The sequence below is a fragment of the Henckelia pumila genome, unplaced genomic scaffold, assembly GCF_033568475.1.
Source record: "Henckelia pumila isolate YLH828 unplaced genomic scaffold, ASM3356847v2 CTG_44:::fragment_3, whole genome shotgun sequence".
Lineage (NCBI taxonomy): Eukaryota > Viridiplantae > Streptophyta > Magnoliopsida > Lamiales > Gesneriaceae > Henckelia > Henckelia pumila.
The window spans coordinates 168,207-240,295 of NW_027331829.1; positions in this window are offsets into that span (position 1 = coordinate 168,207).

Genomic DNA, 72,089 nt, shown 5'->3' on the forward strand with positions numbered 1-72,089 from the left:
CAACTTTTGGTAGAATTAAGAATGACCAAGAGGCGAAAGTATAAATTGGTGATTGGATAATTTGGATCTGTTTAGTCCCCTATTTGGATTCTATATGTTATCGGTTAATACCTTGGGACTGAACAACAGTGGAATTTTATGGTTATATTTTTTTATCAAGGGTTAGATTAGGTTTGTTTATAGAATTTGGTCAATCAATCCTAAGTAGAGAAGAACCATTCGTCCCACTTGAAGGTTAGCCAAGCTAGTTGTTTAAGAAAATTTTAATCATCCTTAGAAGCGTTGAGAGTTGTAGTAACTAATAAGGGATTGAGCATAGTCCGTGATCATTAAGCACAGAAATGCTAATAAGTGTCAAAGATCTTTATAATTTCTAATTGGTTAATAAGTTGTCCTTGAAGGTATCATTGCACTGTAATACTATCGATTTGGGATGTAGGGAAATTAACTCTGTTTGTCGGTCTTTATGCAAATGTTGAGGAGATTAGTAATTTATTTTATCGTTGGATATGCCCCAGATTTGTTAGTAATACATGATGAGTTCCATGTGTCGATGTTGTGGAAGTATGAGTCGGATCCATCTTGTATCTTGAGGGCAGTTGAGATAGATGTGTGTAGTTCCCTTAGCTATTCTATTTAGAGAAGTTTAGTGTTTAGTTGTTAAGTATTTTGAGGACTTGTAAATTTCTTAAGAGCTCGAGTCGTATATTATATGAGTTAAGTTTAATCGTTAAATAGACAATAAGCGTAGTTTCATTGTTAGAAAGCTTTTAAGTTATGAGTAAGGTCGACATAAATTATTTATTGGATTTATGGATATTTATTGATTGACATTGCGATCCAGGATTTAAGGTTATCAAACTAAGGCAGGTATCTGATATTTTAGGAGTTTAGAAGGAGAATTGAAAACTCTTAAAGTCACCTGTAATTAAAAATTTCTCGTAAGCTACTACCATTGGGGATAAATAGGAATTTGCAAATTTATTTTACAGTGGGAGTTAATTAGTTCCTTGCTTGGTAGGTGTTGATAAACATCAGAATGCGCATCAAAAGCTTATTAACGCCGACTCGTGTAGGTACTAGGTAAGAGTAGTTAGTACCGATCTGGTCTAATGTATCTGGATCTAGTTAGTAAGTTTAAATTTCGAGGACGAAATTCCATTTAAGGGGAAAGAAATTGTAGCACCTAAAATCCAATCTACTAAATTGCGTGCATTAAATTAAATAAATATTATTTTTATGTTTTATTGATTTAAATTCTTTATGTGAATTATGTGTTAATAAAATATTAATTATTTATTCAAATAATTTTTTTGTACTAACTATTTAATTAATGTTTTTATTGTTTAAGTTTATTTATTTAAATGATTTTATTGCACAATTTACTCGTTTTAAAGATTTTTAAGATTTAAGATTTGTTTATTTAAGTAATTTTTAAACGTTTAATTTTTTCCTATTTAAATGATTTGAATAGTCCAGTTTATTTATTTAAAATAATTAAAGTTTATCGATTAGTTATTTAAATTATTTTAAATGTCTAGCTTATTTATTTAAATTCTTTTATCTGTACAAATCATTTTAAAATGTTTCTTATACCCCTTGTGTATTTATTTAAATTATTTTTAAACGTTTGTTTAGTTTGTTTAAATTATTTTCTAATCGCTCTGTTATTATTTAAATATTCCATTAATCCCAATGACATCAAAATATTTTAAGTGTTGATTTTTAATTCCTAAGATAGTGCCTAAATTCATTTTTTATATTTATACTTTTAATTACTTGAAGTTAAATTTCTTAAGTTTCTTTTAAAGTTATAGTTGCTCAATTTATTAAGTTATTTATCTTGAGATACTTGAGTTAGTAATTTCCAGTTCCGGCAAGCGACGATGGTTGACTTTGGCAATAAGTTTCCAAGATTTTTTTTCCTAAAATTTTGAAGTGAGAGAAATGAGGAGTTTAGACTAGAAGTTTGATTTTTGAGTTTCCGGGCATCAAAAACAACTTTTATCATTTTCTTGAGTTTATTCTTTAACTTTTTCAAAAGTTAGGATTTTATTAAATCCGGATTAGTAAAAACCCATTTTAAATACCTTGACTTGGAATTTTTAAATTTAAGTATTTTAAAGGTGCAAAGTTGTTGAGGTAAAGTTGTAATACTTAGACTAGCACTTTTACAAGTGTAGTAGCACTTTTAAAATACACCTACACACTACACACTAAAACTTTTAACCTAAAATAAATCATTTGTTTCAAACCCTAGCCCCATTTTTCATGAAGGAGCCCCCACCCCCCACCCACTCTCATTTCTTTGTTTCCCATCGGCCACCACTCCCCTTCATCTTTCCGGCCGCCGTCGCCCTCCAACACCGCCGCCGTCGCCGGAAGACCACCTTGGAAGGTCCACCTTGGTGTTGGTTTGAAGTTTCAGCCCTCATTCCTTCTTGATTTTGTTTTTTTTTTTGTAGCAAAGGTTGAAGGCAAATATAAGCTTTTCTTGGGCTCTCAATCAAGCTATCTATGTTCTTGTGCCTATTGTTTCATTTAATTTTCAAAATGCTTAAGACTTTCAGCATGTTAGGTTCGATTTTTTCATACTTTTCAGCATGGTGATATGTTATTTTCAAAAATTGGTGTATGAATTAAGTTTAATGGGTTACATGGTGATTGTGATTGGAAATTTGAGGTGTTTTGATTGCTGGTAGCTCTTAAAATAAATCATTTGTTTCAAACCCTAGCCCCATTTTTCATGAAGGAGCCCCCCCCCCCCCCCATCTCATTTCTTTGTTTCCCATCGACCACCACTCCCCTTTCCGGCTGCCGTCGCCGAAGGACCACCTTGGTGTTGGTTCGATGTTTCAGCCCTCATTCCCTCTTGATTTCGTTTTTTTTTTGTAGCAAAGGTTGAAGGCATGTATAAGCTTTTCTTGGGCTCTCAATCAAGCTATCGATGTTCTTGTGCCTATTTTTTCATTAAATTTTCTAAATGCTTAAGAATTTCAGCATGTTAGGTTCGATTTTTTTCATACTTTTCAGCATGGTGATATGTTATTTTCAAAAATTGGTGTATGCATTAAGTTTAAGGGGTTACATGGTGATTGTGATTGGAAAGTTGAGGTGTTTTGATTGCTTATGAGGATTTTTGAAAATTCAGAAGTTCATGCCCTATATATTTCGAATTTACATGATGTTAGGGCTGTGTTGGATGTATTATTGGTGCATTGTGTTGTTTGGCAATTGGTTTCATTGATTGATCAAGAATCAAGACACATTTGGTGCATGATCTTGATATTTTCAAATTGTGGAGCGGGAGTGTGGTTGAGGGTTGCCTAGGTGTTTGCGTTAAGTCCTAAGAGATGTTAATAAGTGTGTTTGATGGTTTGGAATGAGGTACAGTTAAGGAAAAATGGTATGGAGTTGATTCCTCAAGGTAGAAGTGAAGTAGGGTGATGGTTTCATTGGGCAGGGGCTACTTATTTCGGGACAATGGAGGTACCAAATCAGGTCTGGGAGTGTCTTGGGATGGTTATAGGTCAAGGTTAAGATGTTTTGGCCGCGTTGATATAAATTGGGCTCGTTTAGGTTAATTTTTGGATAAGTTAATGGTCTTTTAAGTTTAAGGTGTGGGTGCAGAATTTTGTAGAGTCTAAGGGGCTGTCCGGAAACGATTTTTGTTTGGGATGCTTGGGATGTCATTGGGGGTTACAATCTGGTCCTAGGGTTAGTTTGAAGTGTTTATCAAGTTTCGGTTCAAGCGGGACGGGTTTTGGTTAAGGTATGATAGAGTTAAGAGTTTTACGGTTTGGTTGCTCGGTTTAAGTCAAGTTTGAGGAAATTGATTTATAAGTTGGGCTTTTAGCTTAGGGGCAGCCACTCACCCACCTTGTGGGGACCTCGGGTTACTAATCTCTTTTTAGGAAAAATAATGATTAATTAAACAATTAATCAAACAATTAAAGAATAATAAATCAAGAGCAAATTTTATTTTTTTTAAAAAAAAAAAAATTCGGAGCCTCGCTCGATCGGGCAAAATCAGCCGATCGAGCGAGCTATAACATCAAACTCTCGGGTTCCAGCTTTTCAAGGCCCCGCTCGATCGGTAACTTTCACCCGATCGAGCGGGCTGCATCCCAGAAACATGACAGAATAGATTTTGTTGCTGTCAATTCCGAGCATTCAATTCCAATCACCAAAGATCAACATGAATCATGGTTTATAAAATCTCAAACATGCATATCAACATTTATAAAGGTTCAAGCATCAATTCATACGATTATTACATTAAACGAATCATTCAATAAATGTTAAAGTTGGAACTATACAAGATCTCACAAGTGTGTTTCAATTCATACTAGTTCTCACATGTTGATGTTTTACATCTATCATAGTTCATCTTAAACCCGAGTCCTCACTTGCTAAGTCTCGCTCCCGAGCTATCAATGTCCTCTCAGACTAGCTCCTTCCCCACCTGTTGTCATGCACACATACAAAACAAAACAACAGCCGGATAAACTCCGGTGAGAAATCATCTCAGTATAACCAACATATCAAAAGCGTTAAATAAATCATATCGGCTCTATTTAATCGACTCAACAATAGAGTAAATAACGCTTCTTTCGATCGATCGAGAATTGATTCATTTCACTTCGTTGCCATCAAGATTCATAACTGATCTTGACATGGATATCCATCTATCGAAGTCGTCTCAGACTTGAAAATAAGGTCGCCTCAGACCTTGGCAATAGAATCAATTCGTATATCATATCATATCATAATCATATCGACTCAAATTAAAGATCCACTACCTGGGATGGATCGACAACATCAAAATCAAATCAAAGCAATAGATACGTATGTGATTTTGGCGGGATAACTCAAGAAGAATCGATCTTGAGTTTCAAAGTCCCTGACTCTCGATGTCGTCATTATACCTTTGTATTTCTTCTGTTTTGAACGCTTCAAATCTGAAACATAGCATCAAAACATTCATATCAATCTTCATTCTATTCAATCATTCCAAATTCAATTCAAAATCATCAACCTAACTTCATTCAAAATCATTTCAAAACTCAACTTCTTCTTATTCGGTACAACTCGGAGTCGTGAGTCGTTAGACTTCGAAACTCATCTAAAACTGAGAAATAAAAATGCTATATCATCGATAACATTTCAAAAAATGTCTTATCTCAGTCATAGGCTATCAAAACGGTCCAAAAACACGAATCGATGGCGTAGCGATTAAAAATCGGTAACCGACAAAATATCGAATTCGAAGCTAACTTCTTTAACTGCATGACCGTGTGATATATCACTATAATCTCATCATAATAATCATACCATCAGCTATAATCATCGACTTACATGCTGGAATTCATTTCAAGTTCATTCAATAATCAATATTCGATTCAGTTTCGATATCGTATCGCATAAACGTTGAATAACAAAATCATATCATCAAAATCTGATATCTATCGAATTTCAATCTTCAAAACTTGCCGAAGTAATTCAAAACTTACATCAAGTCGACGTACTCATCGCAAGAATTCCAGAACATCTTTCGGAATTGAAATCTGATGAGTAGATCAAAAGTTACGATGTTTTGAAAATCGAAAATCAAATGCAATTGAAAGGGTTTCGAGCTCTGTTCTCAAAAGTCTGAAAACAACATTCAACACACACGTATTCATGCTGATAAATCTGATTAAAATCATATATGTATTGAATATTTTCAATTTAACCCCTCAAGTCTTCATTAATTGCAATTCAGTCCTCGACCTTCATTTTAATTCAATTTCAATCCAAAATAATTTAAGAATATTAGAATTTAAAATCGAAACTCTAAATATTCCCAAATTAAATATACTCGGATTAAAATTAAATAAATTCGGATTAAATCAATAATCCCGGCCTTTTGCACTTCAGCCCATGAAACTTCAATATTTTCAACTCAGTCTCTGATCGGGTTTCATCGTCAAAATCAATCTTATTTAATTCCCAAAACATGGAATTTAAATCTTAAATTCCATAAATATTCAAATCAAATATTTATTCTTTTAATTTAATAATTCTCGGAATTTAATTCTCAAAATCCGTAAATTCTCAAATTAAATATTTTCGGCTTGGAAATTAAATCTATCAGTCCCATAACTTCTCAAATCAATATTAGCCCATAATATAGAATTTCATTCTCAAATCCCATAATTAAGAATTTAATATTTTCGGGTCTTACAATTCCTCCCCTCTAAGAAATGATTTCGTCCTCGAAATCACATTCAATCGAACTATTCAATCTGATAGATTGAATGATTATCTGAAGTTATTCTCACTTCAATAATATAGCTCTGAACTTCGTATCTCATCTCTTCATCTCTTATCAGATTCTTTCTTCTTCGAATCTGCTTCTAATCTCTTGTACTTTAATTCACTGAAAAGAATTATTTCTGAGTTAATTTTTTTTCCTTAATCAAGGATCTGTTGAATATTCACCTTAACTCAGAATCTCTTTGCTATCTATTTCATTTGAGTAAAGTACATAGGAAAAAATCGAACTGATATTTCCTTAACTTGGATATGTGGAACAAATCAGATCCATCATATCAAGCTGAAAGGAATTAAGCTTTCAATCAATTCATCAATTCGGTATAACATCGCAATCAATGAAATTCAGTTTCAGTGATGACTTGTTGTTTTCTCAAAATCATTCTATGCTTTCTGCAAACATAGATCAAGTCTACACTGTCATTTCAGTCATCGCTTCAAGATCAGTATTCAACTTCATATTTTGAATCTGTAAATTAAACTCTGCTTTTTCTCTATTATGAATTGAATGATGTTTCAAGAATAAATTTTTCACTTAACTAATTAGTTTCATCTTTAAGAGTTATATCTATCATTCAATTACTAATTATGTTTCTTCTTCTCTGTTTTCATTTCGTACAGATTCATCTTCCAAAATCTTTGTGTGTCTCAAATCCAATCTGATCTGATATCATATACTTCGGTAATATCATTTCAACACAAAGAAATCGGATTTCTTTCTCATCGTATCATCATAGCATTATCTCAAAATCGACTCAATAGCTGTTACAGGAATTATAATCATCAAGTGGCAACACATCAAATCAAGTAATACCGAATCAGGTATTAAAGTTCTGAGAATGTTCTCAACATCTGGAAAATCAACTCAGATAATCCATCAATCGAAGAATGGTATAATGCAATCACATATAACCAACTCTCAGAACATCAGTCAATCAATCGATGCCACATTCTATCAAATAAATCTAAAGTCTTAATTCTGACAATAGATTTTAATCATTCCTGTAATTTCATCATATCTCTATCTTCTTCACAGATCTGAATAGCTAGCTGTTTGTTAGTCACATCTCGTACAGTGTATTCTGCAAAATCTGATTAGTCTATTCGGACTATTCATTAATCATAGACTAATATGCTATATTCATAGAGTTCAAAGTATTCAGAGCTGTGGATAATCGGTACCATATTGATAAGTGTATTTTATACACTTAATTTATATATGATTTAATTGTTAAATATTTGTTTCGAGCAGATTTATGTGGGTATTTTGTTGTTTTTGTGTTTACAGTTAATTATGGAATTTTGTGGAGAAAAGAATAATTATTGAATTTATTTGGAGAAATAAATTAAAGAGAAAAGAATTGAGAAAGTTGAGAAGAAAATAGAAGAAACGTACAGAAGAGAAGAAGAGAAAGAATGAACAGTATTGGGTTTCTTATTGGGCTTTAAAAGTCAGCGCTTTATTTAGCGCTAATGAGGAGAGGAAGAAGAGCTAACGCGCATAATTGAAGATTTGAAAATTCGAGTTGAAGGCGCGCCCACGCTGTTCTTAGAGCGCTCTCTGTAGCTGTTTGGAAAGTTTTATTATTTCGGGTAATTTTTTATGGGCTTGTTTTTGTGAGCTTTTGCTGAGCGATATAAAAGAGATTCTTTGTCAAACAACTTGGGGGGAGCCGCCACAATATTTTACACGCACATCAGAGAATTGATCGTGATTTGCTGAGAAGATTTCTCAAGCTTAACTTGAACAACGAAGACGAAGTTTGATAGTCCGGACACGGCGTCGACGACGGATTTGTTTCTTATCTTTTATTTAATTCTGAACATGTTTGGATTTATTATTTATTGTTTTCAGAATTTTATTATGAACTAATTTTTATAGTCTAGAGGTCGGATGGAACCTGGTGTAGACGCTTTCATGAATTTTTGATTTTATTGAATTGAGTTTCTTCTAGATTAATTGTTTTTTCTAGAATTGATTTTCGTTTCAATTATCTGATCAATAATTGATTTTTTATATTTATTTGAAATCATTGCTCGGGAGAGGGGATTTTGAATAGGACATTAGAAAATACACTGCTAATTATTTATACAGCTCGGGAGAGTGTATGATTTTAACAGAGCTTTTAAAAAAAGAACATTGGTTTGTGATAGATCACTACGATAAATTCTTAATAGGGATATTGGAATTTAATTGTAGTTGATAAACATTATTTGTTGCTCGGGAGAGGGAAATAATATACGTAAGTGTTCTTGGCTATTAATCGATTGGAATTCATGAAGATTAATTAATTAAGATTGATTGTTGTTGAAACCAGGTGAAGTCTATACCTATAGACCATTTTTCTCTGATTGATTTTTAATCTGAAAGTTGTGTGCGTGCTTTTAAATCATCTGATTATTTATTTTATTGCAAATATCTCAAAGTTTGATTTTTTAGATAAAGCTTAAACTATTTTAATTACAAGTACTAAATATTTTCATTTTACTCCTTGTGGGATCGATATCTGAATTATTCACTATATTAAAACTTGACACTCGTACAATTGCGAGGAAATTTCACAACAAGTTTTTGGCGCCGTTGCCGGGGAGTAAATTTTGATTATTTTTTAGTCTTGTTACCAATTAGTCTAGATTTTAATTTAGAGTTTTTTATTTTGTTTTTTTTTTACTAATTAATTGTTTCTTATTTTTAATTGCAGTCTATGCGACGATCTCAAAGTGCTAATTCTCTACTGTTTGATCCGGAGATCGAGCGCACTGCACGTGCTTTAAGACGAGCTAGAAGAGAAGAAATTGAAAGAATGGCTGAACAAGAAGCAAATCAAGCTACCCTAGTGCCAATTAGAGATCACTTCAGACCAACGATCCAGGCTCACTATTCTGGAATCGCTCGAGGAACTATCAATGCAAACAATTTTGAGCTGAAGCCTGCATTGATCAACAAGGTTCAACAGAACCAATTTAATGGGAGCGCCACTGCCGATCCTTATCTACACCTACGCACCTTTTTGGAGATAACCAATACGGTAAAAATTAATGGTGTGTCTAAGGATATTATACGCTTACGCTTGTTTTCGTTTTCTCTCAGGGATCAAGCCAGAAGTTGGTTGCAATCACTGCCGCTTGGAAGAATCACTACTTGGGAGGGGATGTCAGAAAAATTTCTTGCAAAATATTTTCCTCCTGCCAAAACCACCCAACTGAAGATCGAGATCAGCACCTTTCGGCAGATGGACACTGAACAGTTATACGAGGCGTGGGAAAGGTATAAAGAATTATTAAGACGTTGTCCTAACCACAATTTTGCAGATTGGGAACAGATCGAGTGGTTTTACAATGGACTGAATGCGCCTACAAGGATGAATGTCGATTCTGCTACTGGAGGTACTATATTTGCGAAGGATCATGTTCAGGCTTATGATATGTTGGAGGAGATGACGGTCAATAGTTTCCAATGGCCATCTGAGCGTATAGGAGTAAAGAAGCCAGCTGGAGTGTATGCAGTGGATCCTCTCACGTCCATCACTGCTCAATTATCTACACTGACTACACAGGTAGCTTCTTTGAATAAAATTAATGTTGCAGATTCAACTGGAGTTGAAGGATCACCAGCCATAGAGCAAGTCAATTATATAAATCCAAATGGATACCGAGGATATGGAGGCTATAGAGGTAACCCTGTCCCAAATACTTATCATCCTAGCTTGCGTAATCATGAAAATTTTTCGTATGCTAACAATAAAAATGTGCTGAATCCTTCGGGATTCAATACAAACAAAGATGAGGGTAAGCAGTCATTGGAGGATGTGGTTAGTACTTTTGTGCAGGAATCAGGTAAGAGGATGGCGAGAACTGAGTCTCGACTTGACAGTTTGGAGATGCACATGGCCAACATGGGCGCAGTGTTACAATCCATGGAGACTAGTATTGGGCAGTTGGCGAACGCACTGAAGGACAAAAATCGCAGCCAGTTCCCTAGCAATACTGAGGTGAATCCCAAGGAGCAGTGCAATGCCATCGAAGTGCGGAGTGCCAAAGACGTAGGAGTCCAAATTTCTACTGTTGCAGATAAGAAACTTGAGGAAAAAGTTGAGGAGAAAGAGAAGGAGCTTAAATCTGAGCCAAAACCGATGTACAAGCCTTCACTTCCATACCCGCAAAGGTTCAAGAAGAAAGCATTGGACGAGCAGTTCTCCAAGTTCTTGGAGATTTTCAAGAAAATTCACATCAACATCCCCTTTGCTGAAGCTTTGGAGCAAATGCCGAACTACGCAAAATTCATCAAAGATGCGATGTCCAAGAAAAGGAGACTTCAAGAGAACGAGGTAGTGAATTTAACGGAAGAGTGCAGTGCGATGCTCCAAAAGAAGATGCCACAAAAGTTTAAGGTGAAAGAGTGGGTGTCCGGTTAGCCAACTTGTGGCTAAGGGCTTTTATGACTCTACGTAAAACAATCTTTTGTTTAATATAATTTACACTTTTATAATGGTATTGACTTTATCTTTCTTCATATTGTTATATTATGATATAATATTGTTGTTTTGATAAAGACCTTGAATATACTATAGTGTATGTAAGATGTGGTAGCACATGGGGATGGCTATCATGAAACACATCTTATAGTCACTGTATATTCTAAACTGTTCCTAGTTAATTGAGCCGTCCGCAAATAAGGATAGGGATCGCTCGAGATTGAGACTAGCATTTGCGATGCCGAGTACCACGTTTCATTGGTATGGAACATAGAGATGTTCAAAGCATGCAAATGGATATTCATATGATGAATGATCGAACTACCCTATTCGGACTTTTCAAGTGATTATCACTTATCGAGTGGATAAAGTCCGCGGTTTTGGTTGTACACCATTAGTCCTTATTACTTGAAACATCATTGAGACTCTATATGCTAGTACTGTACTTTGACTCGTTTACCGACTCTATTGGGGTCATCAGGTGTCGGGATTGGGTACAGTTACGACATATATAGGAGTCGATGCTTTGTTGTCAAGGATTCACCACATACTTGTGAGTGTAGATATCCTATGCGATCTGAGGAGATATTAGTGTGACAAATCTCTGGCCAGAGTACATGATGTGTTTTAGGTTAATGGGTTATCCTAGTAACACAAGCGATGTCACTATTTGATCTCCAAGATGTTATGCATAGTTATCGAATCTCGAACAACTCTCGATGCACCAATGGTTGTTGATTCGATCCGGATATATGGATGAAGGGACCGTACTGTACGCTAACCAAAATCTACTGGTTCTTGCAGGCACTATCAGTAATACCTAGGGAATCATGGGGCGATGTTGCTAGGCGCTCTTACCATGATTCGATGGGTAAGTCGTAAATTGTTGTTCCGAGTCACAAGGATTTGTGAGCCCACGGCTAGCTGTATTCCTGAACCATTGAGGGTTACACAAGTAATGGATTACTAAAACCCCATAGAGATAGTTAAATTTAAAGAGTTAAATTTAATGAAAGAGAAGTTGGGCTTCTTAACTAAAGGGAGTGTGATTTCCTAAAATGACATAGGGATGGGCATTTTTGGAAATCACTGAATTCGGATTCATAAAAATTATCTTGACTTTAACTGATGCAGAAATGGTTTCTGTGCACATTGGTAAAATCAGTTTATCAATCGGAGTCACGATGAATTTTATATTAATTTTTAGAACAATGGGCTTGGCTTGTTGGGCTTAAGTTATGGATTGTGGGCTTTAAGGAGTTAGAGTCCTAACACAATTATAACTTAACCTAGTCTAGAAATTATCTATAAATACATGTAGTGGGTTCAAAAATTGTGTGTGATTCAGTCTTCAAATTTTCGAACACTGCATAATTATTTCAAGAGGATTTTCGAAAATTCCTCTGTCCCTTTCGGAGAAAATTCGGCTTGTGATTTTTATGAAAAATTACAATCTGAATTAACAGATCATATCTGTTTATTCTCTACGCAAACTTCTGATTGATTTCTAGTGCAGTCAATCAGAGGGTTTCTGTTTTCTGTTCGTGGACCTTATTCCGATGATTGATCGTGTCGCCATCAGTTCCCGGGATTTACAAGAAGAGCAGATTAAATTCTGTTGGAGTCCATAATCTTGTTTCGAGATTTAAGGTAAAACATTAATTGTGATTATTTGTTTTACTTGTGTGAATTTAATCGTAAAAGTTTTGATACCTAGATATGGATGTAAGAGTGGGTGCCCAGTGAGCCAACTGTGTGGCTATGGGTTTTGTTGACTCTTTGTATAAACAATCTTTTGTTTAATATTATTTACACTTTTATGGCAATGACTTTATATTACTTCATATTGTTATATTGTGATATACTATTGTTGTTTTGATAAAGACCTTGAATATACTATAGTGTATGTAAGATGTGGTAGAACATGGAGATGTCTATCATGAAATACATCTTATAGTCACTGTATATTCTAAAACTGTTCCTAGTCGATTGAGCCGTCCGATAATAAGGATAAGGATCGCTCGAGTTTGAGACTAGCATTTGCGATGCGGAGTACCACGTTTCATTGGTAGGGAACATGGAGATGTTCGAAGCATGCAAATGGATATTCATAGGATGAATAGTCGAACTACCCTATCCGGACTTTCCAAGTGGTTATCACTTATCGAGTGGATAAAGTCCGCGGTTTTGGTTGTACACCATTAGTCCTTACGACTTGAAACATCATGGAGACTCTATATGCTAGTACTGTGCTTTGACTCGTTTACCGACTCTGAGGGGGTCATCAGGTGTCGAGATTGGGTACAGTTACGACACATATAGGAGTCAATGCATTGTTGTCAAGGATTCACCACATACTTGCGAGTGTGGATATCCTATGCGATCTGAGGAGATATTAGTGTGACAAATCTCTGGCCAGAGTACTTGATGTGATTTAAGAAATGGTTTCTTAGTAGCACATGCGATGTCACTAATTTGATCTTCAAGATGTATTGCATAGTTATCGAATCTTGAGCGACTCTCGATATACCAATGGTTGTTGATTCGATCGGGATATATGGATGAAGGGACCGTACTGTACGTTAACCAAAATCTACTGGTTCTTGTAGGCACTATCAGTGATACCTAGGGAATCATGGGGCGATGTTGCTAGGCGCTTTACCATGATTCGTTGGGCAAGTCGGAAAGTGTTGTTCCGAGTCACAAGGAGTTGTGAGCCCACGGCTAGCTGTATCCCTGAACCATTGAGGGTCACACAGTGTAATGGAGTTTTAATCCCCGTTGAGATAGTTAAATTTAAAGAGTTAAATTTAATGAACTAAGGAGTTGGACTTCTTAAATAAGAGTAAGGGAGTAGGATTTCCTAAAATGACATAGGGATGGACATTTTTGGAAACCACTGAATTCGGATTCAGGAAAATTTATTTTGACTTTAAAACGTGCAGAAATGGTTTCTGTGCACATTGGTGAAATCGTTTCATCAATCGGAGTCACGATGAATTTTATATTAATTTCTGAACGAGCGGGCTTTGCTTGTCGGGCCCCAGCTTATGACTAATGGGCCCTAAGGTGTTAGTGGCCTGCATTATAAATAAGTTATTTCAGTACAGAAATTACACAGAATAGGTCATTATTTTGAGAGCAATTTTCGAAAACCCTACCCTCTCTCTCAAACATATTTCGGCCGCCCCCCTTCACTCTGCCCGAGAAATTCCGGTCTGTGATTTTGAATTGCAGTCAGGAATAACGAATCAAATTCGTGTATTCTCTTCGCAGAAAACTTCTGATAGATTTTCTAGTGCAATCTATCAGAGGGATTAAACCTCTGTTCGTGGACCTGATTGAAGGCGTTCATCGGTTCCAGGGAGAGACAACAAGAGCAGAATTGTTCTGTTGGTGTCCATTAATCTCGTTGCGAGATTTGAGGTAAAATTTATTTAATTGTTATTTAAATTTTACACACACAATAATTCAATCGTTGTATGGTTGATACCCACACCATGGAATCGTTCCATAGAAAAATTTTAAACTTCCGCTGCACCGGGTATCAATCGTAATTGGTCTGGGAACTCGCCAGTTTTCCAACAGTGGTATCAGAGCCAGGTTGCTCAGATCAATCGATTGAATTAATCAATTGTACAAAATTTTTGAGTCTCGGTTTTTGAAACAAAATAAATATTTTTAATAAAAATTTTTTTTTTTTCGGGGGGCGAAACCCGGGCAGCGATTGGATCGCTGCCCGGAGGGGGCAGCGATGGTCGCTGCGCCGCCCAGGGCGGCGCACGGCGCTGCCCAGGGCAGCGCTGTGCGCTGCCCAGCGCAGCGCTGGGCGCTGCGCAGGGCAGCGCTCGGCGCTGCCCAGCGGCGGCGCCAGGCGCCGCCAGGGCAGCAAACGTTGCTGCCCTAAGGGGGCAGCCGGGCTGCCCCGGCCCGCGCCCCGGGTGCGGGCCAACCCGGGAGTGTCCCGAGTGGCCCGCGGGAAAAATTAATATTTTATTAAAAATTAATTTTAATATGTTAAAATTTTATTTTTGGTCCGGTCAAAAATTGTTTTTGATTGGTTCACGAGATTTCGGATCGAATTGTTCGAGTCCGTAAATTTTAAAATTGATTTTGGATAAATTTGAATTTTTGGAAAATTTTAATATTTTATCCGTAAATTGAATTTTGAAATCAATTATTTTGGTACAATTGATGATAAGATATGATCTTATGAAATATTAAGTAAAATATGATTTTATTTGTAAAATTGGATTTTATAGATAAAATATGATTTTATTTGATATGGAGATAAAATATGATTTTATATGTGAAATGTGATTTTATATATAAAATATGATTTTATCTTGTTTAAATTTGAATTGCCACAGCATGTTATCCAATAAATTAATTTTGAATTAAATGTTATTGGATAAGGATGATCGATTGCCATGACCAATTTTGTAGGTGTATGTTAGGAATTTACATTTTGTCTTTATTGTTGTTGGTTTTATTAATGGGCCTGGTTTATGGCCCGATATGAATGTCATATGTAATAAAAGTGGGCTTGGTTTATAGCCCGTTCCCACCCCCTAAAAATGTATCCCCTACTTGTCATTGTTATTTATTGTAAATACATTAGATTTAGTGGGAGATCAAGATTTGAAGATGGTGGGCCCAGCAGACAATGAAGACTGAAGAAATGTAAATTGGAAGCATATGTAATAGGATTGCATTTGCATACTGCATATTACCTAGGATTGGACTAAGACCCGTGATTGGCAACCACGGGTCAATTAGAAATGGAATCGATCATCCTATATAATATGTGATATTATGATTGTATGCATGTTTAGACATAAATTGCGTGAATCCGGCAATGCATGCAATAAATTAAATATGATGAGACAAATATTTTTATAAATAAAATCCCTCATTTTAAATATGATTTAAAATTTATATCAAGATAAATAAAGGAAATTTAAATATTGTTTAAATGTTCCTACCTTCCATCAACGGTCAATGTATGCGATGCTACCCGCGGATACGGTCCGGCTCATATTATTGGGGGGCCCGTCCGTCGGAAAGCTGTACATTGGATCGACAAATGTTGTAAGTTGGGTGGAACTCCCATGGGATCGGCTCATATTATTGGGGGATCCACATGGCGACCGTCCATCACAACTTAATATTGATGGGTCATCTTGACATGTCACTTTAAACGGCGTCATATTATTGGGCCCTTATTGGACATGAGGTAAATACATGGGGGTTGCTTTGGAAGCAATTGGGCTCTACCTTTTGAGAATTATGGTTGGCTGATATTATTCGGGACCATAAGTTTGTCAATTGGACTCCATGTTCTCACTAAGGAAAAGTTTCCCGTTTTCACTAGAGGGTGGTGAAATCGTTAAAATAGTGGGAGTGAAATTCATAAAATTAAATTCGCCTATTTTATGTCTTAGTAAATTGTTAAACAATCATTGATATATGTCTGTTTTCCTTTTCAGTATTTCATACAATGAATTCGCGAAATCCTTTATTCTCGATCCTCGAACAAAACAAGCTGACTGGCGCCAACTATACGGAATGGTTCCGGAAGTTGAAGATTGTCTTAACTTCGGAGAAAATGCTCTACGTGTTAGAGAAAGCACCTCCGAAGGAAGCACCAGCTGACATAAGTCCGGAGGAATTGGCCAAACTTGATGCATGGTGTGACCATGACATCAAGACCAAATGCTATATGCAAGCCTCGATGTCTGATGAACTCCAGAGGCGATTTGAGGACACGGTGAATGCTGCTGACATTCACACGCAACTCAAGGAACTTTTTGGGGCTCAGTCGAGGGCTGAAAGGTTCTCTACTGTTAAGGAGTTGATGACGTGCCGCATGCGTGAAGGGACTTCGGTCCGTGATCATGGGGTACGAGTGATTTGGCTCATACAGAAGTTAGCGACCCTTGATTTGGTGTTGGAGCATGAACTCAATGTGGACTTGCTGCTTCTATCTCTTCCTTCTTCATTTGATGGATTCGTGATAAATTTTAATATGAACAAGATAGAGGCCACCCTTGAAGAGATGGTCAATATGCTCGTTACATATGAATCCACACTTAAGAAGGATAAGCCAGCTTTCTTGGTGGGCTCCTCATCTTCTGCTAAGAAGGGGCCAAGTATGAAGGGCAAGAAACGTTCTGCCCCACCCAAGAAAGTGGAACCCGAGAAGAAGCAAAAGACAAAGGCTTCAAACGATGGAAAATCCAAGGATGTTTGCCATTACTGCAAGAAGCCGGGTCATTGGAAGCGCAACTGCAAGGAGTATCTTGAGCAGTTGGGAACTGCAAAGGGTATGTTCTATATCGAAATAAACATGTCACTTAATACAACTTCTTGGGTATTGGATACCGGATGTGGATCTCACATTTGCAATGATTTGCAGGTGATGACAAGAAGTCGCAGGCTTAGAATGGGTGAGACCCAGCTGAGGCTCGGGAATGGTTCCAGAGTTGAAGCTACGGCCATTGGAGATGTTTGTTTGATTTTGCAGAATGGTTTTAAATTATTGTTGAGAGATGTTTTATTTGTGCCAGATTTAATTAAAAACATTATTTCTATTTCTATGCTTGATAGAGATGGTTATTCTTGTAATTTTGTGAATGGGATTTGCAATATTTACAAGAATGAATGTTTAATTGGAAATGGACAACTTGAAAACGATCTATACAGTTTAAAACTAAAAGACGTTCCAGTAAATTGTATTGACAAACCGGCTACAACAAACAAAAGGAAAATCGATAGTCAAAACCCGGCAAACCTTTGGCACGCTAGACTAGGTCATATTTCCTCAAGGAGGATGAACAAGCTAGTGGGAGAGGGCATGTTTGATATGTCTGATATTAACTCTCTACCTACTTGTGAATCCTGCCTAAAAGGGAAAATGACTAAATCTCCTTTTAAGGGGAAGCCTGAACGTAGTCAAAATCTGTTGGATTTGATCCATACAGATGTTTGTGGTCCATTTAGAGTAGGGACTCAACATGGCCACACCTACTTCATTACCTTTACTGATGATTATTCTAGGTATGGGTATTTATATTTAATGAAATATAAGTCTGAAGCATTTGAAAAGTTCAAAGAATTCAAGGCTGAAGTAGAAAACAAGCTAGGTAAAAGTATTAAAGCACTTCGATCGGATCGAGGTGGAGAATACTTGAGTACCGAGTTTTTGGACTATCTAAAAGAGAATGGGATTCTCTCTCAGTGGACTCCTCCTATGACACCACAGCTTAATGGTGTATCGGAGCGTCGTAATCGAACTTTGTTGGACATGGTTCGATCTATGATGAGCTTCACTGAGCTTCCACCTTCGTTTTGGGGCTATGCGCTTGAAACGGCGGTATTGTTGTTGAACAACGTCCACACTAAAGCAGTGGACAAAACACCGTACGAGTTATGGAATGGCAAAGCTCCTAAGTATTCGTACTTGAGGATTTGGGGATGTCCTGCTTACGTGAAGCGGACAGTGGGAGATAAGTTGGATAGTCGATCCAGCTTGTGTTATTTTGTGGGGTATCCGAAGAATTCAATCGGATATTATTTCTATTATCCTGCTGAAACAAAGGTGTTTGTTTCACGGAATGCCACCTTCTTGGAGAAGGAATTCTTATTGGATAAGAAAGGCGAGATGATGGAACTCGAAGAAGTTCGAGAAGAACCCGAAATACAAAATAACGATCCCACACCTCAGGAACCATTGCTGGACACGCCTGCACCTAGAAGATCCGAGAGGACTTCTAGACCTCCAGTTCGATATGGTCTTCTTCTTGAAGAGGGTCAAGATGAACCCAACATTGGATGTGATCCAAGAAGCTTCAAGGAAGCAATTTCTGATGCGGATTCGAAATTATGGCTTGAAGCTATGCAGTCTGAATTGGATTCGATGCATACTAACCAAGTCTGGTCTTTAGTGGATCCTCCCGATGGAATTGTTCCGATAGGGTGCAAATGGATCTACAAAAGAAAGCTTGGGCCTGATGGTAAGGTATTGACCTACAAGGCGCGATTGGTGGCGAAAGGTTATACTCAAAGGCAAGGAGTTGACTATGATGAAACCTTTTCACCAGTTGCTATGTTCAAGTCCATAAGAATCCTTATTGCCATAGCTGCATGGTATGACTATGAGATATGGCAAATGGATGTGAAGACTGCTTTTCTTAATGGAGACATTAAGGAAGAAATCTATATGAAGCAGCCAGAGGGGTTCACATCCATGGGAAGCGAGCATAAGGTATGCAAGCTTCAGAGATCAATTTATGGTCTAAAACAAGCATCAAGAAGTTGGAACCAGAAATTTGATGAAACAATAAAAGATTTTGGTTTCATCAAGAACCCGGAGGAACCTTGCGTGTACAAGAAAGTAGTTAAGGATGCGGTGACATTCTTAGTACTTTATGTTGATGACATCCTACTCATTGGGAATGATGTAGGGATGTTGCAGTCAACAAAGATATGGTTATCAGGTAGATTTTCGATGAAGGATTTGGGTGAGGCATCCTACATTCTTGGGATACAGATCTATAGGGATAGATCTAAGAGAATGATAGGACTCACTCAATCAACCTACATCGATACCATATTGAAACGGTTTTCAATGGATGGGTCCAAGAGAGGACATCTACCCATGTGTCATGGAGTTTCTCTATCCAAGTCCATGTGTCCCAAGACTGATGCAGAGATAGAGAATATGACACATGTACCATATGCGTCAGCTATAGGTAGTATCATGTATGGGATGATATCTACCAGACCGGATGTAGCATTTGCTCTGAGTGTCACGAGCAGATATCAGTCTAATCCTGGTCAGATGCATTGGAAAGCCGTGAAGGACATTCTTAAGTACTTGCGAAGGACTAAGAATATGTTCATGGTTTATGGAGGACGAGAACTCAAACTGGAAGGCTATACCGACTCTAGCTTCCAAAGTGATGTGGATGACTCGAAGTCAACCTCTGGATTTGTGTTCATGCTCAATGGTGGTGCTGTCTCTTGGAAGAGTTCCAAGCAGGACACCACAGCGGATTCCACCACTGAGGCTGAATACATTGCAGTATCAGCTGCTGCTAAAGAGGCCGTTTGGATGAGGAATTTCGTCCAAGAGTTGGGCGTCATTCCTGAATTTGTTGGTCCAGTCCCGGTGTACTGCGACAACACGGGTGCCGTTGCTCAAGCAAAGGAACCGAGGTCTCATCAAAGATCCAAACACGTACTGAGGAAATACCACATAATCCGGGAGATTGTGGAAAGAGGAGACATCAGTGTCGAACGAGTGGCCTCTGCAGACAATATCGCTGATCCACTTACTAAGCCTTTGCCAGGACCATTGTTTGACAAACATCGCGAAGCAATGGGTCTACGTAGTATGACTAGTTGGCTATAGGGCAAGTGGAAGATTGTAAGAGTGGGTGCCCAGTGAGCCAACTGTGTGGCTATGGGTTTTGTTGACTCTTTGTATAAACAATCTTTTGTTTAATATTATTTACACTTTTATGGCAATGACTTTATATTACTTCATATTGTTATATTGTGATATACTATTGTTGTTTTGATAAAGACCTTGAATATACTATAGTGTATGTAAGATGTGGTAGAACATGGAGATGTCTATCATGAAATACATCTTATAGTCACTGTATATTCTAAAACTGTTCCTAGTCGATTGAGCCGTCCGATAATAAGGATAAGGATCGCTCGAGTTTGAGACTAGCATTTGCGATGCGGAGTACCACGTTTCATTGGTAGGGAACATGGAGATGTTCGAAGCATGCAAATGGATATTCATAGGATGAATAGTCGAACTACCCTATCCGGACTTTCCAAGTGGTTATCACTTATCGAGTGGATAAAGTCCGCGGTTTTGGTTGTACACCATTAGTCCTTACGACTTGAAACATCATGGAGACTCTATATGCTAGTACTGTGCTTTGACTCGTTTACCGACTCTGAGGGGGTCATCAGGTGTCGAGATTGGGTACAGTTACGACACATATAGGAGTCAATGCATTGTTGTCAAGGATTCACCACATACTTGCGAGTGTGGATATCCTATGCGATCTGAGGAGATATTAGTGTGACAAATCTCTGGCCAGAGTACTTGATGTGATTTAAGAAATGGTTTCTTAGTAGCACATGCGATGTCACTAATTTGATCTTCAAGATGTATTGCATAGTTATCGAATCTTGAGCGACTCTCGATATACCAATGGTTGTTGATTCGATCGGGATATATGGATGAAGGGACCGTACTGTACGTTAACCAAAATCTACTGGTTCTTGTAGGCACTATCAGTGATACCTAGGGAATCATGGGGCGATGTTGCTAGGCGCTTTACCATGATTCGTTGGGCAAGTCGGAAAGTGTTGTTCCGAGTCACAAGGAGTTGTGAGCCCACGGCTAGCTGTATCCCTGAACCATTGAGGGTCACACAGTGTAATGGAGTTTTAATCCCCGTTGAGATAGTTAAATTTAAAGAGTTAAATTTAATGAACTAAGGAGTTGGACTTCTTAAATAAGAGTAAGGGAGTAGGATTTCCTAAAATGACATAGGGATGGACATTTTTGGAAACCACTGAATTCGGATTCAGGAAAATTTATTTTGACTTTAAAACGTGCAGAAATGGTTTCTGTGCACATTGGTGAAATCGTTTCATCAATCGGAGTCACGATGAATTTTATATTAATTTCTGAACGAGCGGGCTTTGCTTGTCGGGCCCCAGCTTATGACTAATGGGCCCTAAGGTGTTAGTGGCCTGCATTATAAATAAGTTATTTCAGTACAGAAATTACACAGAATAGGTCATTATTTTGAGAGCAATTTTCGAAAACCCTACCCTCTCTCTCAAACATATTTCGGCCGCCCCCCTTCACTCTGCCCGAGAAATTCCGGTCTGTGATTTTGAATTGCAGTCAGGAATAACGAATCAAATTCGTGTATTCTCTTCGCAGAAAACTTCTGATAGATTTTCTAGTGCAATCTATCAGAGGGATTAAACCTCTGTTCGTGGACCTGATTGAAGGCGTTCATCGGTTCCAGGGAGAGACAACAAGAGCAGAATTGTTCTGTTGGTGTCCATTAATCTCGTTGCGAGATTTGAGGTAAAATTTATTTAATTGTTATTTAAATTTTACACACACAATAATTCAATCGTTGTATGGTTGATACCCACACCATGGAATCGTTCCATAGAAAAATTTTAAACTTCCGCTGCACCGGGTATCAATCGTAATTGGTCTGGGAACTCGCCAGTTTTCCAACAATGGAATCGTTCCATATTAATAAAATAAATTTTTAAACTTCCGCTGCACCGGGTATCAATTCTAATTGATCTGAACACAGTTTTCCAACATAAGGATCCAGGGAGTTTTACTATTCCTTGCACTATTGGCTCTTCTTATTTTAATAATGCACTTTGCGATTTAGGAGCTAGCATTAATCTCATGCCTTTGACTGTTTTCAGGAGCTTAGGACTTGGTGAGGTGAAGCCCACCATGATCGCGTTGCAGTTGGCTGATCGATCTATCACATATCCGCTTGGAATCATTGAAGATGTTTTGGTAAAAGTAGATAAATTTATTTTTCCAGCGGATTTTGTTGAGTTAGATATGGAGGAGGATGCAAACATGCCCCTAATATTGGGGAGACCTTTCTTGGCCACTGCCGATGCCAAGATAGAGGTGAAGAGAGGTGCATTGTCAATGGGTGTGGACGTTGAGAGTGTAATTTTTAATATATTCATGAAGTCATCTAACACCCCTATTGAAAAATTATGCTTGATAGAGCCGGTTATGAATTTGGAGGTTCGTTCAAAAGCTGACATTGCGATTGATTCATCGAACAAGAGAGCGCCAAAACCACCAAAGAAGGCCACGAAAAAAGCAAAATTTAAAAGGCGGTTCGTGGAATTTATTTGGCGAGTGAAAGAGAAGGGGAAGAATTAATCCCGTGAAAGTCGGGCTGACGACTTTAAACCAAGCGCTACTTGGGAGGCAACCCAAGCATTTTCTTTTATTTTATTTTATTTGTTTTTATTTTTAGTTTATTTAATTTTTGTTATTTAATTGTTTTAAGTTTTTTTTTAATTATTTTAAATTTTTGAGCTAATTTTTCTTAATTTTCAAAAATTTGCAGGCTTGAGAAACATCAAAATCGAGCTAGAGGCGCATCCGCCCCATTAAATTGAGCGCCCGCGCATCTCCTGGACAAAATTGGTATTGATTTGCGAACTAGAGGCGCGCCCGCGCCACTCCTCTCGAGCGTCCGTGCTCTCTCTACGCCAACAGCAATCGTCAAGTGCGCAATACCAAGCGCTATCGCGCTTCCGAGTTGTGCCATCCATGCGCTAACGCGCCAACAAAGAGCGCCATCCCTTGTGCCATCGCCTACCTCAACCGCGCGCCCATCAACGCTAACACGCTCTCTCAATTGCGCCTAAGACAGCGCTAACGCGCATCCTCATCAGCGCTATCGCGCTCTTCAACAGCGCTCTATCAAGCGCTATCGCGCTCCTAAATAGCGCATGCTTAGGCGCTATCGCGCAAACAATGCTTCAGAAATTTAAAAGCCCACTCCAGAGTCTACTCCTTCCAGACTTTAGAAATCACGATCCCTCGTTCGAGTCCATCTTTAAATCTCACACACTGGCACGATCATCGTAAATCTTCCATTCAACAAAATATCATCATCTCAAGGATTTTGATCTTGATTACAAGGCAGAGATTCTCAGAATTGGTCTTGCTCCATTTACGCTTGTCGAGAAAGGGGAATTTGGAGAATTTGGAAAATGTTATTCTTGAACGTTACAAAAGCTGAAATTTTATCTATTACATTTGATTCGTGATAAATGTTGTGATTTGAGGCTATTGGGTTGTCTGAGCTGTGGTGTTGAGTACGTTTGATGCAGTGAAATTCTATATCATTTTATTCGTGCCTACCAAGTGTTTGTTGAATTGCTTGGGTTGTATTTGAACGTTGGTTGCTGGAATTGTTTGGAGTTTAGTGCATTGTTTGAGGCATTTGATTTGATTTGAGTTGAATTATGGAGTTACAATGCCACCGAAAACCAAAGGGAAATGAGCAATTTCTTCGTCCTCTGCTGCTTCATATGATAGACACAGATTTTGGAATGCCACAGCAGAGGAGTATTGTTTTGATGTAATGGAGAGAGGGATGCACAAAGAAAGAGGAATGAGTTTGAGAGAGCATAGTGCGCCGGCGTTAATTGAAGCTAAGAGAAGAGGTTGGGAGACATTTGTTAGGAGTCCACCAGATGCTGTTATATCATTGATTCATGAGTTTTATGCAAATTTGATGGTCAAAGACGTGAATCTGAAAGTTTGAGTTCGAGGGAAATTGGTGCCTTTTGATAAGAGTACAATTAACAGTCTCTATGAAATGCCAGATTTGGACATTTCAGATGATGAGTATGAGGTATTTAAGAATGAGTCATATCCAGAGAATATTGTAATTCAGACTTTGTGTCATGATGGGGCGGAATGGAAGAGGAATGCAAAGGATGAAGCTGTTACATCTCCATCCATCTTTCTTAGAAGGGAAGCGAATAATTGGCATGAGTTTGTGGCTGCCAGAATTTTGCCATCTGGGCATACATCTGATGTGACTAAGGTTAGAGCTGGTCTTGTGTACTGCATTGTCACTGGAAAATCTGTTGATGCTGGGAGGATGATTCAGGAGTCTATTATTGCTGCAGTTAGGGGTTCCTCGACTATCAGTTTACCCCACTCGTCTTTGATTACTCAACTTTGCCGGTTAGCTAGTGTTGTGTGGGATGATACGGAGCAGATTCTTCCAATTCGAGGTCCTATAAGAATTACTGGTGCATTGAGACGAGAAAAGAAGAAGAAAGCAGCCAGTACTTCTGAACAGGCAGCTGAACCACCGCAACCCTCGGAGCCACTACCACACTTTGAGCCAGCACCTTCCCATTTGGAAGGACCTATGTCACTACCGACGCATCCGGCCACTGAGTATTCTACTGATGATGATTCTACGGCCGTGCTTACTCAGATGAAGAAGCAGTGGAAGATGATGCGAGCATATATGACATATATGCATGACTTCACTGCCGCTCTCGCCCAGAATTATCCGCCCATTGTTGTGCCTTATCCAGCTCCTCCGCAGTGGTCTTCTGATGATACTGCTGCTGCTGCACCTTCTTTCCATGGAGATGATGATGATGACGCCGAGTCCTGATGATCGGTGTCGAAGGTATGAGTCCCTTGTTCTTTTTATTGTTTTTAATCATTAGAGACAATGATTACATTAAGTTTGGGGGGGTGAATCAATGTTTGATTTAGTTGTTTGGTTGAAAGTTGAATTTTGAATTTCATAGATAAAATTTTTGTTGAGTTTAGTTGTTTTTGGTTGAGTTGAGTTGAATTTAAAAAAAGTTGAGAAATATTGGATGCATGGCTGATGAAAAATATTTTTGTGCTATAACTGAAATCCATGATTGTCTACCTATCTGACAAATATTTTTGAAAATATGGAACCAATTAGATGAACAATTTCCTATATACTCTTTGATTAATACTTGAATCTGATTTTTGAGACATAAAGGCATGGATATGATTGAGGCATTGTTTGAAATTTTTGGGCCTAATTTTCATTGAATTTATCTTTAGATGCCTATTTGAGCCTACACTTGTATATTAGTACATTGAGGTACGAGAAAATCTGAATTTTTTGTGAAAATCATCGTTAACTGCTGATGATTATTTTTTCTGCATTGATTGAGATTTGTATGATTTAATTGTGGATTGAGACTTGTCTAGAACTAGTTCGAACACTCTTCGAGGCGAAATACGGGCAAAACTGAGATTAGGAATGATTTAGGCAATTTTTCTGAATTCGTTTGAGCCTTTCAAGCTACCTATTAATATGTTATCCCTATTACCTTGTTGAACATTATTGAAAATCGAATGGCATGCGTGTAAACATGTGATTAAACCCCCATTCGTCATTATTTCAAGGTCCTACATTGACTACCTGAATAGCCTATACACTATTTCCTACCTTTAAGGGAGTAATTTGAATGCTAAAATGTTTATGCTCCTAGTTTTATTTGTGAGAAAAAGGATTGGTGTGGTGGATGAATTGAAAAGATGAAAAGAGGTAGTAGGAAAAAAAAAGTTGAAATTGTTGGGAAAAAGAGAAAAAAGTTGTGAAAAAGAAGAGAACGTGAAAAAGTTGAAAAATCAATGAAGTTAATTGAAATAGAAGTGAATTGTGAAAGAAAAGGAGTTGAAATTAGAATTAGAGCATGAATGTGAATTACTCCTTAATTTGAATTCTTATCCTTCGTTTGTAGCCATGAGCCAGGCCTTACATTATAAGCTGAATAAGTCCTAGTGACCGAGTCTCAGTTGCCCAATATACTAGTGGAGAAGAGTTGCAAGAATTTAGCCTATGGACTATTGATTGATGCTTTTAATGATTATGAATTTTGATCTAAACACTTACACGTTTATTCATTGCATTTACCTATTTGTGAGTGTTTTTGATTTATATCCTATTTTTGATCCTATTGCTACCTTGAAAAGACCTCATGATCTATGAATGTTTGAATTGAATTCGGATGAAGGTGTTTTGAAACGTGAGTTGCGGAGATTGTGAGTTTATGCGGTTATTTTGTTCTGGCTGAAACTTTCAAGTGTTAGTAGGTTGGATATGATTGGATTTGATATTTTTGAAATCATTGTTGATGATATTGCTCCATATATTTCTTGACTATTCTTGTTGGTTTTTGAGAGAATGAGTTTTTGGAATATAATAATTTTGCTCGGGACTAGCAAAAGTCTAAGTTTTGGGGTATTTGATAAGTGTATTTCATACACTTAATTTATATATGATTTAATTGTTAAATATTTGTTTCGAACAGATTTATGTGGGTATTTTGTTGTTTTTGTGTTTACAGTGAATTATGGAATTTTGTGGAGAAAAGAATAATTATTGAATTTATTTGGAGAAATAAATTAAAGAGAAAAGAATTGAGAAAGTTGAGAAGAAAATAGAAGAAACGTACAAAAGAGAAGAAGAGAAAGAATGAACAGTGTTGGGTTTCTTATTGGGCTTTAAAAGTCAGCTCTTTATTTAGCGCTAATGAGAAGAGGAAGAAGAGCTAACGCGCATAATTGAAGATTTGAAAATTCGAGTTGAAGGCGCGCCCGCCCCGTTCTTAGAGCGCTCTCTGTAGCTGTTTGGAAAGTTTTATTATTTCGGGTAATTTTTATGGGCTTGTTTTTGTGGGCTTTTGCTGAGCGATATAAAAGAGATTCTTTGTCAGACAACTTGGGGGGAGCCGCCACAATATTTTACACGCACATCAGAGAATTGATCGTGATTTGCTGAGAAGATTTCTGAAGCTTAACTTGAACAACGAAGACGGAGTTTGATAGTCCGGACACGGCGTCGACGACGGATTTGTTTCTTATCTTTTATTTAATTCTGAACATGTTTGTGTAAGAGTGGGTGCCCAGTGAGCCAACTGTGTGGCTATGGGCTTTGTTGACTCTTTGTATAAACAATCTTTTGTTTAATATTATTTACACTTTTATGGCAATGACTTTATATTACTTCATATTGTTATATTGTGATATACTATTGTTGTTTTGATAAAGACCTTGAATATACTATAGTGTATGTAAGATGTGGTAGAACATGGAGATGTCTATCATGAAATACATCTTATAGTCACTGTATGTTCTAAAACCGTTCCTAGTCGATTGAGCCGTCCGATAATAAGGATAAGGATCGCTCGAGTTTGAGACTAGCATTTGCGATGCGGAGTACCACGTTTCATTGGTAGGGAACATGGAGATGTTCGAAGCATGCAAATGGATATTCATAGGATGAATAGTCGAACTACCCTATCCGGACTTTCCAAGTGGTTATCACTTATCGAGTGGATAAAGTCCGCGGTTTTGGTTGTACACCATTAGTCCTTACGACTTGAAACATCATGGAGACTCTATATGCTAGTACTGTGCTTTGACTCGTTTACCGACTCTGAGGGGGTCATCAGGTGTCGAGATTGGGTACAGTTACGACACATATAGGAGTCAATGCATTGTTGTCAAGGATTCACCACATACTTGCGAGTGTGGATATCCTATGCGATCTGAGGAGATATTAGTGTGACAAATCTCTGGCTAGAGTACTTGATGTGATTTAAGAAATGGTTTCTTAGTAGCACATGCGATGTCACTAATTTGATCTTCAAGATGTATTGCATAGTTATCGAATCTTGAGCGACTCTCGATATACCAATGGTTGTTGATTCGATCGGGATATATGGATGAAGGGACCGTACTGTACGTTAACCAAAATCTACTGGTTCTTGTAGGCACTATCAGTGATACCTAGGGAATCATGGGGCGATGTTGCTAGGCGCTTTACCATGATTCGTTGGGCAAGTCGGAAAGTGTTGTTCCGAGTCACAAGGAGTTGTGAGCCCACGGCTAGCTGTATCCCTGAACCATTGAGGGTCACACAGTGTAATGGAGTTTTAATCCCCGTTGAGATAGTTAAATTTAAAGAGTTAAATTTAATGAACTAAGGAGTTGGACTTCTTAAATAAGAGTAAGGGAGTAGGATTTCCTAAAATGACATAGGGATGGACATTTTTGGAAACCACTGAATTCGGATTCAGGAAAATTTATTTTGACTTTAAAACGTGCAGAAATGGTTTCTGTGCACATTGGTGAAATCGTTTCATCAATCGGAGTCACGATGAATTTTATATTAATTTCTGAACGAGTGGGCTTTGCTTGTCGGGCCCCAGCTTATGACTAATGGGCCCTAAGGTGTTAGTGGCCTGCATTATAAATAAGTTATTTCAGTACAGAAATTACATACAACAGGTCATTATTTTGAGAAGCAAAAATCGAAAACCCTAGCCTCTCAAAACATTTTTTGGCCGCCCCCTCCCTACTCTGTCAGAGAAAATTCCGGTCTGTGATTTTGAATCGCAGTAAGGAATAACGAATCAAATTCGTGTATTCTCTTCGCAGAAAACTTCTGATAGATTTTCTAGTGCAATCTATCAGAGGGATTAAACCTCTGTTCGTGGACCTGATTGAAGGCGTTCATCGGTTCCAGGGAGAGACAACAAGAGCAGAATTGTTCTGTTGGTGTCCATTAATCTCGTTGCGAGATTTGAGGTAAAATTTATTTAATTGTTATTTAAATTTTACACACAATAATTCAATCGTTGTATGGTTGATACCCACACCATGGAATCGTTCCATGAGAAAAATTTTAAACTTCCGCTGCACCGGGTATCAATCGTAATTGGTCTGGGAACTCGCCAGTTTTCCAACAGTGGTATCAGAGCCAGGTTGCTCAGATCAATCGATTGAATTAATCAATTGTACAAAATTTTTGAGTCTCGGTTTTTGAAACAAAATAAATATTTTTAATAAAAAAATTTTTTTTTTCGGGGGGCGAAACCCGGGCAGCGATTGGATCGCTGCCCGGAGGGGGCAGCGATGGTCGCTGCCCCCAGGGGCGGCGCACGGCGCCGCCCAAAGGGGGCGCACGGCGCTGCCCAGGGCAGCGCTGGGCGCTGCCCAGCGCCGCGCTGTGCGCTGCCCAGGGCAGCGCTCGGCGCTGCGCAGGGCAGCGCTCGGCGCTGCCCAGGGCGGCGCACAGCGCCGCCCAGGGGCGGCGCTCGGCGCCGCCCAGGGCGGCGCACGGCGCCGCCCAGGGCAGCAAACGTTGCTGCCCTAAGGGGGCAGCCGGGCTGCCCCGGCCCGCGCCCCGGGTGCGGGCCGGCCCGGGAGTGTCCCGGGCGGCCCGCGGGAAAAATTATATTTTTATTAATTTTAATATTTAAAATTTTATTTTTGGTCCGGTCAAAAATTGTTTTTGATTGGTTCACGAGATTTCGGATCGAATTGTTCGAGTCCGTAAATTTTAAAATTGATTTTGGATAAATTTGAATTTTTGGAAAATTTTAATATTTTATCCGTAAATTGAATTTTGAAATCAATTATTTTGGTACAATTGATGATAAGATATGATCTTATGATATATTAAGTAAAATATGATTTTATTTGTAAAATTGGATTTTATAGATAAAATATGATTTTATTTGATATGGAGATAAAATATGATTTTATATGTGAAATGTGATTTTATATATAAAATGATTTTATCTTGTTTAAATTTGAATTGCCACAGCATGTTATCCAATAAATTAATTTTGAATTAAATGTTATTGGATAAGGATGATCGATTGCCATGACCAATTTTGTAGGTGTATGTTAGGAATTTACATTTTGTCTTTATTGTTGTTGGTTTTATTAATGGGCCTGGTTTATGGCCCGATATGAATGTCATATGTAATAAAAGTGGGCTTGGTTTATAGCCCGTTCCCACCCCCTAAAAATGTATCCCCTACTTGTCATTGTTATTTATTGTAAATACATTAGATTTAGTGGGAGATCAAGATTTGAAGATGGTGGGCCCAGCAGACAATGAAGACTGAAGAAATGTAAATTGGAAGCATATGTAATAGGATTGCATTTGCATACTGCATATTACCTAGGATTGGACTAAGACCCGTGATTGGCAACCACGGGTCAATTAGAAATGGAATCGATCATCCTATATAATATGTGATATTATGATTGTATGCATGTTTAGACATAAATTGCGTGAATCCGGCAATGCATGCAATAAATTAAATATGATGAGACAAATATTTTTATAAATAAAATCCCTCATTTTAAATATGATTTAAAATTTATATCAAGATAAATAAAGGAAATTTAAATATTGTTTAAATGTTCCTACCTTCCATCAACGGTCAATGTATGCGATGCTACCCGCGGATACGGTCCGGCTCATATTATTGGGGGGGCCCGTCCGTCGGAAAGCTGTACATTGGATCGACAAATGTTGTAAGTTGGGTGGAACTCCCATGGGATCGGCTCATATTATTGGGGGATCCACATGGCGACCGTCCATCACAACTTAATATTGATGGGTCATCTTGACATGTCACTTTAAACGGCGTCATATTATTGGGCCCTTATTGGACATGAGGTAAATACATGGGGGTTGCTTTGGAAGCAATTGGGCTCTACCTTTTGAGAATTATGGTTGGCTGATATTATTCGGGACCATAAGTTTGTCAATTGGACTCCATGTTCTCACTAAGGAAAAAGTTTCCCGTTTTCACTAGAGGGTGGTGAAATCGTTAAAATAGTGGGAGTGAGATTCATAAAATTAAATTCGCCTATTTTATGTCTTAGTAAATTGTTAAACAATCATTGATATATGTCTGTTTTCCTTTTCAGTATTTCATACAATGAATTCGCGAAATCCTTTATTCTCGATCCTCGAACAAAACAAGCTGACTGGCGCCAACTATACGGAATGGTTCCGGAAGTTGAAGATTGTCTTAACTTCGGAGAAAATGCTCTACGTGTTAGAGAAAGCACCTCCGAAGGAAGCACCAGCTAACATAAGTCCGGAGGATTTGGCCAAACTTGATGCATGGTGTGACCATGACATCAAGACCAAATGCTATATGCAAGCCTCGATGTCTGATGAACTCCAGAGGCGATTTGAGGACACGGTGAATGCTGCTGACATTCATACGCAACTCAAGGAACTTTTTGGGGCTCAGTCGAGGGCTGAAAGGTTCTCTACTGTTAAGGAGTTGATGACGTGCCGCATGCGTGAAGGGACTTCGGTCCGTGATCATGGGGTACGAGTGATTTGGCTCATACAGAAGTTAGCGACCCTTGATTTGGTGTTGGAGCATGAACTCAATGTGTACTTGCTGCTTCTATCTCTTCCTTCTTCATTTGATGGATTCGTGATAAATTTTAATATGAACAAGATAGAGGCCACCCTTGAAGAGATGGTCAATATGCTCGTTACATATGAATCCACACTTAAGAAGGATAAGCCAGCTTTCTTGGTGGGCTCCTCATCTTCTGCTAAGAAGGGGCCAAGTATGAAGGGCAAGAAACGTTCTGCCCCACCCAAGAAAGTGGAACCCGAGAAGAAGCAAAAGACAAAGGCTTCAAACAATGGAAAATCCAAGGATGTTTGCCATTACTGCAAGAAGCCGGGTCATTGGAAGCGCAACTGCAAGGAGTATCTTGAGCAGTTAGGAACTGCAAAGGGTATGTTCTATATCGAAATAAACATGTCACTTAATACAACTTCTTGGGTATTGGATACCGGATGTGGATCTCACATTTGCAATGATTTGCAGGTGATGACAAGAAGTCGCAGGCTTAGAATGGGTGAGACCCAGCTGAGGCTCGGGAATGGTTCCAGAGTTGAAGCTACGGCCATTGGAGATGTTTGTTTGATATTGCAGAACGGTTTTAAATTATTGTTGAGAGATGTTTTATTTGTGCCAGATTTAATTAAAAACATTATTTCTATTTCTATGCTTGATAGAGATGGTTATTCTTGTAATTTTGTGAATGGGATTTGCAGTATTTACAAGAATGAATGTTTAATTGGAAATGGACAACTTGAAAACGATCTATATAATTTAAAACTAAAAGACGTTCCAGTGAATTGTATTGACAAACCGGCGACAACAAACAAAAGGAAAATCGATAGTCAAAACCCGGCAAACCTTTGGCACGCTAGACTAGGTCATATTTCCTCAAGGAGGATGAACAAGCTAGTGGGAGAGGGCATGTTTGATATGTCTGATATTAACTCTCTACCTACTTGTGAATCCTGCCTAAAAGGAAAAATGACTAAATCTCCTTTTAAGGGGAAGCCTGAGCGTAGTCAAAATCTGTTGGATTTGATCCATACAGATGTATGTGGTCCATTAAGAGTAGGGACTCAACATGGCCACACCTACTTCATTACCTTTACTGATGATTATTCTAGGTATGGGTATTTATATTTAATGAAATATAAGTCTGAAGCATTTGAAAAGTTCAAAGAATTCAAGGCTGAAGTAGAAAACAAGCTAGGTAAAAGTATTAAAGCACTTCGATCGGATCGAGGTGGAGAATACTTGAGTACCGAGTTTTTGGACTATCTAAAAGAGAATGGGATTCTCTCTCAGTGGACTCCTCCTATGACACCACAGCTTAATGGTGTATCGGAGCGTCGTAATCGAACTTTGTTGGACATGGTTCGATCCATGATGAGCTTCACTGAGCTTCCACCTTCGTTTTGGGGCTATGCGCTTGAAACGGCGGTATTGTTGTTGAATAACGTCCACACTAAAGCAGTGGACAAAACACCATACGAGTTATGGAATGGCAAAGCTCCTAAGTATTCGTACTTGAGGATTTGGGGATGTCCTGCTTACGTGAAGCGGACAGTGGGAGATAAGTTGGATAGTCGATCCAGCTTGTGTTATTTTGTGGGGTATCCGAAGAATTCAATCGGATATTATTTCTATTATCCTGCTGAAACAAAGGTGTTTGTTTCTAGGAATGCCACCTTCTTGGAGAAGGAGTTCTTATTGGATAAGAAAGGCGAGATGATGGAACTCGAAGAAGTTCGAGAAGAACCCGAAATACAAAATAACGATCCTACACCTCAGGAACCATTGCTGGACACGCCTGCACCTAGAAGATCCGAGAGGACTTCTAGACCTCCTATTCGATATGGTCTTCTTCTTGAAGGGGATCAAGATGAACCCGACATTGGATGTGATCCAAGAAGCTTCAAGGAAGCAATTTCTGATGCGGATTCGAATTTATGGCTTGAAGCTATGCAATCAGAATTGGATTCGATGCATACTAACCAAGTCTGGTCTTTAGTGGATCCTCCCGATGGAATTGTTCCAATAGGGTGTAAATGGATCTACAAAAGAAAGCTTGGGCCTGATGGTAAGGTATTGACCTACAAGGCGCGATTGGTGGCGAAAGGTTATACTCAAAGGCAAGGAGTTGACTATGATGAAACCTTTTCACCAGTTGCTATGTTCAAGTCCATAAGAATCCTTATTGCCATAGCTGCATGGTATGACTATGAGATATGGCAGATGGATGTGAAGACTGCTTTTCTTAATGGAGACATTAAGGAAGAAATCTATATGAAGCAGCCTGAGGGGTTCACATCCATGGGAAGCGAGCATAAGGTATGCAAGCTTCAGAGATCAATTTATGGTCTAAAACAAGCATCAAGAAGTTGGAACCAGAAATTTGATGAAACAATTAAAGATTTTGGTTTCATCAAGAACCCGGAGGAACCTTGCGTGTACAAGAAAGTAGTTAAGGATGCGGTGACATTCTTAGTACTTTATGTTGATGACATCCTACTCATTGGGAATGATGTAGGGATGTTGCAGTCAACAAAGATATGGTTATCAGGTAGATTTTCGATGAAGGATTTGGGTGAGGCATCCTACATTCTTGGGATACAGATCTATAGGGATAGATCTAAGAGAATGATAGGACTCACTCAATCAACCTACATCGATACCATATTGAAACGGTTTTCAATGGATGGGTCCAAGAGAGGACATCTACCCATGTGTCATGGAGTTTCTCTATCCAAGTCTATGTGTCCCAAGACTGATGCAGAGATAGAGAATATGACACATGTACCATATGCGTCAGCTATAGGTAGTATCATGTATGGGATGATATCTACCAGACCGGATGTAGCATTTGCTCTGAGTGTCACGAGCAGATATCAGTCTAATCCTGGTCAGATGCATTGGAAAGCCGTGAAGGACATTCTTAAGTACTTGCGAAGGACTAAGAATATGTTCATGGTTTATGGAGGACGAGAACTCAAACTGGAAGGCTATACCGACTCTAGCTTCCAAAGTGATGTGGATGACTCGAAGTCAACCTCTGGATTTGTGTTCATGCTCAATGGCGGTGTTGTCTCTTGGAAGAGTTCCAAGCAGGACACCACAGCGGATTCCACCACTGAGGCTGAATACATTGCAGCATCAGCTGCTGCTAAAGAGGCCGTTTGGATGAGGAATTTCGTCCAAGAGTTGGGCGTCATTCCTGAATTTGTTGGTCCAGTCCCGGTGTACTGCGACAACACGGGTGCCGTTGCTCAAGCAAAGGAACCAAGGTCTCATCAAAGATCCAAACACGTACTGAGGAAATACCACATAATCCGGGAGATTGTGGAAAGAGGAGACATCAGTGTCGAATGAGTGGCCTCTGCAGACAATATCGCTGATCCACTTACTAAGCCTTTGCCAGGACCATTGTTTGACAAACATCGCGAAGCAATGGGTCTACGTAGTATGACTAGTTGGCTATAGGGCAAGTGGGAGATTGTAAGAGTGGGTGCCCAGTGAGCCAACTGTGTGGCTATGGGCTTTGTTGACTCTTTGTATAAACAATCTTTTGTTTAATATTATTTACACTTTTATGGCAATGACTTTATATTACTTCATATTGTTATATTGTGATATACTATTGTTGTTTTGATAAAGACCTTGAATATACTATAGTGTATGTAAGATGTGGTAGAACATGGAGATGTCTATCATGAAATACATCTTATAGTCACTGTATGTTCTAAAACCGTTCCTAGTCGATTGAGCCGTCCGATAATAAGGATAAGGATCGCTCGAGTTTGAGACTAGAATTTGCGATGCGGAGTACCACGTTTCATTGGTAGGGAACATGGAGATGTTCGAAGCATGCAAATGGATATTCATAGGATGAATAGTCGAACTACCCTATCCGGACTTTCCAAGTGGTTATCACTTATCGAGTGGATAAAGTCCGCGGTTTTGGTTGTACACCATTAGTCCTTACGACTTGAAACATCATGGAGACTCTATATGCTAGTACTGTGCTTTGACTCGTTTACCGACTCTGAGGGGGTCATCAGGTGTCGAGATTGGGTACAGTTACGACACATATAGGAGTCAATGCATTGTTGTCAAGGATTCACCACATACTTGCGAGTGTGGATATCCTATGCGATCTGAGGAGATATTAGTGTGACAAATCTCTGGCCAGAGTACTTGATGTGATTTAAGAAATGGTTTCTTAGTAGCACATGCGATGTCACTAATTTGATCTTCAAGATGTATTGCATAGTTATCGAATCTTGAGCGACTCTCGATATACCAATGGTTGTTGATTCGATCGGGATATATGGATGAAGGGACCGTACTGTACGTTAACCAAAATCTACTGGTTCTTGTAGGCACTATCAGTGATACCTAGGGAATCATGGGGCGATGTTGCTAGGCGCTTTACCATGATTCGTTGGGCAAGTCGGAAAGTGTTGTTCCGAGTCACAAGGAGTTGTGAGCCCACGGCTAGCTGTATCCCTGAACCATTGAGGGTCACACAGTGTAATGGAGTTTTAATCCCCGTTGAGATAGTTAAATTTAAAGAGTTAAATTTAATGAACTAAGGAGTTGGACTTCTTAAATAAGAGTAAGGGAGTAGGATTTCCTAAAATGACATAGGGATGGACATTTTTGGAAACCACTGAATTCGGATTCAGGAAAATTTATTTTGACTTTAAAACGTGCAGAAATGGTTTCTGTGCACATTGGTGAAATCGTTTCATCAATCGGAGTCACGATGAATTTTATATTAATTTCTGAACGAGTGGGCTTTGCTTGTCGGGCCCCAGCTTATGACTAATGGGCCCTAAGGTGTTAGTGGCCTGCATTATAAATAAGTTATTTCAGTACAGAAATTACATACAACAGGTCATTATTTTGAGAAGCAAAAATCGAAAACCCTAGCCTCTCAAAACATTTTTTGGCCGCCCCCTCCCTACTCTGTCAGAGAAAATTCCGGTCTGTGATTTTGAATCGCAGTAAGGAATAACGAATCAAATTCGTGTATTCTCTTCGCAGAAAACTTCTGATAGATTTTCTAGTGCAATCTATCAGAGGGATTAAACCTCTGTTCGTGGACCTGATTGAAGGCGTTCATCGGTTCCAGGGAGAGACAACAAGAGCAGAATTGTTCTGTTGGTGTCCATTAATCTCGTTGCGAGATTTGAGGTAAAATTTATTTAATTGTTATTTAAATTTTACACACAATAATTCAATCGTTGTATGGTTGATACCCACACCATGGAATCGTTCCATGAGAAAAATTTTAAACTTCCGCTGCACCGGGTATCAATCGTAATTGGTCTGGGAACTCGCTAGTTTTCCAACAGTTTGGATTTATTATTTATTGTTTTCAGAATTTTATTTTGAACTAATTTTTATAGTCTAGAGGTCGGATGGAACCTGGTGTAGACGCTTTCATGAATTTTTGATTTTATTGAATTGAGTTTCTTCTAGATTAATTGTTTTTTCTAGAATTGATTTTCGTTTCAATTATCTGATCAATAATTGATTTGTTATATTTATTTGAAATCATTGCTCGGGAGAGGGGATTTTGAATAGGACATTAGAAAATACACTGCTAATTATTTATACAGCTCGGGAGAGTGTATGATTTTAACAGAGCTTTTAAAAAAAGAACATTGGTTTGTGATAGATCACTACGATAAATTCTTAATAGGGATATTGGAATTTAATTGTAGTTGATAAACATTATTTGTTGCTCGCGAGAGGGAAATAATATACGTAAGTGTTCTTGGCTATTAATCAATTGGAATTCATGAAGATTAATTAATTAGGATTGATTGTTGTTGAAACCAGGTGAAGTATATACCTCTAGACCATTTTTCTCTGATTGATTTTTAATCTGAAATTTGTATACGTGCTTTTAAATCATATGATTATTTATTTTATTGCAAAATTTTCAAAGTTTGATTTTCTAGATAAAGTTTAGACTATTTTAATTACAAGTACTAAATATTTTCATTTTACTCCCTGTGGGATCGATATCTGAATTATTCACTATATTAAAACTTGACACTCGTACACTTGCGAGGAAATTTCACAACACATATCAAGTAAAGTTCATTCTCGAAATTTGATTCATCTTCTCTGACTATTCTTCCAATTCAAGAATAATATGTTGTACCTTTACCTCAAAAAGTACTCAAAGTCTTCTGATTATCTGTATTACAATTTAATAGTAAACCCAATGTTTCAATCTGAAACATTATTTCGTGGCTTACTGTTCTTATTGCAACGAATCTAATCACAATTCAGTGATTTGATCATACAGACAGATCATCGTATACAGTAATTTCAATAAATCTGTTCATAACTACCACCTGTTTACCTCATCTATACTATTTCATCATGGTAGTTTCGCAAAATATTCTTTCAAATCATAATTTCATTTCAATTTCTGGAGTTTCTAAACTATCACTGAACTCATCTGGTCAACGATTTTCAACTTCATCAAAAACTCTCTATACGTTTAACTTCGAAAACGTACTAATTCTGTTACTTCTCTTTGTTTTATCTTCTGATAAAACAATTATTGAAAGAATCTTAAATTCATTGTTGTGCATTTTCTTCAAAATCTGATATTTTTTTTCGGAAATATCATGCACAATCAGATAATCAATCATAATAGAATTCATTCATTCTGATCTGAGGCTTCAATTCATATCTCAATCTGGCATTCTTTACTGAATTCTCATTGCTTCAGTGTACTTTCTGTGTTTCTTTCATATTCTGAACAGTTCTTGCTTACCTCCAATCGATAATCATTCTGATTGGTGATATATTCGTCTGAATATTCAAACCATAATACACAGAAATCTGGAATCAATTCATCAGATGCCTATTTCATTCCTCATTTCTATCTCCAAATACCGACAATTCATATCATCTAACCCAAACATCATGGATCATATTCAAATTTTTCTATCAGTTACGAGCCAACAATCTTAAAATACGCTGAAATATCATCAAAGGATCAATAATTCTCAAAATCAAAAGAAATAAATCAAGATTGAGAAAATCCCTCAATCAAGGTCATCCAAAAATCAAAACTTCTGGATAACAAACTCTGCACAGTGAAAACAACTCACTTGCATCTCATAACTCCGAATGAGTGAATAATTCAGGCTCCATGAATACTCAATATCAAATATTTCAAGAATCATATCTCCATTAATGTATCGATTCATCATAATTAAAGAAAAGACTCAATTGCAACTGATTTTCATACTATCATCTAGCTTATAACCTCTAAACCCGTATTCAAGTCATAAACTCATCAATTCGCTATTCAATTCCAGTTCACAACTTAAACTACAGTCGACAATCTTACTGGAACATATCTATAATCTCTACTCATTGGCATAACTACCAATATTGGTTTAGATCTTGAACATATCTAGTGCATAGAATAACTTATTTCGGAACATTTCCGTAATCGAACATCATATACACTTAACCAAAATCAAAGAATCTTAATTCGAGATTCCATCACTATCATCATATTCATATGCACATCATGTTCTTGTTGATCTAATTCAATCGTTTCTTCTATTCATCAATTCTATTTCAGTTCTCCTTTGATCAGACCATTCATACTTCTCCTCAATAACTCGAGTTCTGATCAAGAATCAATTCTACTTCATTTTCATGGAATACATGCTTCCAATCAACTCAGATATTTAGGTAACATGTACTTCGTATAGCATAAAGCATACTGATTGGTTAAATCACAAAATCAAGTGATTCAATAATCTGAAACTATCACTAATCAGTACTTGGTTACAGTATCATCATCTATCATGCATCATAACCAAATCTTTCACATATGAACAACATCATGTTCAATTTCATTTCATCGAAGTAATAGTTTCATTCTTCAACTCAATTCAAAAATTCTCTTTTCTGATACAGAGGTGATCGTATAATAAGCTTTCAGCTATCATATATCTATTGCACCAATAATAAACAGGTCAAAACAAAATAAATCTGTTACCTGAAAGTTCATTCTCAGGTGAAATTTCATTCAGATCCTCTGTATACTTCTGGAACTGTTTTTCATTTTGAATCTTCTTAAAATCTATGTTTCTTCGAACAGATTCTAGCATATCTACCTAAACTGTCATTACACTGATTGGTAGAATATCTTCCTCCACAATGAGTGCAATAATCTCTAACATCTTCTGTATTCAGAACTAGACGAATCTGTTTCGGTTCGCTAGAGTTAGAGAATTAACTTCCTATCTGCTTTGGAATTAGAAATTGTAACTAAAGTTGTGTTTATCTCACACACTGTAGCATATCTACAATTTCATTCATTCTGCCTTGTCATTCTACTTCAGTTCTATTCGACAAGGCTATGTCATTCATACAATATGTGAGAACCTCGGGTGCTAATCTCATCCTATAGGGCGATTAATAACAAGAGATATTCAATTAGAATATTAATCTGCTGAAAAATCAAATAAATAATTCAGGACATTTGGCGACGCAAAACCTTACATTTGGCGACGCAAAAACGCGTCGCGAAAAGATCGACAAATTTTTTTTTTTTTAGATCACCCTTGACGCGCGGGCGCGCCTAGGGCTCGGACCAAGGCACCCAAAGTTCCTTGGTTAGGTGCGGCCGCGCCTCTAGGCTGGGCAGGCGCGCCTGGCACACTGATTTGCCTTCCAAGCAGCTGGAAAATGATGTCTTTGTCCCTGTTTTGATCCTCATACATTGACAAACATATATAGCATGAATTTAACATCAAAATCTAGATGAAAACATGCAAATCCATGAACTAACCAAGTAACTAAACAAGGAACTTGACATACAACCATAAGATCTTACATACTCTTGTTCTTGACAACATACATATCTATATGCTCAAATGTTCTTATTCTTGCCATTCATACAAGTCTTTATATGCAAGTGTTTATAACAAAACATAGACAAGATCTAAATACAAAGGTTGACATCAACTCTACTGCATAAACCCGAGTTCACCACATGCTACTCTTGCTCTCGTTCTTCTTACAACCTTCTTTGTCGTGTGCTCGCCCCATCTATTCCCATGCACACATACAAACATAGAAATAGCCGGATATCTCCGGTGAGAATTGAATCCCAGTATAAAACAACTATATCATGCATATCATATAGTTTAAAGAAATACTCACATAAACATCTCGACAAGAGTTAAACCAAGCTAGTGCAATGCATGATTTAAAAATTTGCTATCAAGTTCTATATCGGTTCTTGGGATCCCGGGGAAGAAGAACACAACAAATCTCCCACCTACTCTCCATTTCGGGGTGGCGTTGAACTCTTTTCCTGGACTTTGAAACACTATATCGGGTTTCTAGCAATAGGAGTCGATCTATCTCCTATGCTCCTCGATATATATCCAAACGTCCAAATTCTTTTGGCGAATCTACCATTAAAATTGCAAGGATTGTTGGCTCAATATGAATGCATCAAAATCTAGAAGCATAAGACTAAAAGCCAACTAATAACAAGTTAAATCAAACAAGCAAGTAAGTGTGCAAATACAACACATATAAGCACATAGTATGTGGTTTTGAAAAGGGCATTCAAGGAAACCTCTTGAATATTCAAAGCCCTTATTCTAAGGTTGTCTTATACCTTTCAAATTTGGTTTCAAAGATCTTCAAATCTGATCTAGCTGCACAACAAAACCTCAATCAAAATCTGCTCAACAAACTAAGTCTTGGAAGCTAATCTTCAAAGCAAACCTTGAACTATGCTATTCCGGTTTCTCCATTGAATTCCCGAGTTCGATGACCTTCAAACCAATCTGAAAATAGAGCATAGCAAGCTAATTATATCAGCAAGAACTTACATAATACACAGCTCAAACAATCTAGACTCAACTTGATCATTTTTCAAACCGACGGCGTAACGGTACGAAATCGGTAACCAAAACTGAAATCTAACCAATCTATCAATCAAACCAACTTCATATACATGATATACCAGCAAACATACATCAATATACCAGCATATCAGCAGCTATAGTTTCGAAATACATGCTGTAAAATTCACAAGAAATACAAACGGCATCCAATCTTCGACCCGATTGCGATAATACAACACATAGAAGCTTAAGAACACATATCTAACATCAAATTCTGAGTTCTGTATCATCTCAATTTCGAAATATGCTGGATCATAAAGATACTTACACCAAATCGAAGCTCGTCTTTCAAGGATCACGGAACTATGCCCGGAATTTAATTCGATTGGACGAATCTTGAAATATTGAAGATTTAAGATGAAATTTCAAAGAATAAAATGGAAGCTCTCGGTTCTTGGCTGAAGAAAATTGTTGAAATCTGATATGTGTAAGTATATACACGTACAAGCTCAATTAAAAGCCAAGTGTCCCACTCAAAATCTGAAAATTGCACTTTGGCCCCTCACTTCTTCACTAGTTGCAATTTGACCCTTGAAACTTCTTTTTAATTCAATTTCAATCCTAAATAATTTAAGAATATTAGAATTTAAATCTAAACTCCAAAAATTCACAAATTAAATATTCTCAAATTAAAATTAAATAATCTTGGGCCTTACAATTCTCCCCCTCTAAGATATGATTTCGTCCTCGAAATCTCATGCAATCTGTACGCATATAAGAGAAAGAAATAACAGAAATAATGAATAAGACTCACATCAGTGAAATAGGTCTGGAAAGCATTTTCTCATATCTGATTCGACTTCCCAAGTTGCTTCTTCAACTCCATGTCTACTCCACTGAACTTTCACGAGAGGAATAGTCTTGTTTCTGAGTTGTTTGTCTTTCTGATCAAGTATCTGTATCGGCTTCTCAAAGTAACTCAGAGTCTCATCTAATTCTGCTTCATCTGGCTGGAGAACATGAGAAATATCAGGCTGATACTTCCGCAGTATAGAAACATGAAAGATATCATGTATTCCAGAAAGAGCTGGAGGAAGAGCAAGTCTATAGGCAAGATTGCCTATCTTCTCGAGAATTTCGTAAGGACCGATAAATTGTGGAGATAACTTCCCTCTCTTGCCGAATATGACAGTGCCTCTGAAAGGTGAGATCTTCAAGAACACTCTGTCCCCCTGTTCAAAACGCAAAGGCCTGCGTCTGACATTTGCATATTTGGCTTGTCGATCTTGTGCTATCTTCATTCTTTTCTGAATCAGTCTTACTTTCTTGGTCATCTCTCGGATCATATCTGGCCCAATATCAGGTGTCTCTGAAATATCATCCCAATAAAGAGGAGATCTACATTTCTTTCCGTACAATGCTTCAAATGGAGCCATCTCGATACTAGTCTGGTAGCTGTTATTGTACGAGAACTCCACAAGTGGTAATGAATCTTGCCAACTAGTGCCAAAATCTAGCACTACAGCTCTAAGCATATCCTCGAGTGTCTGGATAGTCCGCTCTGACTATCCGTCAGTCTGAGGATGATATGCAGTACTCAAGTGCAATCGAGTACCAAGAGCTTGTTGCAAGCTGTGCCAAAAGTGCGATGTAAATCTAGGGTCTCGATCTGAAAAGATAGATTTAGGCACACCATGTAATCTTACCACTTCTCTGACATAAATCTCTACCATCTGGTCATGCCTGTATGTCATTTTGTACGGAATAAAACAAGCTGATTTCATCAATCTGTCGATAACTACCCAAACAACATCACAACCTCTGGATGAACGCGGTAGCTTCGTTTCAAAATCCATAGAAATATGATCCCACTTCCATTCTGGAATAGGTAAGCTATGCAATAAACCACCTGGTTTCTTTCTTTCGGCCTTTACCTGCTGACAATTCAGACAATGAGATACAAACCTTGTAACATCAGATTTCATCTGTTTCCACCAATACTGAGTTTTCAAATCATTGTACATTTTTCTGCCACCAGGATGAACACTGTATCTGCTGCAATGAGCCTCTTTCAATATCTGCTGTTTCAAATATGAAATATCTGGAACAACAAGTCTGTTATTCACATATAAAACACCATCTACACTAACCTTGTATTCAGACTGATGCCCTGATCTGACCATGTCAACGGACTTCTGAATACTCTGATCATTTCTTTGTGCTTCTTTAATTCTAACCAACAATTCTGGCTCAGCTTGAAGTGCACAAATTCTGATAAACTTCATATCTGTTTCAAATATCAATCCAGAAACACAACAATCTTCTACCAATTTAGTGATACCTATCGTAGATAAGGATAAGGCACATACCTTTCAACTCAAGGCATCTGCAGCTGCATTGGACTTTCCCGGATAATATTTAATCTCACAATCAAAATCTTTTAGTAAATCTAGCCATCTTCGTTGCCTCATATTCAGTTCAGACTGTGAAAATAGATATTTCAAACTTTTATGATCAGAATAAATCTCAAATTTCTCACCATATAAATAATGTCGCCATATCTTCAATGCAAATACGATGGCTGCAAGTTCCAGGTCATGGATAGGATATCTGGTTTCATGTGGTTTCAGCTGTCTCGAGGCATAAGCAATGACATGTCCTCGCTGCATAAGCACAAAACCTAATCCCCTATGAGAAGAATAACAATATACAGTAAAATCACCAGTACCTGAAGGAATAGTCAAAACTGGTGCACTCGTCAATCTCTTCTTCAACTCAAGGAAACTGGCTTCACATGCTTCAGTCCAGACATACGGTGCATTCTTCTGAGTCAACTGAGTAATAGGCTTGGCAATACTGGAGAAATCTTTAATAAATCTGCGATAATAACCTGCTAAGCCCATAAAACTCCGTATCTCTGGTACAGATGTCGGTCTAGGCCAACTGATCACAACTTCAATTTTGCTAGGATCAACAGAAATCCCATCTCCGGATATAATATGCCCAAGGAAGACCACTTTCTTCAACCAGAATTCATACTTTGATAGTTTGGCATACAACTTTTCTGTTCTCAAAGTCTTTAAAATAATTCTGAGATGCTCGGCATGATCACACAGATTCTTAGAATAAATCAGAATATCGTCAATAAAGATAATAACAAAGTCATCGAGATATTTCTGAAATACTCTATTCATAAGACCCATAAATACTGCTGGAGCATTCGTCAGACCAAACGGCATAACAATGAACTCAAAATGACCATACCTCGTTCTGAATGCGGTCTTCGATATATCTTCATCCCGAACTCTTAACTGATGATATCCGGACCTTAAATCAATCTTGGAATATATTGAGGAACCCTGCAATTGGTCAAACAAATCATCTATTCTAGGCAATGGATATTTATTCTTTACCGTCGCCTTGTTCAATTGCCGGTAGTCAATGCAAAGTCTCATTGAACCGTCTTTCTTTCAGGGTGAAACACTCGGTCTAATGTACCCTTTTGCTAAAAGATCTTCAAGTTGGTCTTTTAACTCTTTCAACTCTATTGGTGCCATTCTGTAAGGTGCTTTAGAAATCGGTAACGTACCTGGCATCAATTCAATACTGAAGTCTATCTCCCGAGCTGGAGGTAATCCTGGAATTTCATCTGGAAAGACATCAGCAAACTCACTAACCACTGGCAGATCTGCCAATTCTGGGCTAGTTTTCAACACATCTACTGCATAAACAAGGAATACCTCTGCTCCTTTCTGCAATAAACTAGTCATAGATAGAACTAATATCAAAGGTATTCGAGATCTCGAACCTTTACCATAGAATTTCCATTCCCGTGCCATTTCTGGTCTGAATCTCACAACTTTCTGAAAACAGTCTACGGTAGCCCTGTACTTGGTTAACATATCGATTTCGATAATGCAATCAAAGTCTGACAATCCAAGCGCAATACAATCTATTTCTATCACATTACCTTCAAACTGTAGTATACAATTTCTGACAGATTTCACTGATACTATACCGCTCCCCAAAGGTGAAGATATAGATACTACAGCAGATAATGACTCAACAGGCAATGCATGTAATATAGCAAATTGTTCAGATATAAACGTATGGGATGCACCTGTATCTATGAGCACATAAGTAGGATAACCACAGAGAGTACAGTTACCTGCTATAACGTCGTCAGGTGCTGCCTGAGCCTGCTCTTCAGTCAAGGCAAAGACTCGATCTTGTTGTCTTGGAGGTTGATTCGTTGCTTGACTACCTCCTGCTCTATTCTGTTGCTGAGGCTGTGGCTGGAAGGAGTGTACAGTAGATGCTTGCCTTTCAGGCTGAGCCACTGATCGTGATGACCCCGCACCTTGAGACCTCACAAGACCACGCTGTGTACACACCTTGGCAAAATGTCCTGGCTGATGACATATGTTGCAATTCCCAGACACACCTCTGCACTGATCACTAGGATGTCTTCCTCCGCATTTGTTGCAATACATTCCTGTGTAGCCTGAACCCTGTCCATCACTGCTCTGTCTTGGCCCACTAGAGCTGGATGAACCACTGCCTGACTTCTTATATTGCTTTCCTTTTGCTTTCAGATAATCTTTCTTACCACCGCTGCTGCTACCTCCTTCGAATCTAGGAAATGATTGTTGAAACTGAGCTTGGGGTTGTGATTGTCGTTGAGACTGTGCAACAAACGATGCTCTTTGTTGTTTAATCAAACTAGCCTCCGCTCCCTTTGCTCTATCAAGTGCATCAGCAAAGTTATTCGGCCTCCCAGAGTTCACAAGGGTAAAGACATCTGGATTCAGTCCATTGATGAACTGATCAGCTTTGGCTTCTTCACTTCCAGCTACATGTGGAGCAAACTTTAGTAATGTAGAGAACTTGGCAACGTACTCTTCTATATTCAGATTCCCCTGTTTCAGATTTTCAAACTCTGCACCCTTGTCCTTTCTGTACGACACTGGAAAGAAACGTTGATAAAATTCTTTTGTAAATACTTTCCAAGTGATAGTCGTACCTCGATTTTCAAGAGCTCTCTTGGTTGTTATCCACCAACTCTTGGCAACCTCGTGTAGTTGGTGCCCAATCAATCTGACTCTTCTGTCATCTGTATAATCTAGGGAATCAAACAACATTTCCATATCCTCTAGCCAGCCTTCACATTCAACTGAGTTCTCGGTTCCTTTCAAAGTAGGCGGCTTGAAGGATTGAAATCTTTTCAATAAAGTCTCCATAGGTGTTGCTGTAACATCCATTGGATCATTGGATGTACTGCCCTGTTCTGGTCTAGGAGCTTCTGCGGCCTGTGGCACATCTGCCTATTCTGGTGGAGGAACGACCAATGTCTATCTAGTAACCGGCGCTTGACGAGGAGGCATATCTGATATTCAAAAAGATTAGCACACAATTGTATCAATATATCAGACTTACCCATTCTGCTTCAGTCCCCCTCTGATTAGCATTTTCATGCCTTCTCTAGAGATCAAGTTCTGATTCAAAACCGGTTCTAATTCTTTCTCAAATAATACATGCTTGATAAAGCAATAAGGCATGCTTATAAAATCAATGCACATAATCATGTGATCAATTTAATCAAAAACAATAAATCATGTTAGCATAATCAATCAATCAAGAGGACTCGATCTACCCCGCTCGCTTATCTCTAATCAGTCCAGAACTTACGCTCTGATACCACCTGTTGTGGGGACCTCGGGTGCTAATCTCATCTTATAGGGCGATTAATAACAAGAGATATTCAATTAGAATATTAATCTGCTTAAAAATCAAATAAATAATACAGGACATTTGGCGACGCAAAACCTTACATTTGGCGACGCAAAAACGCGTCGCGAAAAGATCGACAAATTTTTTTTTTTTTTTAGAGAACCCTTGACGCGCGGGCGCGCCTAGGGCTCGGACCAAGGCACCCAAAGTGCCTTGGTTAGGCGCGGCCGCGCCTCTGGGCTGGGTGGGCGTGCCTGGCCCTCTGATTTGCCTTCCAAACAGCTGAAAAATGATGTCTTTGTCCCTGTTTTGATCCTCATACATTGACAAACATATATAGCATGAATTTAAAATCAAAATCTAGATGAAAACATGCAAATCCATGAACTAACCAAGTAACTAAACAAGGAACTTGACATACAACCATAAGATCTTACATACTCTTGTTCTTGACAACATACATATCTATATGCTCAAATGTTCTTATTCTTGCCATTCATACAAGTCTTTATATGCAAGTGTTTATAACAAAACATAGACAAGATCTAAATACAAAGGTTGACATCAACTCTACTGCATAAACCCGAGTTCACCACATGCTACTCTTGCTCTCGTTCTTCTTACAACCTTCTTTGTCCTGTGCTTGCCACATCTATTCCCATGCACACATACAAACATAGAAATAGCCGGATATCTCCAGTGAGAATTGAATCCCAGTATAAAACAACTATATCATGCATATCATAGAGTTTAAAGAAATACTCACAAAAACATCTCAACAAGAGTTAAACCAAGCTAGTGCAATGCATGATTTAAAAATTTGCTATCAAGTTCTATATCGGTTCTTGGGATCCCGGGGAAGAAGAACACAACAAATCTCCCACCTACTCTCCCTTTCGGGGTGGCGTTGAACTCTTTTCCTGGACTTTGAAACACTATATAGGGTTTCTAGCAATAGGAGTCGATCTATCTCCTATGCTCCTCGATATATATCCAAACGTCCAAATTCTTTTGGCGAATCTACCATTAAAATTGCAAGTATTGTTGGCTCAATATGAATGCATCAAAATCTAGAAGCATAAGACTAAAATCCAACTAATAACAAGTTAAATCAAACAAGCAAGTAAGTGTGCAAATACAACACATATAAGCACATAGTATGTGGTTTTGAAAAGGGCATTCAAGGAAACCTCTTGAATATTCAAAGCCCTTATTCTAAGGTTGTCTTATACCTTTAAAACTTGGTTTCAAAGATCTTCAAATCTGATCTAGCTGCACAAAAAAACCTCAATCAAAATCTGCTCAACAAACTAAGTCTTGGAAGCTAATCTTCAAAGCAAACCTTGAACTATGCTATTCCGGTTTCGCCGTTGAATTCCCGAGTTCGATGACCTTAAAAACCAATCTGAAAATAGTGCATAGCAAGCTAATTATATCAGCAAGAACTTACATAATACTCAGCTTAAACAATCTAGACTCAACTTGATCATTTTTCAAACCGACGGCGTAACGGTACGAAATCGGTAACCAAAACTGAAATCTAACCAATCTATCAATCAAACCAACTTCATATACATGATATACCAGAAAAAATACATCAATATACCAGCATATCAGCAGCTATAGTTTCGAAATACATGCTGTAAAATTCACAAGAAATACAAACGGCATCCAATCTTCGACCCGATTGCGATAATACAACACATAGAAGCTCAAGAACACATATTTAACATCAAATTCTGAGTTCTGTATCATCTCAATTTCGAAATATGCTGGATCATAAAGATACTTACACCAAATCGAAGCTCGTCTTTCAAGGATCACGGAAATATGCCCGGAATTTAATTCGATCGGACGGATCTTGAGATATTGAAGATTTAAGATGAAATTTCAAAGAATAAAATGGAAGCTCTCGGTTCTTGGCTGAAGAAAATTTTTGAAATCTGATATGTGTAAGTATATACACGTACAAGCTCAATTAAAAGCCAAGTGTCCCACTCAAAATCTGAAAATTGCACTTTGGCCCCTCACTTCTTCACTAGTTGCAATTTGACCCTTGAAACTTCTTTTTAATTCAATTTCAATCCTAAATAATTTAAGAATATTAGAATTTAAATCTAAACTCCAAAAATTATCAAATTAAATATTCTCGGATTAAAATTAAATAATCTCGGGCCTTACACAATATGTCAATCGTAATAGGCTTGAAAATTCTAATAAGGCATTCCTCAAAATTTAAACTATTCAGCGTCTAGAGGGTATATTTTTCTTTCATTTCTATCTGTTGTGGCAAAGAACTATAAACAAAGTTCTGTTCTAAGAACTTACCAAAAATCAATATACCTCTGCCCTCTTATCATTTCTTCATCAAAATTCATCAGCTGATTGCTAGGTTTCGAAGTTGGTATTAAGTCAATCGAATACTATATTCATCTGTAACTTCAAAACAAATGTGAACAACTGATCAAGTTCTTCAAACCAACTTCTACCTACAATAATATCTATTTCTTCGCTGATGTACTGTTCTGTTTCATTGGAAATACTTCGTTCAGCTGAGCCATACAATTCTGTTCGGTCTGACCATACCATTCTGTTCAGTCTGGCCATACTATGCTGTCAATCTAGGGTGCTTACATCACCCAAAGAACACTGTTCTCTTCAATTCTGGGTGCTTACCTCACCCGGGGAAATTCTTATAATAACATCGATAAGAATTCGAAAATTTATAAATCAGTAAATTAATCAATTCATTTTCAAAAGTAGATCAAGAGCACATGCAATTTATTAAATCATCGAATCAAATACTGCATAATCATGCAATACTATAAATGCATGTGACTCACTCTACCCCGCTCAGCTTCTATCTCAGTCCAGAACCTACGCTCTGATACCACCTGTTGTGGGGACCTCGGGTTACTAATCTCTTTTTAGGGTAACTAATGATTAATTAAACAATTAATCAAACAATTAAAGAATAATAAATCAAGAGCAGAAAAATTTTTTTTTTTTAAAAAAAATTCGGAGCCTCGCTCGATCGGGCAAAATCAGCCGATCGAGCGAGCTATAACATCAAACTCTCGGGTTCCAGCTTTTCAAGGCCCCGCTCGATCGGTAACTTTCACCCGATCGAGCGGGCTGCATCCCAGAAACATGACAGAATAGATTTTGTTGCTGTCAATTCCGAGCATTCAATTCCAATCACCAAAGATCAACATGAATCATGGTTTATAAAATCTCAAACATGCATATCAACATGTATAAAGGTTCAAGCATCAATTCATACGATTATTACATTAAACGAATCATTCAATAAATGTTAAAGTTGGAACTATACAAGATCTCACAAGTGTGTTTCAATTCATACTAGTTCTCACATGTTGATGTTTTACATCTATCATAGTTCATCTTAAACCCGAGTCCTCACTTGCTAAGTCTCGCTCCCGAGCTATCAATGTCCTCTTAGACTAGCTCATGCCCCACCTGTTGTCATGCACACATACAAAATAAAACAACAGCCAGATAAACTCCGGTGAGAAATCATCTCAGTATAACCAACATATCAAAAGCTTTAAATAAATCATATCGACTCTATTTAATCGACTCAACAATAGATTAAATAACGCTTCTTTCGATCGATCGAGAATTGATTCATTTCACTTCGTTGCCATCAAGATTCATAACTGATCTTGACATGGATATCCATCTATCGAAGTCATCTCAGACTTGAAAATAAGGTCGCCTCAGACCTTGGCAATAGAATCAATTCGTATATCATATCATATCATAATCATATCGACTCAAATCAAAGATCCACTACCTGGGATGGATATACAACATCAAAATCAAATCAAAGCAATAAATACGTATGTGATTTTGGCGGGATAACTCAAGAAGAATCGATCTTGAGTTTCGAAGTCCCTGACTCTCGATGTCGTCATTATACCTTCGTATTTCTTCTGTTTTGAACACTTCAAATCTGAAACATAGCATCAAAACATTCATATCAATCTTCATTCTATTCAATAATTCCAAATTCAATTCAAAATTATCAATCTAACTTCATTCAAAATCATTTCAAAACTCAACTTCTTCTTATTCGGTACAACTCGGAGTCGTGAGCCGTTAGCCTTCGAAACTCATCTAAAACTGAGAAATAAAAATGCTATATCATCGATAACATTTCAAAGAATGTCTTATCTCAGTCATAGGCTATCAAAACGGTCCAAAAACACGAATTGACGGCGTAGCGATTAAAAATTGGTAACCGACAAAATATCGAATTCGAAGCTAACTTCTTTAACTGCATGACCGTGTGATATATCACTATAATCTCATCATACTAATCATACCATCAGCTATAATCATCGACTTACATGCTGGAATTCATTTCAAGTTCATTCAATAATCAATATTCGATTCAATTTTGATATCGTATCGCATAAACGTTGAATAACAAAATCATATCATCAAAATCTGATATCTATCGAATTTCAATCTTCAAAACTTGCCGAAGTAATTCAAAACTTACATCAAGTCGACGTACTCATTGCAAGGATTTCAGAACATCTTTCGGAATTGAAATCTGACGAGCAGATCAAAAGTTACGACGTTTTGAAAATCGGAAATCAAATGCAATTGAAAGGGTTTCGAGCTCTGTTCTCAAAAGTCTGAAAACAATATTCAACACACACGTATTCATGCTGATAAATCTGATTAAAATCATATATGTATTGAATATTTCAATTTAACCCCTCAAGTCTTCATTAATTGCAATTCAGTTCTCGGCCTTTATTTTAATTCAATTTCAATCCAAAATAATTTTAGAATATTAGAATTTAAAATCGAAACTCTAAATATTCCCAAATTAAATATACTCGGATTAAAATTAAATAAATTCAAATTAAATCAATAATCCCGGCCTTTTGCACTTCAGCCCATGAAACTTCGATATTTTCAACTCAGTCTCTGATCGGGTTTCATCGTCAAAATCAATCTTATTTAATTTCCAAAACATGGAATTTAATCTTAAATTCCATAAATATTCAAATCGAATATTTATTCTTTTAATTTAAGAATTCTCAGAATTTAATTCTCAAAATCCGTAAATTCTCAAATTAAATATTTTTGGCTCGGAAATTAAATCTATCAGTCCCATAACTTCTCAAATCAATATTAGCCCATAATATAGAATTTCATTCTCAAATCCCATAATTAAGAATTTAATATTTTCGGGTCTTACACACCTTGAACCCACATTTTTTAGTTGAGTTGAGGTTCTTAAAGTTGCATATTTGTGTGCGTGAGCATCGTCTTTGAGCCAAGCAATATTTTCAAAGGAAGTCGCTTCAATTTTTGCATGCAAAGTATTTTGAGTCGAGTCAAAGAAGGAAAGAAAAATATTTTTGAACAAAGTGAGTTGATTGTGACTGGACAAGGCAATGTGGGTTGGGGGATGCCTCTGGGGGATGCCTCACTCACTTGTCATAGACGTGTAGTAAGCGGCTGGGAAACATCCCAGCTCCACTACCAAAAAAGACGTGTAGTAAGCGGTTGTAATGCCCCGTTTTGATCTTAAATGAGTTTATTTGAGTTAATCAGAGTTCTAGAGCCGACTTGATTTTGATCAGGGTCCTTTTTGCAAAAATTGGATTTTTCAGGGACTAAAATGCAAATTGTGGATTTTATATATTATCTACACTTAGATTTTTAATTGGGAAGACTGACCTTCCTCCCCAAACCGTGAAGCACCATTGAAGCTTGGGGAAACGCCTTTCAAGCTTTTCCAATCTCAATTTCCGGTCGATCCGTCCGTTAGAAATTATTTCTGAAGGCAGATTAGTGATCACTGTAGTGAGAGCTCCGTTATATCGTAAGTTTTTCTACGATCGGATACATTCTAGTTTTTGGATGTTGTTAGAATTGTTCTAGATTCGAGTATGTTGTTCTAGACAGAGTTCTGATCGTTTATTATCTGTCGGTTTTGAATTAGAGCGACGTTCGGATTTGTTATGATTTTTGGAAGCCATTTTCGAAAATGTGGATTTTGAGATTGATGGATTTGCTTTGTTATTGTTGTTTTGGGCATTGGTATGAGGTTATATCAGTATTGAACTGCTGTCTGCGTTTCCGGTTTATTCAGTTTATAGTCGTTATGCCGTCGGTTTGAGTTTTGGGTTTTCGAATCATTTTTGTATTGATTGAAGCCTTGGCTTGTGAGTGATCGTGGTTGTTCGTCGAGAGTTGGACGAAGAACGGTAAAGAGATTTCCTTGAACCGTTGTTTGTTGTTTAGGTTGTCTAGTTGTTGATACAATCTTTTGTTGTAGCTTGTCCGGAGTTGGATCTACGGCATTGAAAGGTAAAAGCAGTCTTTGTAGCGGGATAGCATACTCGGGACAGTTGGTTCTCGAGTTTTCCTTGAAATCACATATTGCATTGATACTGGTTCTAGTTTATGGAACCTGTATTTTGTTGATTATTTGAATGAATTATATGGCTAAGTTCCTTTTGTTTCCATATGCATTCATATTGAGCCAGCACTATTGTTTCGATGGGCAGAACAGCCTTTTGCTAGACGTTTGGGAGCTATATTCGAGTGGCCTAGGACGTAGTCGTTGCGCCTAGTGCTAGCATACTCATTATAATTGCTCAAAGTCTAGAGTAGTGGGATACGTGGCACCACCTCGATTGGGAGAGTCGGTGAGTCATCACGTGATCTCATCCTCGGGATCCCAAAAGCACAGCAGTAATCCTTTGTTATCAGATTTGATATCCCGGTTTAAAGACATACATTTCATTACGTTGTTATTGATTTTGTTGTTGTCTTGGAAGCATGTTTATTGTTGTATTACTTGATATGTTGCTTTTACTGGGATTATCATTCTCACCGGTTATCCGGCTGTTGCTTTGTTTTGTATGTGTACTTGGCAACAGGAAGGGCAGGATCAAGTCAGCATAGACCTGGTTAGCGTCCAGAGCAAGAGATAGAAGTGAGACTCGTTTAGAAGTCGAATCAGCATGTCAACCTAGTTATGTTTTGCGATCATGTTTAGTCATTCGAACTTCTCGTATATGTTTTGTAAGCAAGAAACGATGTAGGTACTATCGAATTGAATGTTTCTCTTCCCTAAACCTTTCTTGTATTGTTATTGGAATGTCAAATACTCTTAATGCAAGTGTTTAGGTTTTGATTGAGTTTATTACAGTGCCTTAACTTCTCTGGGCGAGGGACGGCACGGGCGCGCGGTTGTTGGCGCGGGCGCACGGCCTCTTTGCAAGGTATGAGCGCGGGCGCGCTTCCTTAGGCGCGGGCGCGCTGGGTTTTGCGGGGCGTAGGCGGGTGCGCGCTGATGTCAGCGCGGGCACGCGAGCCTCCTTTTAAAAAAAAATATTTTGGGTTCTTGTTTACTTATCGCTTGTTGTCTGATATTAGTTGATTAGAAACGAGGCCTTACATTAAGTGGTATCAGAGAGTTAAGATTCTTGGTCGAACTAGAGTGAGCGGGTAGATCGAGTCTGCGTGTGTTTGAATTATTTTAACTATGTACTTAATTCCATGCGAGCATGCTTTATTATTGAGAATTATTGAATTACATGGTTATGTGATTTAATTTATAAAGCATGATCTACTTGAGATATAACTGTTTCTGTTATCGACTGGTATCCGGTATTCCAAGCGGTTGTAAGGGCACTGATTGTAGCGATTGAGATATCTCGTGTCCTAACCTTTGATTATCAGATGGGTCCTCGTCGAGTGATAAACAGAAACACACCGCCAGTTATCCCTACAACTGAGCAGGCTAGCACTGAAGTTGATCAGTTGGATGCTTCAGCAACGCCTATGGAAACCTTGCTGAAGAGGTTTCAGTCTTTAAATCCGCCGTTATTGATGGGTTCAGAAAATCCAGTTGACTGCGAGAGTTGGTTGGATGATATTGATCCGCTATTCGATTCCATTGATTACACAGATGACCGCAGAATCAGGTTAGTCGTTCATCAGCTACGTGGGGTTGCTAAGAGCTGGTGGATCATGACAAAGAAAGCAATGGAGAGAAGAGGTACGGAAGTTACTTGGACTCTTTTTAAATCTGAATTTTATAAGCGGTTTTTCCCTATCTTGTACCGTAAATATAAGGGAGCTGAGTTTGCCAACCTGAGGCAAGGGAATCTGAACATTGAAGAGTACGTAGCTAAGTTCGATAGTCTGTTGCGTTTTGCACCGCTAATTGCCGGAGATGAAGAAGCTAAGGCAGATCAGTTCATAAATGGTTTGAACCCCGACGTCTTCACGTTGGTAAACACCAACAGGCCTAACAACTTTGCGGATGCTATGAATTACGCAAAGGGAGCGGAAGCAGGCTTGTGGCGGCAAAGAGGTAACCAGGTAGCACCTCAGCAACAGAGGCAGTATCAGAACCCACCATCTCAATATCAGAATCAGCCACCGCAGCATCAGAACCAGCAGCAAAGGTATGAAGGTGGAAACAGTGGGGGAAACAGAAAAGATCAGTACAAAGCAAGAGGTAAACAGTACAAAAGGCAGGGGAACAGTTCGTCTAGTTCCAGTGGTTCGAAGCAATTCGGTTCAGGACAGAGTTCTGGATCTTCAGCCATGTACTGCAGCAAGTGTGGGGGAAGACACTCACCGGATCAGTGTGTGGGAGTCTTTGGCAATTGTAACACCTGTCAGCAACCGGGACACTTTTCTAAGGTTTTCCCACAACGTAACAGAGATAGAGCTCAGAGTAGGAGTTCGTCTAGACCTGCAGCTCAGCCTGAGAGGCAGTCTTTTGCAGTTCACTCTTTCCAGCCTCAGCAGCAGAACAGACAGGGAGGTAACACTACTGCAAACCAGCCTCCGAGACAGCAGGAACGAGTTTTCGCCTTGACAGAGGATCAGGCTCCGGCAGCACCTGACGATGTTATAGCAGGTAACTGTTCGATTTTCGGTTATTCTGCTCATGTTTTGATAGTACAGGTGCTTCTCATTCCTTTATCTCTGAGAAATTTGTGTTATTGCATGCTTTGCCGACTGAATTGTTGCCTACAGTAGTAGCTGTTACTTCACCTTTGGGTGGAGGAATTGTTTCTGTCAGACTAGTCAGGAACTGTGAACTTTGTTTCGAGGGGAATTTGTTAGAATTCAACTGTATTGTGCTTGGGTTGTCAGATTTTTATTGTATTGTCGGTATAGATGCTTTAACCAAGTACAGGGCAACAGTCGATTGTTTTCTGAAAGTTGTCAGGTTCAGACCTAAAATGGCAGACGAGTGGAAATTCTTTGGTAAGGGTTCTCGATCTAGAATTCCTTTGATTTCAGTGTTATCTATGACTCGTTTGTTACAGAGAGGTGCAGAAGGATTTTTGGTTTATGCGGTTGATGTACTGAAATCTAGCCCAGCTTTGGTTGACTTACCAGTGGTTAGAGATTTTGCTGATGTGTTTTCGGAAGATGTTCCTGGATTGCCACCCATTCGAGAGATTGAATTCAGCATTGACTTAGTGCCAGGTACTCAACCTATTTCAAAAGCTCCTTATCGTATGGCACTTGTTGAATTGAGAGAGTTGAAGGAGCAGCTTGAGGATTTAATTGCCAAGGGATACATCAGACCTAGTGTGTCACCTTGGGGTGCTCCTGTGCTTTTTGTTCGGAATAAGGATGGTTCTATAAGGCTCTGTATCGACTACCGCAAAAAGAATCAGGCTACAGTTAAGAACAGGTATCCTTTACCCCGAATAGATGACCTTTTTGATCAACTGCAGGGTTCTTCTGTCTACTCTAAGATTGATCTGAGGTCAGGTTATCACCAATTGAGAGTGCGAGAGGAAGACGTTCCTAAGACCGCATTCAGAACGAGGTATGGTCATTTTGAGTTTATAGTCATGCCGTTCGGTTTGACTAACGCTCCAGCGGTTTTTATGGGTTTGATGAACCGTATCTTTCAGCGTTATTTAGATGAGTTCATCATTATCTTTATCAATGATATTCTTATCTACTCGAAGAACCGTACTGACCATGCAGAGCACTTGAGGACCGTACTGCAGATTTTGCGAGTTGAGCAGTTGTTTGCCAAGTTGTCTAAGTGTGAATTCTGGTTAGATCGAGTTGTCTTTCTCGGTCATATCATTTCTGGAGATGGGATTTCTGTCGATCCCAGCAAGATTGAAGCGGTTATGAATTGGCCTAGACCTACTTCAATGCCGGAGATCCGAAGCTTCATGGGTTTAGCTGGTTATTATCGTCGTTTCATCGAGGGTTTCTCATCTATTGCCAAGCCTATTACCCAGCTGACTCAGAAGAATGTGCCTTTTGTTTGGACTCCAGATTGTGAGGCTAGCTTTGTTGATTTGAAGAGGAGACTGACCAGTGCTCCAATTCTTTCTATTCCGAAGGGTACTGGAGGTTTCACAGTCTATTGTGATGCTTCTAACTGAGGCTTGGGTTGTGTTCTGATGCAGCATAAGCATGTGATAGCGTATGCATCGAGGCAGCTGAAACCGCACGAGACTCGTTATCCGGTTCATAATCTTGAACTAGTTGCGATCGTCTTTGCTCTGAAGATCTGGCGTCACTATATTTATGGTGAGTCTTTCGAGATCTTTTCTGACCATAAGGGCCTTAAGTACTTGTTTTCACAGGCAAAGCTGAATATGAGACAGAGAAGATGGTTAGATTTGTTGAAGGATTTCGACTGTGAAATCAAGTATTATCCGGGAAAGTCGAATGCAGTTGCAGATGCCTTGAGCCGAAAGCTATGTTCTTTATCTCTTTCTACTATTGGTGTTTCTCAGTTGATCGATGATTGTTGCTCTTCTGGTTTAGAGTTTGAAACAGATAGGGAGACTATCAGAGTGTTTGCTATTCAAGCCGAACCAGAGTTGTTTGTTGCAATCAGAGAAGCACAGAAGTCTGAGCCGAGCATTCAGGTTTCAGTAGAGAAAGTCAGATCTGGGCATCAGTCTGAATTCCAGGTTAGAGATGATGTACTGTATGTGAATAACCGTATTGTTGTGCCTGATATTTCGGAGTTGAGGCAGCGTATTCTTCGAGAGGCTCATTGCAGTCGGTTTAGTATTCATCCTGGAGGTCGTAAGATGTACAACGATCTGAAGATTCAGTTTTGGTGGAAGAGAATGAAGAACAACGTAGCGAGGTTTGTATCTCGATGTTTGAATTGTCAGCAGGTGAAAGCAGAACGGAAGCGACCAGGAGGTCTGTTGCACAGTCTATCTGTTCCTAAATGGAAGTGGGATCACATTTCCATGGATTTCGTCACGAAGCTACCACGATCCGTTCGAGGATGCGATGCCATTTGGGTAGTGATCGACCGATTGAAGAAGTCTGCGTGTTTTATTTCGTACAGGATGACGTATCGTCATGATCAGATGGCTGAGTTGTATGTTAGCAATGTTGTGAGACTGCATGGTGTGCCGAATTCGATCGTTTCAGATAGAGATCCTAGATTCACTTCTCACTTTTGGCACAGTCTTCAGGGGGCACTTGGTACTCGATTGCATCTGAGTACAACTTATCATTCTCAGACCGATGGACAGTCAGAGCGGACTATCCAAACGTTAGAGGATATGCTGCGAGCGGTAGTGCTAGACTTTGGCACTAGTTGGCAGGATTCTTTGCCTCTTGTTGAGTTTTCTTACAACAACAGCTTCCAAGCGAGTATCGGTATGGCGCCTTTTGAAGCTTTGTATGGTAAGAAGTGCCGATCTCCGTTGTTTTGGGATGAATTGTCCGAGTCACCAGATTTGGGACCGGAGATGCTTAGAGATATGACAGAGCAGGTTAAGATCATTCAGACCAGAATGAAGTCAGCTCAAGATAGACAGGCGAAGTATGCGAATGTCAGGCGTAGACCTCTGAGTTTTGATCAGGGAGACCGAGTCTTTCTGAAGATTTCACCTTTCAGAGGCACTGTTAGATTTGGGAAGAGAGGAAAGTTATCTCCGAGATTCATCGGTCCGTACGAGATTCTCGAGAAGATAGGCGATCTTGCCTATAGACTTGCACTTCCTCCATCTTTATCGGGTATTCACGACGTTTTTCACTTCTCTATGCTGCGAAGGTATCAACCAGATATTTCTCATATCCTTCAGCCTGACGAAGCCGAGTTAGACGAGACCCTGAGCTATTTTGAACGACCGATTCAGATCCTTGATCGGAAAGAAAAGAAACTCAGAACCAAGTTGATTCCGTTGGTGAAAGTGCAGTGGAGCCGTCACGGAGTCGAGGAAGCGACTTGGGAGACAGAATCTGACATGAGACAGCGATTTTCGGAGTTATTCGGATGACGTGAGTTCTTCTTACTGTCTTTAGTTCTTTATTCTATCTTATGAGTTATGGTTCTTGTTGATTTCGAGGACGAAATCTCTTTTTAGTGGGGGAGAATTGTAACGCCCCGTTTTTATCTTAAATGAGTTTATTTGAGTTAATCAGAGATTTCAGAGTTCTAGAGCCGACTTGATTTTGATCAGGGTCTTTTTTTAAAAAATTGGATTTTTCAGGGACTAAAACGCAAATTGTGGATTTTATATATTATCTACACTTAGATTTTTAATTGGGAAGACTCACCTTCCTCCCCAAACCGTGAAGCACCATTGAAGCTTGGGGAAACGCCTTTCAAGCTTTTCCAATCTCGGTTTCCGGTCGATCCGTCCTTTAGAAATTATTTCTGAAGGCAGATTAGTGATCACTGCAGTGAGAGCTCCGTTATATCGTAAGTTTTTCTACGATCGGATACATTCTAGTTTTTGGATGTTGTTAGAATCGTTCTAGATTCGAGTATGTTGTTCTAGACAGAGTTCTGATCGTTTATTATCTGTCGGTTTTGAATTAGAGCGACGTTCGGATTTGTTATGATTTTTGGAAGCCATTTTCGAAAATGTGGATTTTGAGATTGATGGGTTTGCTTTGTTATTGTTGTTTTGGGCATTGGTATGAGGTTATATCAGTATTGAACTGTTGTCTGCGTTTCCGGTTTATTCAGTTTATAGCCGTTATGCCGTCGGTTTGAGTTTTGGGTTTTCGAATCATTTTTGTATTGATTGAAGCCTTGGCTTGTGAGTGATCGTGGTTATTGATCAACTCTTGTATTCGTACAGATTCGTTGGAGTGTGTCGAGCCCTGTGTTAGCAGCGTTCTTTGTCGAGAGTTGGACGAAAAACGGTAAAGAGATTTCCTTGAACCGTTGTTTGTTGTTTAGGTTGTCTAGTTGTTGATACAATCTTTTGTTGTAGCTTGTCCGGAGTTGGATCTACGGCATTGAAAGGTAAAAGCAGTCTTTGTAGCGGGCGCGTGAGCCTCCTTTTAAAAAAAAAATATTTTGGGTTCTTGTTTACTTATCGCTTGTTGTCTGATATTAGTTGATTAGAAACGAGGTCTCACAGCGGTCGGGTTTTATCTTGGCTCCCCTACCAAAAGAGACGTGTAGTAAGCTGTCGGGTTCATCTCGGATCCCCTACCAAAAAGAAAGTAAAGGGGCAAACGCGTCGGGAGAAATCTCGGTGTCTTGCCGGCGTAGTGCATTGCAGCCATGATCATGATCGAAATTGAGTCACAATCCAAGGATTTAAGTTCTAAAGCAAAAGTTAAAGTAAAGTTTCAAGTATCATTTGACTCATCTTAATTTATTCAGTTTTATGACATGCATGAGTTACAGTTAAGTCGAGAAAGTTCAAAGTCTCATAGCGTGAGTTGGCGTGAGTTCATCCTTGCATGTTGTCTCATCCCTTTGTTTCATGCATATTTACAATTTAAGTTTCTAAATATATTATGTACAAGAGTTTGAGTATTGCTTCAAGTATTTTAAACCCTTGTTATATCTCTGTTTATACTTGCTGAGTCTTTAGACTCACTACGCTTGATTGTTTGCAGGTGAGGAGTTGTACCTAGGGACGGAGGGGCAGGATCCACTGGTTTGAGGCCGCCGGTGGTGCAAAGCCCAATGACCGTTGATAAGTACATTTTGTATGCATTAGTTCGTGATAGGTTTATGTCTATTTTGTGTGCATTCATATTGTTTTATGTGTGTTTTTATGTATTTTATTGCATGTCTGTGTATTTCACTCTCCGGGTTAATTTTGTAGGAAAAATGGTTTTTGAAGAGTGGATTACGGAGCAGCCTTGGTCCAAAAACCAAATTTAATTTTAGAAAAAATAAATCCGATCTTGACCGTTCAAACTGAAGTTCAGGATGTTTTGAAGATGCTGTCCAAATTTCAGCTCAATCCGACGGTTAGAACTCCGAATATGAATTTTTCAAAATCGTCGCGTGGAGCAGAAATCTTCTGTTTTTTTGGCTTGCGCGCGAGCGTGGCTATTTTTGCGTTCGCACGCGTGTTGACGAGCCATAAAATTCCAAAAATTATATTTCAACTAGGAAATTAATTTTTAAGGCTTTCCAAACACTATAAATAGGATATTTAATTATTTTAGAGGGGTTCGGAAGTTCCTGCCCAGTTCGAGAACGCAGAAAAGAGGCGGCGGCTACAGGCGTGGAGATTGAAGAACGCTCCATTAGAGTTTTTCTATCTTTTTCTTTTTATTTTTATTTCTAGTTTTAATTACTGAGTAGTTGTTTTTCAACCAAGACGGCGTGATTGGCCGGACAATTTATGTTGAAAACTAGTTTGTTTATTTGAGATTTTTGGGATTGATTTTATTTTATTGATTATTAGATTAATATTTGTCTTGTGAATAGTCTGATCAACTGTTTACTTGCATGTTAATCGGTTCTAAGTCGACAGGTCGCTCTAATAATTAACACGAGGTTAAATTGGCTAGAAATAGTATCTGATTTCATCGTGTGGTTTGGGTGTCAACTGAATTTTCACAAATATTTAATGCATTCAAATTTGATTTGAATTACGAAAGATTAATCCGTCAATATTTGAATAGGTTTGATTGTTCTAGAAATAGTCCTTTGAATAAATTAGAAAAATTCCCGTGAATTAAAATTAAATCTGATGTCTTGAATTTACTGCTTGTTACATAAATTGTTTGGTACCTGCGTGTGTCTTGGTTGTCTCTTTTATTTAAATTTAAATTTATTTTATTTTATTTTTTATTTGTTTTAGTAAATTCTTATTTTTAGTTAATTTAAAATCATCTTTATGATTTTGTCTAGATTAAGTGAAATAATTGATTCTTGAGAATTGACGCAGTCCCTGTGGGATCGATACTTGGACTCTTTTGTCCACTTTACTATTACTTGACCTGGTGCGCTTGCCAGTTGATTTTTAATCACACCGATTTAGACGGTCAAGTTTTTGGCGCCGTTTCCGGGGACTGTTTAGTTAATATTAGGATAGATTATTTGTTTGAGGCTAGACATTTTTTTTCCCTGCTTTTGTATTAATTTTAATTTTAATTTTATTGTTTCTTGCTTGTGAGGTACTTGAAGATGAATCATCATCTGGTGTTCACAAGGTTTTGCCAGCAATACTTGGAGTCATTCTATATTGCTTCGGGGAGATTCAATGATTTGGCGAACAAATTTCGATGCCATCAATTTTCGAGCTACACCCTCACTCAATTTTTTTATGGTGGTTTAGATGAGACTACAAGAAGTTGGGTAGATTCTGGAGCTTTGGCCACTGGCAGTCAATTGTTTAGAAGAGATGAAGACAGTGCGATGCACTTGTTGAATGATATGTCAGATTTTGACTACCATTGACATTGTGATCCTTCACTGCAGGGTTGGAGTCACCAATATCCTCCAGATATCAACTTTAAAAATTTTGCGGACCAACCACCTGAGCTTCAAGAAGAGTGTATAGGGCATTCCGAAGATTATGTGGCTCAGTTGGAAAATCTTGTGCGACAGCAGACGGAGACAAATCAATTTTTAGAAAGCCGCATGAGTCTTTTGGATGAACAGATCGTGCTTCTTAGAGAACCAATTCTGGAGATCTGCCAAGAGAGTGAAGTAACTGAGCCAGAGCATGAAGAAATCATTTTTGAGGAATCTTCTCGTGAGGTTGAGTCAAACGTGATAGTGGAGGAGGAAGAACCATTCAAGGAGAGAGATTTTATCTCGTCAGTGGTCGTTCCATGTACACCGTTAGAAGATTCTTTTTTGCCATTGATGCCAACTCCACAATATCACATCCTCCATGAGCTTCAGCCTAGAGTCAGAGTCTCCTTCCAAAATCAAAAGTTCATGATAAGTGTTGCTGGACTCACGAGCTTACAAAGCATATATCACGCCAAGCTTGAGGGCGAAGGAAATCAAAACCCATACGTAGAATCGTATGATTCTTACTATGGGCGTCAGCTGCTCTTTGATGGTGGCTTCTGCATAGTCGGGCTATAGACTATAATTTTAGCGCTGACTGGGAGGCAACCTAGTGTTTTTGCTTTTGTTTTTTTTATTTATTTTGTTTTAGTTTTTTTTTATGTTCTGTTTGCATTTGATTTTTTTTCCCATGCCAGTTGGTCGTGCCTGCCGATATATCTAGAGTGATGCTACTATCCCAGTTGATACCGTCAAGAAGGAAGAGAATGAAACAAAAACCAGGGGAGTGTTATTTCTGTTTTCATTGTGTTTTTGTTCGTTTTGCATTCTGTTCATTGTCTGAAGCATTGAGGGCAATGCTTTGGATAAGTATGGGGGGTAGTCTAGTATTGCATTGTTTTTGTTAAGTTTGTGTTGCATTATGTCATGTTTCGTAATTGTTTGCATATAGTGCGTTTTTGTTGTCATTTGCATTGCATGGGTAGGATGAGTCATGGTAGCCAATGATGATGAAGTTTTGAAAAAAAAAATGTTTTTTTTTTGAAAAAATTTTCTCTTGACTTGACATGAGAAACTATAGGTTGAACCGTGAATATTTTAAGCACGCATGTTAGACCAGTGAATTATAGCGAAACAATAGATGAAGTTTATGTCTGTTTGACCATTGCACGGCAATAGGTGGTTTGTGGATCTTGATTGTGTACTATGAATTTTGATAAGGCTCTAGTATGACACTTATGATCTTGGGCACACCTAAAAAAAATATATATTTTTACAATTCCATTCGGGCCTTGAAAGGATTAAAATCCTATAAAAAATTAAATTTAAGGCTAAGTATGCGGACTCAATGGGATTGATGCTCCATCCGGGCTATAGACGAGGGGATTTGAAAAAAAAAATAGAATGATTTTTCAGATCCTATCCAGTTATAGCTAAGTTTGCGGGTAATTATTGGGGCTAATGCAAAACCGGGTACAAAATTCAGAGGTGTGTAATTTATTATCTCAAGGGAGGTGAGTTTTGTCTAGAGGTCATTGGAAGGAATGGACACTTGAAAAGTAAAACTTGCACTGATTTGTTATAGGTCGCTAAGCAGTCTGGAGATGAATTCGGTCTGAGTTGTATGAAACTGGAATAACATTTCACACACACATGTTCACGTTAAACCAAAGGTGTATTGTGAAAAGTTGAGAGCATTCCGGTGATTTTATTTTGGGATTGAACTTATCGGAGGCTGTGCATATTCATGACTTGTCCTTACTTATGTTTGTTTTTGCATTTTGTTTTTTTTGCATGTCTTGCTCGAGGGCGAGCAAGGTTTAAGTATGGGGGTGTTGATAAGTACATTTTGTATACATTAGTTCGTGATAGGTTTATGTCTATTTTGTATGCATTCATATTGTTTTATGTGTGTTTTTATGTATTTTATTGCATGTGTGTGTATTTCACTCTCCGGGTTAATTTTGTAGGAAAAAGGGTTTTTGAAGAGTGGATTACGGAGCAGCCTTGGTCCAAAAACCAAATTTAATTTTAGAGAGATCTAAATCCGATCTACACGGTTCAAACTGAAGTTCAGGATGTTTGAAGATTCTGTCCAAATTTCAGCTTAATCCGACGGTTAGAACTCCGGATATAAATTTTTCAAAATCGTCGCGCGGAGCAGAAATCTTCTGTTTTTTTGGCTTGCGCGCGAGCGTGGCTATTTTGGCGCTCGTGCGCGTGTCGACGAGCTAGAAAATTCCGAAAATTATATTTCAACTATGAAATTAATTTTTAAGGCTTTCCAAACACTATAAATAGGATATTTAATTATTTTAGAGGGGTTCCGAAGTTTCTGCCCAGTTCGAGAACGCAGAAAAGAGGCGGCGGCTACAGGCGTGGAGATTGAAGAATGCTCCATTAGAGTTTTTCTCTCTTCTTCTTTTTATTTTTATTTCTAGTTTTAATTATTGAATAGTTGTTTTTCAACCAAGACGGCGTGATTGGGCTGGACAATTTATGTAGAAAACTAGTTTGTTTATTTGAGATTTTTGGGATTGATTTTATTTTATTGATTATTAGATTTATATTTGTCTTGTGAATAGTCTGATCAACTGTTTGCTTGCATGTTAATCGGTTCTAAGTCGACATGTCGCTCTAATAATTAACACAAGGTTAAATTGGCTAGAAATAGTTTCCGATTTCATCGTGCGATTTGGGTGTCAACTGAATTTTCACAAATATTTAATGCATTCAAATTTGATTTGAATTACGAAAGATTAATCCATCAATATTTGAATAGGTTTGATTGTTCTAGAAATAGTCCTTTGAATAAATTAGGAAAATTCCCGTGAATTAAAATTAAATCTGATGTCTTGAATTTACTGCTTGTTACATAAATTGTCTGGTACCTGCGTGTGTCTTGGTTGTCTCTTTTATTTAAATTTAAATTTATTTTATTTTATTTCTTATTTGTTTTTGTAAATTCTTATTTTTAGTTAATTTAAAATCATCTTTATGATTTTGTCTAGATTAAGTAAAATAATTGATTCTTGAGAATTGACGCAGTCCCTGTGGGATCGATACTTGAACTCTTTTTCCACTTTACTATTACTTGACCTGGTGTGCTTGCCAGTTGAGTTTTAGTCACACCGATTTAGACGGTCAACCGTCGCTACTTCTTTTTATGTTCCACATTAGACTTTGAATGTAATAAAGATTATGTGTTTGAGTATTTTCAGTATTAGTCAGGATGTGTTTTTCCTGTGCTTAAGTTTGTGTGGAAAAACTTGTTATTGTTATTATTGCAACTGTGTGGGGTTGCCTTTCATTCGTACTTTATGTTTATTGCAGTTTGAATCTTCTATTGGTCGATCTTTTCCTTTGTTTTGAATTGTTGTTTGTGACAGGGTGGCTTTCTTTACTTTCAAACAAGTCATGGAAAAATTTTAAAAAATCCGTATTTTCTTTTATTATTTTAAACTTAGAAGTTAGGGTCGTTTCAGAATAAAAAACAGAGTTAAGAACTCACATCATCAAAATAACTCTGGAAATCGATGTCTCATATCAGACTCTGTCTCCCAAGTTGCCTCTTCGACCCCGTGTCGGCTCCACTGAACCTTCACCAACAAAATCACTTGGTTCTGAGCTGTTTTTCCTTTCGATCAAGAATCTGAATAGGTCTCTTGAAGTAGCTGAAAGTCTCGTCAAGATCGGCCTCGTCAGGCTGAAGAATATGAGAAGGATCTGGATGATACTTCTGCAACATCGAGACGTGAAAGACGTCGTGAATACCAGATAAAGAAGGAGGAAGAGCTAATATGTAGGCAAGATCTCCTATCTTCTCCAGAATCTCATACGGTCCGATGAACCTCGGAGACAACTTCCCTCTCTTACCGAATCTAACAGTACCTCTGAAAGGAGAAATCTTCAGAAAAACTCGGTCTCCCTGATCAAAAGATAGAGGTCTGCGTCTGATATTAGCATACTTCGACTGTCTATCCTGAGCAGTCTTCATTCTCAGACGAATAATATTCACCTGCTCAGCCATGTCACGAATCAAGTCTGGTCCTAAATCCGGCGACTCAGCAATCTCATCCCAGTACAGAGAAGATCTGCACTTCTTTCCGTACAACGCTTCGAAAGGTGTCATACCAATACTCGTCTGAAAGCTGTTGTTGTACGAAAACTCGACCAAAGGCAACTAATCCTGCCAACTGGTGCCAAAATCAAGCACCACTGCTCGGAGAATATCCTCCAGAGTCTGAATCGTTCTCTCTGACTGACCGTCGATCTGAGGATGATACGTCATACTCAAGTTCAAACGAGTACCAAGAGCCTCTTACAAACTGTGCCAAAAGTGAGAAGTAAACCGAGAATCTCGGTCAGAAACGATCGACTTCGGTACACCGTGCAATCTAACAATCTCCTTGACATACAATTCTGCCATATGATCGTGACAATATGTCATTCTGTAAGGAATAAAGCACGCATATTTCGTCAATCTGTCAATCACTACCCAGATGGCATCAAATCCTCAAACATATCGTGGTAGTTTCGTGACGAAATCCATAGATATATGATCCCACTTTCATTCCGAAATAGATAATCTGTGCAGCAGACCACCTAGTCTCTTCCTCTCGGCTTTCACCTGCTGACAGTTCAAGCATCGGGATACAAAACTCGAGACATCGCTCTTCAACTTCTTCCACAAAACTGACTTCTCATTTCGTTATACATCTTCCGACCACCAGGATGAACACTGAATTGACTGCTATGTTCCTCTCGCAGAATACGCTGCCTCAACTCAGAAACATCATGCACAACAATACGATTATTCACAAACAAAATATTATCTCTAACCTGGAATTCAGACGGGTGACCCGGTCTGACTTTCTCTATCAAAGTCTGGATTAGGGGTGCAATCGAGTCGAGCTGAGCCCGAGTAGCATACTACTCAAGTTCGACTCGTTTTTGACTACTCGAGCTCGAGCTCGAGCTCGATCGAGTAGTAAATTTTGTACTCGAACTTGAGCTCGCCTATAATTCGAGTTACTCGAGCTCGAGCTCGAAAATTATATTATATATATATATATATATATAAGAATAAATAAATACAATATTATATATATAATTTATATATTTATATATATATATTTTATATTATATATTATATTTTATATATCCGTATGAGCTTTGAAGTGTGTAGGCTTCTATTTTTATAGAAATTTAGTGTCTTCTCTTCCGCATAGATATCGATGTGGGATACTTCATGGGCTTATCACAGCCCAAATTATAGTCAATGTGTGTTATCGAGTAGCTTGCGAGCTACTCGAACACATATATTCAAAGCTTGAGTGATACTCGAGCTACTCGAGCTCGAGCTCGAACTCGATCAAATCGAGCTCGAGTCGAGCTTTGACCGAGCTACTCACGAGCTGCTCAGGAGTATCTCGGCTCGTTTGTACCCCTAGTCTGGATACTCACATTGGCTCTCTGTGCTTCCCTGATCGACACAAATAATACTGGCTCGGCTTGGATGGCACAAACTCTGATAGACCCACTATCTGATTCAAACTCCAAATCAGAAGTGCAACAGTCGTCAATCAAACGAGAAACACCGATGGTAGAAAGGGATAAGGAACAAAGCTTCCGGTTCAATGCATCAGAAGCTGCATTAGACTTCCCCGAATAATACTTGATCTCATAGTCGAAATCCTTCAGTAGATCTAACCATATCCTCTGTCTCATATTCAGCTCTGACTGTGAAAACAAATATTTCAAGCTCTTGTGATCAAAAAAGATATCAAAGGACTCACCATAAATATAGTGACGCCATATCTTCAATGCAAACACGATAGCGGCTAACTCGAGATCATGAATCGAATAACGAGTCTCGTGCGGTTTCAACTATCTCGAAGCATAAGCTATCACGTGCTTCCTCTACATAAGAATACAACCAAGACCTAGAAGAGAAACATCGCAATAAACAGTAAAACCTCCAGTACGTGATGAAATATAAAGAATAGGGGCACTGGTCAATCTCTTCTTCAGATCAATAAAACTGGCCTCACACGCCTCTGTCCAGACAAAAAGGTGCATTCTTCTGAGTCAGCTGGGTAATCGGCTTCGCAATAGAAGAGAAACCCTCGATGAATCTGAGATAGTAACCCGCTAAATCCATAAAACTTCGAATCTCAGGCACAGAAGTTGGCCTGCGCTAGTTCATAACCGCCTCAATCTTGCTAGGATCGACAGAAAACCCATCTCCAAAAATAATATGACAAAGAAAGACGACTCGGTCAAGCCAAAACTCACACTTCGATAGCTTGACATACAACTGCTCAGCTCGTAAAATCTGTAAGATAGTCTTCAAATGCTCTGCATGGTCAGTGCGACTATTCGAATAAATAAGGATATCATCAATGAAAATAATAACAAACTCATCAAGATAATGCTGAAAGATACGGTTCATCAAACCCATAAAGACTGCTGGAGCATTCGTCAATCCGAACGACATGACAATGAACTAAAAGTGACCATACCTCATTTTGAACGCAGTCTTAGGCACATCATCTTCTCGCACTCTCAGCTGATGATATCCAGACCTCAAGTCTATCTTTGAATAGACATAAGAACCCTACAACTGATCAAAGAGGTCATCTATATGCGGTAAAGGGTACCTGTTCTTAACCGTCGTTTGATTCAATTGACGGTAGTCAATGCAAAGTCATATCGATCCATCTTTATTTCGAACAAACAAGACAGGAGCACCCCAAGGCGATACACTAGATCGGATGTATCCCTTGGCAATCAACTCTTCAAGTTGCTCCTTCAATTCTTTCAATTCAATCGGATCCATTCAATATGGATCTTTGAAAATCGGTTGAGTACCTGACATCAGTTCAATGCCGAATTCGATATCACAAATAGGCGATAATCCAGGAATCTCCTCTGAAAATACGTCAGGTAACTATCTAACCACTGGTAAATGACTCAACACAGGGCTGGACTACAAAACATCCATGACATAGATCAGAAATCCCTCTGCTCCTCTCTGTAACAATCGAGACATCGACAAAACAGATATCGAAGGAATTCTAGATCGAGAACCCTTACCAAAGAATTTCCACTCGTCTGACATCTCGGGTCTGAATCTAACCACTTTCTGAAAACAGTCGACGGTTGCCCTGTACTTGGTTAAATAATCTATACCAACAATACAATCAAAGTCTGACAATACAAGTACAACACAATCTATCTCAATCACATTCTCTTTGAAACAAAATTCATAGTTCCTGACTATACTCACAGAAACAATTCCTCTACCCAAAATTGAAGTAACAGCAACTACAGCAGGTAAAGGCTCACAAGGCAAGGCATGCTTCAAAACAAATCTTTCTGAAATAAAAGAGTGAGAAGCAACCGTATCTATCAACACAAATGCAAGATAACCAGAAATGGAGCAGTTACCTGTAATAACATCATCAGGTGCTGATCGAGCCTGATCCTCATTCAGAGCAAACACTCTGTCCTGCTGGCTCGGAGGCTGATTCGAAGTCTGGTTGCCTCTCTGTTGAGTCTGTTGTTGTGGCTGAAAGGAATGAACAGTAGATGCTTGCCTCTCAGTCTGTGATGCCTGTCTCGAAGAATTCCCGGTCTGAGCTTGCTCAGGGCCACGCTGAGGACATGATCTCGCAAAATGTCCCGCCTGGTGACAGATGTAGCAACTCCCAAAGATGTCTCTACACTGATCACTGGAGTGCCGACCTCCACACTTGTCACACGAAGCTCCAAAAGCTCCTGAACTGTAATGCTTCGAGCCACTAGAACTCGAAAAAGTGCTCCCATATTTCTTAAATTGCTTCCCCTTCGGACGGAAGTGCTCTTTCTTACTGCCTCCACTGCTACCAATCTCAAACCTCGGTGGTTGAATCAGGTACTGAGACGGTTGGGCCTGAAACTGTCTCTGTAGTGACCCTTACCCGGATCACCTACTAAACAGAACTTAGGCATGCAATTAACTTAATAAAACAGATATCAGAATAAAACTGCGGAAACCAATAACAATATACAATCCCAAGTAAAGGAATCTGTAATTATCCAATAATATACAACCAAATCGAATAGCTGTATAAACCCAAACAACAGTAATAAAGCCTAGACGAAGCTCCAGCTGGCCAACCACTGACTAGCCCCTCCTGGATCCACCCTCCTCGTCCAATCGCAAACCTGCCCCATGGAATAGGGTGTCCAGAAAATACAGAGTACGAGACGTGAGCATAAAACGCTCAGTGCGAGAGTATGAGTATACATGCATGCAAAGTGAACTCCCTATAGACTCGAGGTCAAGGATCAGATAACAGAGACAGACCGGGCCCTGGTATGTAGCACGTTGTGCCGTCGCTTCAGGAGGTGGCTCCCATACCGAGATAACCGTGGAAACACCGGACCCAAATCGATGGAAGTCCATCCACTAACAGGATAGGGTACAACCCTACTAACAGACATCTCGAAGGAGATACAGCAAGATGCAAATGAATGCAGCATAATATCATGGCATATAAATCATGCGGTCACATAATACATGCATACTCAGTCAGGATATCTCGAACAGTACTTTCGTACCTCAAATACCAGGTAGGCACTACCAGCTCTAAGTCCAAGCCTAAAGTCCGCCTACACAGCGAAATGATACCACTATCATTACAGTGCTCTAAAAGCCTTAACTAAGCTATTGCATACTCCTAAATATTTATAGGAAGCAAAAGCTATACCTTCGTCCGTCGTTAGCCCTTTGATGTCGATGCCTCCAGAACTTGGGCACAACTCCGCTACGACTATCAAACGCCTCTCCGACCTCCGGACCAAGCCTAAGAAGACTAGAACAGCTCGAATATGACTAGAAATAGAGAGGAAATCCGGAATTGGCAAGGAGAAATGAAATCTCGGCCTTCTATTTATAGACAACGATCGGAGCCTCCGATCCTCGATCGGAACGTCCGAACCTCGATCGGAACGTCCGATCCTGCCATCGGAGCTTCCGAAGATCCTGATCTGCCACGTGTCAAAATATCACTAGTTGAATCCGGATAGGGGTGATCGGAGCCTCCGGTCCTGATCGGAGCTTCC